Source organism: Pelobates fuscus, chromosome 8 (assembly GCF_036172605.1).
Source record: "Pelobates fuscus isolate aPelFus1 chromosome 8, aPelFus1.pri, whole genome shotgun sequence".
NCBI classification, from domain to species: Eukaryota; Metazoa; Chordata; class Amphibia; order Anura; family Pelobatidae; genus Pelobates; species Pelobates fuscus.
In genome coordinates this window covers 44,315,068-44,372,567 of record NC_086324.1, presented here as the reverse complement: position 1 = coordinate 44,372,567, position 57,500 = coordinate 44,315,068, and the positions used below count along the sequence as shown (strand labels likewise).

Here is a 57,500-nt window from a genome sequence, read left to right as displayed (position 1 = left end):
TGCACATAATGATACAATTTCCATAAATAGTTCCCCTTAAACCATGGTGATACTATAACAACTGTTAGTTTAAGATGCAGTTATGGTCGAATGGAAAAGGTCAATTGAAACTTACCTGGCGCCTAAGGTGAATCTGGCTACTGGATCCAAATCAGACAAGTCACAGGAATCCAGCAGGTCACAGGCCAGTCTGTGCTAGTTACCTGTCACTGCAGATCACTAAAAGCATTGAATGAAACATTTTATATACTCTATCAGATTTAACACAATGCTTTGCCTCCAGTCCTAAAGATGCCACAACTCATGGAACAGCAACACCAGCGAAAATTGACTTAACTGTCTTCTTTGAAATAAAGAACTTTGAGAATAATACGAATTAGAGAACAAGGGGGGGAAATAACGTTTAGACAGTTTATTGCATCATACATGCAAATAACACATGCACAGTAAGTCACATTGCTGTCTCAGAGCACGGATAGCAGATATTACAAGAAAGGAATATTATTAGGGTAAGGACCCAACAAAGTACAACACTACAAACATAGCCTCGGTTAATTGGAGCAGACATTTACAGAAAATGTGCTTTTTTCCCCCAAAGTCATTAAGAGTACTCGTGAAGGTTAAAATGCCAAGGTCCATGGACTAGCACAGAGAAATACCATTATTAATATTATTATTATAATCAATATTATTATTATTATTATTATTATTATTATTATTGTAAAAACATGAAAAAGTCACATTGCTTGGATATGTTGAATAAGTTAAGACCGAATGATAAACTTTCATCATATTTACCCTGCCATACGGTGATAAAAAAATACAACAAAAAAAGAACAATAATAAAAATAAATTACATGTGCTAGTGTTCATTTTTTTTATTTTTTTTTATATATATATATATACCCATGGACGAACAATATAGAGACTTGCAGCACTAAAAAAATGAGAAATAATCACATTCAGGATCACAGACATGGTTGTGAAATGGTTTCAAAGTCTCTCCTGCTTTTAGCAATGGCTGATGCTTTGTCAAACGTTTTATGTTTTTTATTTATTTTTTTTATTTAAATTTTTTTGTGTAGTCTTAAGAAAAAGTCAGATTCGCGGTTAATTCGCGGATTCGATTCTCCCTGCTCATTTTCTTTAGCTTCATTCTCCGATTTTGAAACCAGATCTTGACCTGGCGGTCAGTGAGGTTCACACTCTTACTGATCTCTAGGCGGCGCTCTCGCGTCAGATACATATTAAACAAGAACTCTTTTTCTAACTCCAATGTCTGATGCTTGGTATAAGGGCACCTCTTCTTTCTCCCACTCTTTGCTGTTAACCAATTGCTTGTTGGGGTATCAGACTTGATTTCTTCTACCATAGTAAAACACATAAAAAAAGTAAAATAAATAAATACAAATAAAAATAAAACAATATTTAAAAAAAGAAAAGATTTAAAAAAAAGAAAGAAAGAAAAAAAAGGATCTTATTTTCCAAATTGTGCAGACTTGACAATGAACCTTAAAACATGTCTGGCATACACACTCATGGTGAAACCTCTGTTTGACCTTTTGCAATTCTTAATAAATAATAAATGTATTGACACATACACAAAGACTATACAACAAGAATGCATAACTGGTGCGTGTGTCCATGCCCATATACTATTATTATATTCAGACAGTATCTATGAACTCAAAGAGACATACACACACGCACACACACACACACACAAATACATACATACACACACACACACACACACACAAATACATACACACAGACACAAATACATACACACACACACACACACACACACACACAAATAAATACATACACGCACACACACACACAAATACATACACACACACAAATACATACACACACACACACACACAAATACATACATACACACACACAAATACATACACACACACACACACACACACAAATACGTGTTGATAAAATAAACATATGCAATATTGGCTGACTATCTCTAACTGCAGATACATATCATTAAATCTAAACACTCATCACAAATATTTGCATAAACTTACAGTACTATTTTACAATTGTTTTGTAAGTTTTTAAAAAATAATATGAAATCTGTTTAGATAGATAGATAGATACATAGATAGATAGATAGATAGATAGATAGATAGATAGATAGATAGATAGATACATAGATACATAGATATATACATAGATAGACAGACAGATAATTGAGCTATATATCAATTATGTCAACAAAAATGTAACAATGCACAGTTAACACTGTTGCTATAAGTATTAAAACAATGGTAAACTTTTAATCTCTTTGTTTCTGTATAGAAAGATAGATAGATAGACAGACAGACAGGTAATACACACATTACAATTCAGGACATATATAAAAGTCTATAACACCATAAGATGTACTTGTAATATTTATACATTAAAGGCATTCTGAATGTATTTTCTAGTCATATTTACAATATTAACTGACGCGACAAGGGACCATTTAGTGTGTAAAAATATCTATCTATCTATCTATCTATCTATCTATCTATCCTTCTATCTATCTATCTAGCTATCATTCTATATATCTAGTATTGTTACAGATTATAATTATATTTGGTTTCTTTGTGTAAATAGAATTCTCTGGAAAACATAATTTACTGTATCATTAACTGTACATGAATGATACATATTGAACAAAACAATCTATAGTGCTACAAAAATCCCCTTTTTCTGGTTGTCACTTTATAGTACCCCACTTTTCTTTAAAGAAATAAATAAATAAAAAAAGCTTAGCAGCATGTTAAAACAAAATGCATCGTACAGTCGTGTGGGTGCCACAATATCTATTTTGTGGTCACCTATTTCCTGGGGAAATACTATATCAACAGCAAGTTAGGCGAAAACAAAATCTTTGCAAGATCATGAGGGGAACACAGACAAATAGTGCATGTTATTATAATTACATTTTCCCATAAACCTTATTGCTAAAATGTAGAAATAAAAATCCCTTCCAGAGTGCTCTCTGAGATTTTCTAGATAGGTGTTTTAACTAAGATGTGTATATTTAATTAAGATCTTTCTATGCTGGCACAGAGAGAGGTACAGCCAGGAACCTTTATCTCCAAAACCAGGCTAGCCACTTCTAATGAACATCAAAAGGCTTGGGGAGTTTTGAGGAAGTTAATAGCTTCCAATACACAGTTGATTACACTATATACCTAAATGATCAGGAGTATTGATTTTCATTGATAATCATTTCTGAGCAGGCTGCAGTTTCTCAAAGCTTCTTAGCACAATCAGTCGTGGTTAATAGGTTAATATTTGTGTGCCGGCTTTTATGGGGATCCACAGGGCAGCATGCAATGATGTTCAAGGTGTGGGTGTAATACTACTAACCTTTAGTCTCTTTTTCTTGTATTTCTGGGCTAGACACAGACACATCAGCCATGCAGCTCCTCTCCTCCTGTAATGTGGATTTGGACTCAGGGCTTTGTACTGGAGACACTTTAGCAGAGTCTTGGCTGGTGGCATTGTCATTCATTTTCTTATCCATCTGAAGTTGAGAAGATATCTGCTGTTTGGATGAGCCGCGAGGGTTTAGTTGCAACATTAAAGATGAACTGGAATCTTGGTTGTTACTATACTCTTGAGGCTTCCCACTGGCGTAAGTCTGGCTCAATCTAAAATATCCTGGGACAGGGACTTCTGAGTTATCAACAGGGCAGTTGTCAGATACCAGCCTCTGGTATGAGGGGACCTCTGCTGAAATGACTTTTGATCTCTTATCAGAATACATACAGCAATTGGTCTCCTCCTTAATATTTGTAGGAAAGGAGCAAGTAGGGATCTGCTGTGTAACAGGTTGTTCTATACGACAAGATCTGTTAGGATCTGTCCAGGAGTCTACTTGAGGTATATAGGGATGTACATTCATACCCATATTTTGGTGATTGACTTCTCTTTTAGCCAGGGAGGGTAAAAGTCCACAAGTTTGCATCCCATAAGTCCCAATGTCTGTGCTAGGTTGCATGTACATGCTGGCGTTGTTAGAATAGAAACTGTCACTTCTACAGGCACTGATCAAAGAATCCACTAAAAAGGTATTTGCAGCAGGAGAGCTGTTTGGAAAGGACATTTTGGGGAGGAATTTGAAGAAGAAGGATTGTGTCCTTTGTAGGCTGACATCTCTAGGAAAACATTCTCAATGTAATTGTGGATGCCTCTGCACAGCCACATGACAAGTAAACCAATGAGATTTGAAAATGGCCTTTCAGTTTCTACCTCCCAGCTAGTCACATGGTATTTGGGCCAGCCAGGGCTACAGTCTGGAACACGGTGAACAGCGACACCTACTATTATCACAAGGAAAAACGCTGTCCAACAGACTTCATATGGAATAGCCCTGGCGCACTGCGCTGATTTAAGGCTAGTTTTTAGACAGAACAACGAGATCACCTCCCTTTTTAGCTAAAATACAAATAACTTGAAGCCACATTAAATGTGAAAGCCCATTGATCACTTAGAAATTGATACATTTGTGTCTTTATTAAAAATAGATGTATATGTGTGTGTGTACAACATGTGCCCATACAGTAGATGTGTGTTTGTGTGTGTTATGTTTGTGTGTGTTTGTGAGGGCAATGGAGAAGCAGGGGCTCTTATTTAATAGATTTCCCCCCTTTCTCTGCAGAGATATCACACTGTTGTGAATTTAGCGAAGCAGATTGTCTTTGGTGTAGTCTTGGTGAAGTTTTAGACTTTTTTTATATATATTATTTTTTTAGTTTTTTTTTTTTAAACATGGATATATAATGTTTCGCACGTTAAAATGTTTATAAAACAGCATTGCTGATAGGTGAGATTTAAAAAAAAAACACAAAATTGAAAAAAAAAAAAAAGAAAGATTTGCAAAGAAAGACATGTTTTCCTTTTATGGGTTTGATAAAAGCATTCATTGCTGACAAGTTTAAGGTACAAAGGGTTGCTGAATTTATTAATACAGATTAAAAAGAATCAGGGGCGATCAATACTGTTCTCATCTGCATTCTTCAGATAGTTGGTGATTTTTTTTGCTAGTGTTGCTACCTGAAGAGTTATACCCCTATGTTGCCACACACGGGAGATATTTTATGATCAAATCAATCGAAACTTAGTAAAAAGAGAAGATTAATAGGTAACATTTAGCATAATGGGGTTGGCATTATGAATTATTGAAAATTATATTATTGATCTTTTTTCACATCCACATTGCACCCAAAAAAGGGTCAATTTTGTTTTAACACCAACTGTTAATTAGTAAATGCAATTCTTCATTTATAAGCTGATTATGAATAGTTGGAGAGATCGCCTTAAAATTAATCTTGTTTTTTGGGGGTCTGTCCTAATTAAACAATTATTTTCTACCATAATAACAGCTTAATGGTGGTTTATTGGTGTTGGTGGTAAGATAATTAAAGATTTTCATTTAGCACCATTATTCATATATTTTAGTAAATACATGCTCAGATTTGTGTGTAAAAGTTGGTATTTCTCACGCCCATTTAAGCTTCATTGGAAGCAGTTTGGGATTTTGCACATTCCAAATCCCATTGCTCTTTAAAAGCCCCTCTTTGCAGGGCATTTTATCTCCTATGCAGTTAAAACAATAAAATGTCTGGTTCTGTGGCAATGAGACAGACCTTTTGATAAAATGAAACCCTCACACAGCTGTTCAAATACAACATCATTGTCAGGTTAACAGCCAATGACATTTGTAACTCCTATAGCAAAGCCTGTTTGTAGTTTTGTTAAATAGCTAGCATTAGACTTCTAGATAGAAAACGTTAAGGGGTATTTTCTAAACAAACACTTTCAGGAAAAGCATTAAAAGACATTTAAATCTGTTCTATGCAAATCAAGCCCTGAATTCGTGGCATTAACACATAAATAACAAAATAGGGGATTGTTTTGTGTTTTCAACAAGACTTTTTAATTCAAAGCTAAAAACAAGCCTCAAACCCACTTCAAAACAGCCTTTGACGAATTTGGTTAGTGACATTTTTTGAAAACTTTTGAGGTTTTTACACCCTTGCAATATATCCCAATCAGCATGGCTTTAATTTGAAAAGGGTGTTTATTTATCATATGACAATAATTGCAATTAGCTGGTTTACAAAACGCTTGAGAACAATTGCTCTTGTACTTGTCATAATTAATTCCCTAACTGGAGCCAATATGAAAACAATAGCATTGATACCTCATTAAGTATCTAGAATACAGAGGCGACCGTGTACTATGTCCAAGTCTTATCTCACAATCCTTTTAATAAAGCCATACATTATGTGTAACTGTGTAACCCTTTGAGCAAACCCTACTCCTTTCAAATACTTAGAAACCATGTGCATTTTGCAATGTACATATACTTGCTTCATTATTGGCATATAGATTTCTAATTTCATTAAGTTTACATTTGTGATGGATTTTTTTTAAAGCCTTTCAATTAAACTACTCATATAATGTTAAAATACCTATATAATCAGAAATGTCATTAAATAGAAATTTAGACCTTTGGTGAAGAGGCAATGCGATACACCTCTTATAATATCTAAATAAAGCAATCAGCCACATGCCTGGCTTTTTTTTTTTTTTATTTGTCTGCATTAACACAACATAGGATTTATTCACTAAACACTGAATTAGAATGATTTGAAAATCAAATTGCAGGTTTGAGGTCAAAATAGGTGAACATACTCCAGCTCAGCTGTAGTCACAATTTGGTGATTTCAGTCCAGGCTTTGTAATTGGCTTTAAATTCACTAAAATTCAGTGTTTATTGAATCAACTAAAACATACACAATTGCATTGATACACACACTTACATATAGACAGATACATAGGAGAAACATAGATCACTGAAATTAGACTTTTTAAACAACTCGTCTATTTTATTCTATTTTTTTTCCAAATCATTCCTTAAGCCACCAATTTTCGCTGCCAGTAAAGAAACTAGAGTGTGTATGTTTGCGTCTCTGTGTGTCTGTGTATGTGTGTATGTATGTGTGTGTGTGTACGTATAATATATATATAAATGTAAATATATATATATATATATATATATATATATATATATATATATACACACACTCTCGCACACATACATATACCCATACATGCACAAACATATGCATACATGCACAAACACATACATACATAAATGTATGAAAGTAAACTTGCATATTAAGATTTGCAAGTAGCATATAGGTACATACATTTTTGAGAACAGTGACATCAGCCTCAACATACATGAAATTACATCTCAGATTTATAATTTTTTTTTACCATTTTATAAAAAAAAATGAAAAACAGGGTTTTACACTGGCGGTTTATTCACTGAACAGCGATGTGGGGGTGGGGGTGGGGGGGGGGGGGGGGTGGGGAGGATTTGAGAGTCAACTTGTAAAACCAAGGCCAAGATACCAGACTTGGAAAATATTATCTATCTCTGTTATTTTTACTTTTGTATAAATCAGACCCAAAGACTGTGGAACTCGCTCTTTGCAACATAGATCTCTAAGTGTGTCACATCAAAGATTATATTTGTTTTGTTTATATTCTAAATATTGAGCGATAAGGCGTGTATATTTATTAAAATTGCTGTCTAGCTGTTGCCAGATCGCCTAAAGAGAAACAATCTTATTCTACAGACAGAAATCACCTTCCAAACAGGAGCATTAGTAAATGGTATTTATCATCCTAACAAGATATGTGAAGTCAACAAGCGAATCATAGAAAATGCACTACCTTTCGACTACTGTAATAATGCATTACTTCGTCTCATATTTATCAGTCTACTATGGAACAGTTATCGGATGATCCACACCCAATAACCGAAATATTTTTATTTGTTTAATTTCATTTATATATATATATATTTTTTATTTTAATTTTTTTTTTTTTACTGCACGGTTGACGAATGCTCCAATGTATGTGTAACAATTGGGCACTTTGTCCAGATTGTATGCAGTTTTCTACAATGATTGTTCTTTAAGCGAAATCAGACTTAAAGATGAAAGATATAATATTATTACATTTCTGGCAATTAAAATCTAGCTTACATATAATGTATTGTACCGCATTCCGCACTCCATATATATATATATATATATATATATATATATATATATATATATATATATATATATATATATATATATATACATACACAGAGACAGATAGATATGTGTTCATTGATTTATCTGTTTTTAAGTATCAATTCTGTTTATATAAACGTTGGATCAATTATTCCCTCAGCGTGTTCTATCTAAGAATCTAAGTAAATTCCGTCAGGAATATTTGGGTCTAAATGTTTGTCTTGTGCTCTATATTCTCTCTCACTGAATAAATTCTTCTTCTTATTATTTTTTTAAAGAAAATTATTCCCATTGCTTTAATAAACTCCGCCATTTATATGCGTTAGAGATCTAGACTGTTTTGTTATTTTTTTGTTTTGTTGTGTTTTAATTGCAAGCCCTGTACAAGTCTAACGAAAAGCTCTAACGATTGACAGATGCCATTTCGCCTGTTTGCAGAAACAGGGGGAGATAATGGCTATTAAGAGAGAAATAGACTGATAAATATAGGAAATGTAGATAGGGGGGAAATACATTTAAATGAAGAGAGAGAGAGAGAGGCAGAGACAGAGACAGACAGAGAGAGAGAGAGGGAGAGAGAGAGAGAGAGAGAGAGAGAGAGAGAGAGAGAGAGAGAGAGAGAGAGAGAGAGAGAGAGCTACATATATATTTTTTATGTTAGGTCTTTACACTTTTACAGCCTGGGGACAGTCATAAATACCTTTGCCTAAGGTTGTGTCCAATCAGTTGGACAACTTAAAATTTGGTTGTGTCTTTCAACTATGTAGGTTGCAGACCCTAAAAACCCTTTCTGTAGTTCAGCCTGCAACCTCCTTCCCTTAGATAGATTTTTTTATTTTTATATATATATATATATATATATATAAATTAAATAACACAGGGAACAAGCCAGCAATGTTAGCTGTGGGCTGTATTGATTCACTGTTTCATTTTAACAATATATTATGAAGTTTTACATGTGGCAATGTCAGGACACTTCTAATGTTGTAATGTAATTGGACACCTCTCTTTCTCAAGTCTTAGAAGCAAATGATCTTGTAATAAACACATGTACTACTTAAGCAATATTTCAGGAGACTGTTGGTCTGGAGAAAAATCTAGAATCATTATGTGACTTGATTCCTAATTTATTAGCAACGCTCTGATATGAACAGGCTCATAGCAGCTATTTGCAGTACTAACGTCGCCCTCTTGTGGATGTTGAAAATAAAGCACATTCAAATATAAGTGGCATTTGTTTCATATTAAGTCATGCACGTCTCTTTAAAAAAAAAACATAATTCTGCTTCCTAGATATGGCCACTTGCAATGTAGGCAACTACATGCTTACAAATATAGTATATTTCTCAACTTTATGTCTAAGGGCATTTAATATACATAAGTGAAGTGATGTACTTCTATTTCCTACTATCCTACTTAATGGTTACATCATTAGTGTGTTGTTACTATTGATTAGCCAATTGAAGTTTATTAGTATATTTATTTTCGTGTCAAAAACAGAACATTCGAATCCTTAAAAGTGTGATTATTCATGTGCTCTATCCTCGTTAGTTAAATGGGAGCAAACGAACGTCATCTTTTTTTTCTTTTCTGCTTCTCTAAATTTAAATGTAACTTCAAAGCAGAAAACAATGTCATTACTTGTTTCTCTTTTTGAACAACTTTAATAATTAAGCAAAGAGTATGAAAAACATGGAAAACATTTAATGTTAATTAAGAACAAGTCCACATCATTTTTTTTATTTATGTTTCCACTTTTGTTTAATTTGATTTATATTTCCTTTGATTTAATCTATTTTTTTTTCTGCCTAAATGTTTTAATTTAGGTATGTGGGTGGCAACACAGAAAAATAATAGCAGGATCTTTTTAGTCATTTAATTATTAGTCGAGGTGATAGGTGACTGGTGACCTTGACGTTTGGAAGTTCAAAGGCAAATGCATAGGGATTTTGCACAAATTGAGGCAAATTTCTTTTCTTCCTCTTGTTTTTTTTTTTTTTTTTTTAACAGTATATATTTTTTCTTCCTTTGTTCTAAGTTCCCTTTGGAAGGTCTGTTTCTCAGGCCTTCACTAACTTTACTTTGAGCCAGAGATATAACGCCCACTTTAGTTCCATTGAAAAAAACAGTCCCCTTTCTCACTTCAAACTTTATTGCACTTTGCGGAAACATCTTTTAGCCCACCAGAAGGTGTACAATATAGCCCAATTATAGGCCTTACAACCACTAGATTTTATTGTGTTGTCTAGACAGTTCAAGGTTTTGTAAACAGCTCAGTAGGTCATGCCATATAAAGACTAAAAGAAAACGACTATTCGAATTCTTCAGGCATCAAAATAAACATATTTTTAACCCAAATCTCTCACTTTTGATCCTAAAAAGAGCAGGGAATTCAGAAACGCCAACTGTCATTTAATTCCCTTAAAATTACCTTCAACTAACACTTGAAATTAAAGAATTAAAATTTTGCCTTAACAGACTCCAATCCTAGGGATTTTGGTTAAGAGATTTATTTGAAAACTTTCCTAATATATGGTCCTCACAATCATATATGTCTTATTTTTTTAATTCGTATTTTTTTTTTTTTTAAAGCTAGATCCAATTTTATAGTGGTATGATTTGCCATTAATTATTATTTATACCTAATCCAATGGATTGAAATGTATAAATGTATAGTCATATAAAACGTGTTCGCGTTGGTAAAAAATAACATCGAAAAATGTAATAAATATGTACATAAAGGGGTTATATAATGCAATAAATGTCTGACATAGATATTGAACCCCCCTTTCAGACATTGAAACTCATGCAATTATTTTTTTTCCAAGTTCAACGTAACACTTTGTGACAAGAGAACATATTTTTCGTGCAAAATAACTATATATATATACATATATATTTAAAAAAAATCAATATATATACATATATATAGCGAGAGATTAAATTAAAATTAATTGTTCGTTTAGTTATTTAATATGAATTGTGTAGTTATTATGATAGCCAACCCTAGTTGTTTGCAGCCAGTCTAATACTGTATATTCAGTGTTACTGATTGAGAGAAAACCAGATCATTGGTTGTACCATTAAGTGACGTTTTCAATAGCCTTCCTTACCAAGAAAGGCATCCTCCCGAGATTTGCAAATCCTCTGATGGCATTTCAAGGTCCAAGTAAAAATGATAAAAGTTGAACTCCCTGTGTAATTGTTTGATACACTTGTGTAGTCACATCTCAAAACAGAGGGTTTCCGGTGAAATATTGCAGTCGATCTCTATTGAGTTTCTTTTCCTTCATCCTTCGGTTCTGGAACCAGATTTTCACTTGGCGATCAGTGAGGTTTAGCATCCTAGACAGTTGTAACCTCTTCTCCTTATTAATGTACACATTAAAGAAAAACTCCCGTTCCAGCTCCCTGATCTGGTATTTACTATAGGGGCATCTTTTTTTCCTTAGTCGCTGGGTAGCTGTAAGACATTGTGTAAATAGCAGAGAACAGATAGTCATTATTAGAATTATTAGAATTATTAGAATGCAATTCCATAAAAATGTACACTGAAAAGGGTCATAATATATATATAATGTGTGTGTGCATGCTTGCAAACTGAAAGTGTGTTTGTGTGCTTCATGTTCTGTGTTTGTGTGCCATCTCTGTCTCTGTCTCTCATTATAAATATATATATATATGTGCAAAATATTAAAAAAAAAAACACATGATATATATTTAATATATTATATATTACATATATAAGTCTGTACACACGCATATACATATTATATATACACAGACAGAGGGAGAAAGAGACAGACAGAGACCTCTGTGTGTGAGTTAATATGCAGACACAAATGGAAATTACATATGTGTCTGTGTGTGTGTGTGTGTGTGTGTATTCATATCCTCTATATCATATATACGCATATACATGCACACACAGATATATAGAATATATGCAGTACATGCATATAATTATCTAGAAATCTCCAGGTTATAGAGAGATATTTAAACATTTAATATCATCTAGATCTGTGAGTGTGTGCTCATAATAAATAATCTCTCCTATATATCTCTGCATGTAAGAACAAACAATTAGTACACGGATAAAGGTACTCTATAAAAAAGAAAACTGAAAGAAATATAAATGGGGGCATGCAGGGGGGATTCCAGACAATCTCCCCCTTTTCCTCTGATAACATAAAGGAAAATGTTGAACAAAGGATCATCTTAAATTAGTTCCCTGTCGTAAACACGCTTTACAACGGTAAAGGAAACCTTATAGGATATATAAAACCCTTGAATGCTTATAAAATGGCACATAAAAGCGGCTCTGACAAAGTGTTTGGCCTTGTACTGTTGCCCCCATTTGATGTCTACCTGAAGTGTTGCTTTTCTCTGCTGAAGCCTCTCGAGAAGGGGACGAACCGGGGCTGTGATGGTCGCTTGTCACTTTCTTGTCCTGGGAAGAAGTCATTTTACTGGCAGGGTTGTTGGAAGGTTTGAGCTCAGACTTAGCTGATTGTTCCTCCATGTCCATCTGGTAGGATGAGGTTTGTGAGGAATCATAAAACTGGTCGAAACCCTGAGGAAGGATCCCATTCCTCCCCACTGGGCTGTAGAAGTTAGAGGGGGCAGTGGAGGAGCCATGGTGGCTGCAGACTGAGTCTGACTTGAAGAGAACATCAGACCTCCTATTCCCAGGCTGGATCAGGTCCCTGTGCATCACCTCCTCACTGGGGTAATAGGAGGGGTAGGTACCCCTGTACTGCCACTTGCTGCGCTCGAGTCCATAATCCCTGAAAGCCACTTCCCTCACAGGTTGCACATGAGTTAAATTGGAGGAGTAGGAGAAAGTCATGGGGCAAGAAGAGGACTGGGACAGGAACGATGACTTGGTGGAGAAATCCGATGGAGATACATAGTATGCACAGCCAGGCAGATACATGTTGCTAGATGCACTGTTGTTGCAATTCTCAAACTCAGTCATGTCTCCCTTTTTGCGATAGAAAGCAACAAGGAGATTTCACTGCATTGAACAAGATCCATCTATTGCTCAAGAGGGCTTGGACAGCATCAACTAAGAAAAAACCCTGAACGTGTGCTGACGTGCAATTCATCTTGATTGATTCTAGTGGTAATTATGTCACGTGATCCCATGTAGAATGTCCTGATATCTATAAGAATCCTGCAGAAGGATACATCCTCCTCACACAGCACAAAGGTGCAACACGGTACTGCTACAGTATACACCTAATAATGTGTGCAAGAACTCGACCCCCCCACACTCCGCCCCCCCCCCCCCCCAGCCCTCCCCCTCCCACAGTTATTGATAGATAAGTAAACCGAGTATATTCATTATGGAGCATAAGGCAGCTTCTATCTGCCCGGGTTATCTCCATTTTACTGGGGTCTGCAAGGAAAGTCATCGTTTCTATGCGGCGAGACAAAAGGGGGGGGGATATTAGAGATCAACGTCATGGTCATATGTACAGACAGTGTCCCGGAGTGCGATATGTCACGATCTGATCAATGCTGTTATCTCACAAACAGGAATGTCTTTAAAAATATGATGACAATAATAATAATAATAATAATAATAATAATAATAATAATAATAATAATAATAATAATGATAACAATACAGACCAACGGAAGGACGAGAAGTGCAATTCCTAAAAGAGCAAAGCACATTAATACAGGTTTTGGCACAGCAATATATGTGTAAGATGTGTCTGGATATTCTTATATATTAAATGTATGACTCAGTAGCTATGTACGCAATACACATACATACAGTCAACAACACACAACCTACAGATAAAAAAATAAAATAAAAACAATAAAAAAAAAATATCTATATACTAACACATACACTCTTAAATTCAAACACACACACACACACACACATATATATACATATACATATACTTGAGAGAAATATCAATGTATCCTTCCTGGTAAAATATTTTATAAAAAAATAAATATATATACGTCTCTCTATATATTTTTATATAAATACATATATATATACTATATATAAGAACAAAACAGATTGACTCCTAAAGACATGGATACACAGCGAAGACATAAAGACGGATATATTCTCAAAACATGGAATGGAACATTGATAGATAGATAGATACATACATACATACAAACATACATAAATACATACAAGCATACATTCATGCATGCATACATACATACATACATACAAACATACATACATACATATATACAATACATACATACATACATATATACAATACATACATACATACATACATACATGCATACATACATATATACAATACATACATACATACATACATACATACATATATACAATACATACATACATACATACATACAATACATACATACATACATACATACATACATATATACAATACATACATACATACATATATACATATATACAATACATACACAGAAAGACAGAGATAAACATAATCACATTTCAAAATACATTCAGATAAAATTTTCATTAAAAAGTAATATTTCTTTCGGGATCTTTGACAAACACAGCTACACAAATGGTTTAGACACTATTATTGTAAGAAGGCTCAGGTTAAGCTCCCACACAAATACTATGTAGTCAGATTTTGGTAAACACGTCTCCCAACTGTTATTTTTTTTATCAGCAGCGTAATCAGCAAACACCAAGCTTGGAGCATTTGAAAAATAAAACATGTCATATCACACATTAATAAAATCACTTTGCTTGTTGGATTGCATTTAATACCCACGAATACTGAATAAACATCACGGATTTCCAACACTGTCACATAGCTTTCCCCAACACCACATAACTCCAGGTAGCAAAGACAGAAAATGGCAATTCACCAACTGCGATCTATCATTAAATAAACAGGGAACACTTGTGGTATCAGGTTTGTAAAATTTACCAAACACAAAGGTTCAAGAGAAATGGGGGGACTTGAAAATTGGAACCAACGTTTCGAATAAAATGTTACCACGCTTACACTTTTTCATCATCTTAAGATATCTATCTATCCATGCATTATCTATGTATCTATCTATCTATCTATCTATCTATCTATCTATCTATCTATCTATCTATGTATCTATCTATCTATCTATCTATCTATCTATCTGTCTATAAATCTACCTATCTATCTATCTATCTATCTATCTATCTATCTATCTATCCGTCTCTCTAATTTATAGTTGTTGTAACAATAATAAATATAAAACATACAAGCACAATTTCTTCATATGGATAGTTAATATTGTATGGTTAATAAATCCGAATGTTACATTTTAAAGTCACTTGTATTATGTTGAGAAACTTGCTTTTTTCTCCCCTTTTTGTGCATTTTTACCGTCTTGTTGAAAATAATAAGCTACGAACATCAAAGTGAACGCCTGCAGTATCCTGCTATAGCTTAAATCGTTTTACTCTGTCACTTGGTGTCAATGTGTGGCAAGGAAATAGCTTGTAAACCATTAACAGTCAACAGAGATCAGAGTGGACCCCAAATAATGCAGGTAAGTCGAGAGAACACACAGAACTCAGAGGACCACTGCATTCAATTAGATACGATGAATATATATAGTAAAAAAAAAAATATATATATATATATATATATTGTAAAACACATTATACATTATAACATTATATATATATATTGTAAAACACATTATACATTATAACATTATATATATATATAACAATATTAAATATATATATATATACATTATACATTTACACCATTTTATATATATATATATATATATATATATATATAACAATATTAAAAAAATATATATATACATTATACATTTATACCATTTTATATATATATATATATATATATATATATATATATATATATACATAAGAAAAATTTCAATGGGTGACTGAATTGTCAGAACTGGAAAAATATATATAACACTTGCTTCCTCCCCCCAAGTCTATTGTTTTGTCATTATATAATTATTAATACTATTAAACCCGCTCCTATTTCACATCAACTCGCTCTAAAGGGAAGTCAGATAGGTGTTTAAAGAAAAAAGTCAGTTTTTAAAATTTACATTTCCTAACATTTACTTCTGCAGATGCGGAAATAGTCAGTGCAGGTTATGAACACGTTAATCAATGTCAGATGTGAATATCTGTAATCGTAACTTTCTATGAGAACATAACAGATAAACTCTGAAAAGTTAATATACAATATCACCGTCTGTCCCTCTGTCTGTCCACCATCTATAATCTATGGATCAAAGTGACCAATGACATCAGTCATAAACATCGTATGTTTGACTCTATGCATTATATGTCTATATGTATTTATGTATCCATGTATATAGGTATCCATACATTTATGTGTGTGTTTGTGTGTGTATATATGTATATATTATGCACATCGTATGTGTATTGTGGGAATTCTATATATTGTGCTTATATATATATATTGTGTGTGTGTATATTATATGAACATGTAATATATATACATACATGTGCAAGCACAATATACATATACACATATATACATTAGCACATACGATGGACATAACGGAGCTGAACTCACTAATAAATTACGATACCTAATATATTTCTTTTTTGTTTGTTTGGTTTTGTATTTGTGTTTTTTGTTTTTTTTTTTGGATATATTCTGACAATATATAGCATTCTAAGATGATAGAATGTTCAATTTCTTCAAATTCCTTTCAGTTAAAACAAGCACTGACCATAATATGGCTGTGTTAGCATTTCACACTGTCAGTACAGCTTCTACTGGCCAAACTGAGTCCACTACTACAAAATCCCAATCCACAGCAATCAATCTAATACACAGACAACATGGCGAGTGCGGACTCTGAACAGGAAACAACACAAAGCGTCCTCTAGACTCAAAATCTCATTTCTGCTCAGAAACCTCCCCCTACCCCCCTCCACATCACGTGCACCTACCTACACCAAAACTCACACACACACACATACATATATATATATATATGATATAGATATACTAACACAGAAATATATGTGTATATGTATGTGTATACACCCAACCATCACACACACATACACAGACAAATCTATTGTACACATATGTATGTTCGAATTATCCATCAGTGAGAGCCCAGGAGGTTTTGAGCACAGGATAGACACACACATAGCAGGAGAGCTGTACATTACCAGTGGATGTCTTGTGGATGTCATTGTTGCCATTGCCCAGGTATTTCATTCCATGTGACATGTTCAGGAGATCAGACACTGAGTAACATTCTTATTAAAGTAGTAATAGCCCATGCGAGGTATATTGAGTAGCGCTGGGAATGGACGAGATGTTGTATAGTTTGTGCCACCCAAGATAAGACACTAACTTGACCTTAACTTTGTTATGGCGCCCCTAGTATGCGGGAACGTGAACAGACGCTGTCTGGGAGCTCTCGTAAAAACTGACTGGAGAAGAGATTGTGAGTCATTTCATTTATGGCCACCACAGTTCTGCAAGAAAGCTTCCCCCTTCCTCCTCTCAATGTAGGTATTTTTGCTTGTTTAGCTGGCACTGCAGAGCCTTAACATTTTAACATATGTGAGCTTTATCAGAATAGCAGCTGTATGTATACTATATTCTACAACAACCATCTGCCTGGCTGGGGTGTGAAGAAATGTCTAGATCTTGTCATAGTGTTGTGTGGTTTAAAAAGGCCAGAATACATATCTGTCTGTCTATCTATCTATCTATCTATCTATCTATCTATCTGTCTGTCTGTCTGTCTGTCTGTCTGTCTGTCTGTCTGTCTGTCTGTCTGTCTGTCTGTCTGTCTGTCTATCTATCTATCTATCTTTCTCTCTCTCTGTCTGTCTGTCTGTCTGTCTATCTATCTGTCTGTCTGTCTGTCTGTCTATCTATCTGTCTGTCTGTCTGTCTGTCTGTCTATCTATCTATCTATCTATCTATCTATCTATCTATATCTCTCTGTCTGTCTGTCTATCTATCTATCTATCTATCTGTCTGTCTATCTATATATCTATCTATCTATTTATCTATCTACCTATTATCAATCAATCAATCTATCTATCTCCCTGTCTGTCTGTCTGTCTGTCTGTCTATCTATCTATCTATTTATTATCTATATACCTATCTGTCTGTCTGTCTATATATCTGTCTATTATCTACCTATTATCTATCTATCTATCCATTTTTCCATCTGTTTATTAGTCAGTGTAACACACTGTCAGATATACAACATGTTTATCTAAATTAATATTACATATTTTTTTGTTTTATTATGAATCATCTCACGTCTCTCTGCTCGTCTCTGTCTGTTTGTCTTTGTTTGTCTGTCTGTCTATCTATGTATCTATCTATCTCGTTCAACCATTGTCTTTCATTCTAAATTAATCTATACATTTTTTAATTTTTACTTTTTATCGACAGACACTTTTTTCTTCTGTTTAAACGTCTGTCTCTGTCTGTGTACATGCGAATGTATGTTTCTGTCTGTCTGTCTGTCTATCTATTTTTTGTTTTATGCAAAGACATGTAAATTCGTTTTAGTCTATTTGATCGTCTGTCTTTTTCTATCTATATAAATATCTAAATGTTAAATTCAGATACACAACACGTCTGCCAATACGCAATTCTTATTTATTTTTTTAACACGATAGGTAAAAGCAGACAATACTAAGCAATAATTACATAGATAATATTTCACAATTCATCATCAGCCACACGATATAGCGATTTATTTGTTTAACTATATTTGACTGTGTAATGTTGAGCGAATTTAAACAGGCAACTCATTAAAATTATATAATAGAAAGTAATACAGCCAACACATGGCTTTCAAATGTTATCTTAAATGTGTACTTTTATATATATAAATATATATATATATATATATATATATATATATATATATATATATTCACTCTTTGAATCAAAACTGACCTTTATATAATACACATTTTAACAATAGTAAACAATTAATTGCAAATGCAATGCAATACAATACAATACAATACAACTACGTCTAGTTAATTATTTGTGGGACACAGCATTTCCTGTGATATGTAAATATAATTTTAGAGCAATTTTGCCCATATAGCTATAAAGAGCTGTGTAAGAACTTGGATTTGCCTTTGTGGATGGACTGTGGCATTGTTTCTCATTTATGGCATTGTGAATTCAGTCTGGGAATTCAGTCTCACAGAGAAACTGAGAGATTGTGTGTAAATAGGGGCAATAGCTGCAGTCCCCAATGGGCATCCCTTTCATCATTCATTATTCCATTATAGCATGGAGACCCAGAAATATACTTAATAATTACATAGTTTAGCAGAGACCATACAGATATAAATTTTATCAGCTAATGATAACGTATGTTCTAGGAAATATAATAGAAAATATTGCTTTATCAAGGTTTACAAAACAAGCATTTAAGATTATAATTATCTTGGAGCTTAATTAGTAAGGTTTAGAGCCCATTTCTCTACAATCGAAGGGTTCACAGTGCCTGTCAGAGACTCCTGATTATTTGATGTCAGATATATTGTTAGAAAGAAACGATTCTTATTGTCCAGTTTGATAATAATAATAATAATAATAATAATAATAATAATAATAATAATAATTAGTAATGGAGAGCCTAATCGTAATAAGCCCAATATCAAAAATTAGAATTGGAAAGAATCATCACATGTCTTGTTAGAATATTGTGGTTACGAATAAATAGCTACTATTTTTCTAAATAGATCAGGCAGATCCTACATTTCAGTTTCTTTAACTATTCGCACAGTGTTTGCGGGTACATGTGTGTGTCTGTATGTCTGTATGTGTGTATGGCAAACACACACACATACATGCACATGCTTATATAAATGTTAAATATTAACGTAAATGTAGAGAGATGATAGATAGACAGACAGACAGACAGACGATCAAATAGACAATAATTGTATACATTTAACACATAACTATCTCTAATTTTATAATAACTGGTAATGCACCTTATATGTGTTTATATGTATGTGGTTAGTTATATATGTACAGATACACATGAATCATGTTGTTGTTTGATGGATACAATGTATACAATGAATCATGTTGTTGTTTGATGGATACAATGTATACAATGAATCATGTTGTTGTTTGATGGATACAATGTATTCTTTCTGATTTTTCAATACGAGATACATGTGTAATGTTTTCTTTACTAGGCAGTGGCCCAGGAATGTGTCCAGTGTTCGACACATATGTAGCTGATTAGAATTATAACACTCCTGGCTGATCACTGTTCAGTCTGCTCTCTGCTCCTTCCCTCCAGTATTTAGAGCATTGTCCTCACAAAGGCCAACGGCAGGGTCTCTGGATGTCTGCTAGCCAGTCATGTTCAAGTGGAGAGCATTCCTGGAGTTCTCCTTTAGACTCAGAAGATTGAATGAAAACAAAGAATGGGGTCTCATGGACACTTCTTCTTTCTTCAAAGTTTTTTTCCCCCTTCTTTTTGCTTCCTTTCCTTCAGTGAATTTATGGTAAAATCCCTTTGGATCTGACATCTGAATGTCTGCACCAATACTTCTCACACAAATATTAAAGACCTAAAAAAAATTAAACAAAAAAAAAAAAACCAAACCCCCCCAAACAATCTACATATTATTTGTGTTCCTTTTTTACGTTTGCAAATATGTGAGAAAAGAACATGAGTGAGCTATAGCTGAGACAAACAAATAATAATAAAATAAACAGCAACAGCAAAAACACAACAATCAAATATGTTAATAGGACTCAGCTTTTTATAATATGATGTTTCCCACGAAAAGTCCATTCACCATTATCATTCGGTTTTATTAGAAGTATGGAGTGTGGGAATGTGTGTGTGTCCATTTAAATAATACACCCTTTCCCCAGCAAACTGCTTTCGACAACTTTTCTTATTATATCTGCAGTAAACGTGTTTTAGAATGCTGGCAAAGTTTGCGATGATATTCTGCAACTATCTCCCAGTTTTGTGCATTGCAAATTGTGGTCAGTGACATAATCCACATCATTTTACCCTCACTAGTGTATAAAATTACAGAGAAGAGGCTGAGCCTGTCAGTCTGATGTAGAAATTGGTGCAAATCATGCACACGCCAGGAGATGGCATACAACTTTCACATTTATATGTTTGGGGGGAAAAAAAATAAAACCAAAGAATATAGCAAGGAAACACCCCAGAAAAAATGTAGATTTGTCAAAGAAAGAATCTCCTTTTGTGTGACATCAGGGGAAGAGGTCTAACTTCTACAGGGTTTCTAAAGCCAATTAAAATATTTCAGTAGAATTGTGATTTACAGAAAATTCCTGCAAATATACTAAATCTATCAGTGACTATTTAAATCCTACAGAATCTGAAAATGCATGTGCATTGCTTTGTGTGTCGCTGCTTATAGTCCCTTAGTTGTCTCTAAATGTACACAGGTAATATTAAATACTTATTCTGTTAATTCAAGCGAAAAAGCAATTTAAAAAATAAAATAAAATGTTTTTTTTTAATTATCACACCATTATTAGATAGAGGGAGCAGTCAGTTATTTTAAACTTAATTCTAAACTTCACCCTTAAAAAGTATAAAAGAAAAACGTCGTCAGATTTTCTTTTGTTTGTTTTCCTCTTGATGATAGGTGTAAATATATGAAATTATATTTTTCATATATGTTTTTTTAAGTGTTTTTAAAGTCTTATGTATTTATGAAGCTATTTTATTAATTAAGCCCTTTTTTTGGAATATAACGAATGCTACTTCGACATAGGGTAAACGTATCTGCATATACACAATTTCAGAACTACGTATACAATATAAAATATGTACATATAAAATATAAAAACTATAGCTTAGACGCTAGCTACAATATTACATCTGAATTAGACATAATGATAGCGTATGCAACTGCAACAGTTACAATAAAATAATTTAAAAGTGGTCTCCTATCTAAATCTAGTTCGGCCTAAACGTTGTAATCCGGGTTTTAACTCGTCACGGATGACGAGTTGTACGAAAAAACTTCGCATATTCTGTCTTGCAAATAAAAGATATTAAAAAAAATTAAAGTATTGGCATCTTAGCATTTATTTACATATTTATTTGTACTCAGTTGTTTACTCATCTCTAAAAAAAACTAAACAAACAACAAACACGTTCTCTCTCTATATATAGTGTTGGGTCATTTTACAAAGATAGAAAAAAAAATACGTTTTATATATATTTATATATTCTAACTAAACTGCGAGTTTTATTATTATAGAGCTGATTAACAAAACATAGAACAAAATAGATGAAAAAACAAAAACAACGCAAAACTCCACATCTGATGAATTAGAGGTGTTAACTCTTCATTTTGTCCTGATTTGAAGTCAAAAAGTCAACTCGCTGTATTACGAATAAGCTCGAATGTCAGTCATTCAAGGTATACATGTTGTTAATTAAACAAAGCTAACACGTATACAAGTCAAACAGTGTATGAATTACTATGTAGAAAATAAATAAGTATATATATATATATATATATATATATATATATATTTTAATTACGATAATTTCATACATTTTGATGACTGTAATTAGTAAATAATTATGGATGATGCCTCCTCCACTCACAAGTCAATATTTGAAATCTGTTGAGCACGTTTTAAATAAAGTAATTATTTATAAATATTATTTTTAGGTAATTTTACTATTTGTAATACTATAAATAATGTGATTATTGTACTCATTGGACTAAATGATTCACAGTGTAATGCAATTATGTAACTGGGTGAAATGAATAAAGTTTTGTATAAAATAAAGCTAAATCGTAACAGCTCTCATTTAAGCTGAAGATAAAATCGCTTGGATGAATATTCGAAGAAACATGCTGGAGTCTCAAGATCTGCAACACTCGGAATGTCCAGAAGGTGGCAGGATGATACCACTTATGGGAATTTCAACGCCTAGCTGGCGCATGCATATCTGCATTATACTTGACTGTCTATTCACTTTTTTTTAAAAAAATGAAAAATGTATTTGGAAAAAAAAATGTTCTAAACTGTATATAAGGTTAAATGAGAAGATTTTTATTTTAATTTTAAATGTGACAGTGCTTTTCCTGTATAAATCGTGTACATCCATATTTTGTGTTGGAGTCCAACTTCATTGAAAACTATATATCAAAGAATTGGGCCCGTCTATTGAACAGTTATTTGAATTACACAATAGATCAGTGGTTCCCAAACCAGTCCTCACGACAAAGCAACAGGTTCTCCCAGTATTTCCATTGGAATAAAAATGGGAAATACATGAACCCAATAGAACATGTTTAAAATTGGTTGTCAATTAAGACAATTCATTGTTTTGAGAATATATACATATATAGACACACACACACACACACACACACACACACACACACACACACACACACACACACACACACACACTAAATAAATAGTGCACGCAATAAACTGCAGTAAATGTGTTGGCCCTTAGATGACAATTGTATTTTATGCATATTAAGTATATATAGTTTTATATATATATATATATTACAAAAAATATAATGTCCATCTAACAAACCAACAAATATACTGAAGTTTAATGCGTGCACAATTTAGTATATGTAATCACCTTTGTTTTATGTAATTCCATTTTACTGGCCAATACTGCCTGTCTTTCAGCATAATAGTTGATCATAACAGAGTTATGCATAATTAATTATCAATTAATGTATGCATTGTTACCAGCAATAAGTACTGCACTTATTTTTACTCTTACTACGAATAGGGAATAAAAAACCCAGTAAGGAGTATGCTTTAATCATTGAACCTGAGAGTTAATTAATTCCATATAGACTATTGCAAGGAGCTTGTTCATTAATGAATGAATTGTGGTGTGTTAACACCCTGCCTCCATTTTTCACCAAGGGGCATATTTAGTTAACAGCATGTTCTGATGACCTGGGAAACATCCTGCAAATTGTAGGCCTAAATGGATGAAAAGAGGTCTTTCTAACGCCCAAGATGTCTGAACTTTGGTAAGTCAATTCTCAAATCAACTCAACCATTTTTTGACTGCATATCCATCCTAAACAGCTGTATTAGAAAAAAAAAAAATCTGACATGACTAAACCAGTTGGGGATCTTCAAAAATATTTAAATTAAAAAGTTACCCCTTGGATTGTTTACCGTCTCCCTAAATACAATTCTAGTTGCACATTCTACACCTTAAACCCAGTTCCACGCTCATTTTTAAAGTACCTACTATATTTACCTACTATATTAATATATGATTCACAATATTTAATGTTTTAAAACATACTACTGTATTTTTGTTCTTTAATTACTTAAATATGAAATGTCTTGTAGATATAGTATATCCCTAGAAAATTACCCACAATTACGCACATATTCCTGCACACGATAAAGTTTTCATACACTGTGTATCAAGTTAAGAAGCTAGAAAAACATAGTTCTAAATAATCTATAAAATGCTTAAAAAAAAACCAGTTAAAATGGTTACAAAGTTCCAATTAATTTCCTAAATATGCCCATGCCTACCATAGATGCCTAGTGCTATTCAGCCTATTGTACTGTATTCTGGCACTGAAATGGTTACCGCATTTGCCCGGACATTGAAGGTAATGTTACTATTTCGAAATGACCCCAACAATTGTTTTAAAAAGTTAAAATATCCATTTCTAGAACGTTTAGTGAAACAAACAATAGGTAACTCTACACGAGACATTTATAGAATCTCCTGTAATTTTTATTAAAGGAATTTTTAAAAATAAAATAATATGATTTTATTCATAGTAGAAACCATTTTGGAGATCTTGATTATAAAAGTTCATTACTTCGCTTTGAAAATTTAAGACATAAGTGCTTTACAAAATATCCCATCAAAATATATACAATAATTTCCCAAATTCACAAACTGTACCTTCCAAATAGTAGGACCTTGGTTAAAATCAAGTACACCGAATAGGGCCTATTTTTCAGGTTCCGCTGTTTATCCAAAAGAAACATAAAACCATACAACATAAAATGCAATCGTGGAGACTTTGAAATACAAACATCCCACTGGTTCACGTGGAATAGGGATTCAAAAGACCTTAATCACAAGATAGTGTGGTGGTGTATTTACGTAAAAAAACTGAACTGGCTTGCAAAATGTAGGCCAAAAAAAATTCAAAAGTAGAACATTTTCCATGTCCATTATTTTGTAAGGGGGTTCTCAAATCACTGTTTCTAGTTTTCTATTGGCTAAGCCGCCAACAATACCTTTAAACATTTTCTGAGCAAAAATAAAAATGTCTGTATAGCTCTAATCTAGAGTATTGGAATGATTTTGATAGTTGTGGTGGGAGGAAAAATGCCACAATAAATATATTTCGTGATTAAAGATATTTCCCATTCGAAACTATTGACTTTTTTTGACAGCGTGTACAAAATTGTGTATGTTCATTTTTGTGAAGACTAAGATTTTTTTATTGGTATTGGTAATACTAGACGTTTTATAGCCAATCTTAACAAAATGTAACAGTTGCATCATCAGAAATGTCCAATTGGTTTAGTCCTGATGTGTCCAAATGTAGCACTTTTACTTGAAACTGATTCAGCTTTGCCTTGGTAACTCTTACCTGAAGTGTATTTTTTTTTTTGTATAAAAATAGATTGCAATAGTTTTATTATAACACTGATCAAAAAGTAACAATTCGTATGGTGATGAAAATTGTATTCACTAAGAAAAACCAGGTGTATTGACAATATATTGTAGTTCATATTAAACAAAAAAATCGACCAATGCTTTGATTAAAAAAAATAAAAGAAAATAATGCCAAAACACATATATATATATAAAACACAATGCACAGTACAACTTGGCTGCATTTGGTAGTGTACAACCACACCTGCGTGGTGAGGAGGTGTCCAAATTAGTGTGTAGTAATTCACAATATACTGAATTTAAATACATGCAAATTGAAGTGTTTCCAAGTTAAGACATTTGCCAAGGTCCTTCGGGTTAAATGATGTTGCAATTAGATTTGACGATTTTTTTTTTTTTTTTCCTGAGAGGCAATGGTATCACAAGATGGGAGAATCTTAATAAAAATTATGACTGCAAAACTTGACATTATTGAATAAGACCACAGGTAGTCTGTGTGTTCTGTGTCTGAGCAAAAAGCTCCTAAACTTTGTCCAAAGCCCCAAAAAAATATATATATATTTTTTAAAACTAGATAAAGCATTTGGAATTCGGTGGACAAAATGTTTGAAGCCCATCAAAGGAAGGTTAGAACGTCTGGGTATGAGGATTATTGGCATCTAAGTAATTTCAGGACTGTTTGAAACAATGTGGGCAAGTTGCTTTTAATGCACTTGAATTGCCAGATCAAGATATATTCTCCTTTAGTTTAGAGACTATTTTCTTGTCCTTCACCCTCCTGTTTTGAAACCATATAGTGACCTGTCTTTCAGAGAGGTTTGTGGCTGCAGATATCCTACGCCTTTTGTCCTTGTTAATGAACTTGTTAAGGGCATATTCATTCTCAAGTTCTTTGAGTTGCAATTTGGTGTAAGGGACCCTCTTCTTCCTCCCTCTCCTGTACACACACATGTCTGGCTGGCTTAGTGTTACATCACCTAAAGGGAAAGAAGAGAAAAAAATATATAAAAAATGTCACAGATTCTACAATACTTGAATCCTACAAAATCACCTTTTATATCAAGAACGATCTTCAGAAAAACACAGTAATTCTGTTATTCTGAATGAATGAGCGTGTATATAGTATAATATAACAAAAAAACAACAACCGGAATTGCTGATAAAACTAGTTGTGGCCATTGTGGAATAATCAAATACTTTGATACCAACGTTTCGCTCTGAAGTTTACACTCAGAGAGAGGTATGTTAAACCGTAAAAATGATACACATATTTCTTGCAATTTAAACCTCTAATGCCAGGTTAGGGGTTCTACATGGGAACTTTCATATCAGACTTCTAAGAGCAAAATGTATCCCTGCTTCAAAAAGATCCACCGGTTAGTAAATCTCGCAATCTTACGCACAATAATAGATGCATAACGTGTCTGTATGTGAATGAGTTTGTGTGTGTGAGTGAATGTGAGGTTATTATTCAGTATTTTAGATATATCATTCATATTATAAAGATCAGTATCTACCTTATATATATCTTATGATAAAACGTGCTTCTACAAACTGGTTTTGCTTTTGCTTCTAGAATATATTTATATCTCAGGCATACAGGTTGTGAGTGGGGGAGGGGAGGGAAAGGGGGCTTTACACCAGGCAGCAGCATTGTTCTAAAAACTTTTAGTTGTGACAGTAGGAATGCAATGCTCTATATTGCATGTCTCTATACAGAACACTAATTACTAGCTTGGCTTGTTTGCAAGTCCCCCCCCCCTCTCCCCCTACCATCACACACACAAACACACATAAACACACACACAAACACACACACACACTGTACCTGGGAAAGATGACTTCCAGAAATGAGGGGCTTGAGACTGGTCCTTACAATAAACCTGACTGTTCCAGCCATTAGCCAGAGTCCATGACTGGTAGCCCTCCATTGAGATGTAGGCTTCGTGTCTAGGCTCCGCAGAGCTAAACGTTGACACCATGTCTAAGTATCCTGGAACATGCTGGTAAGGATTGGTGTAACCCTGGAAATAAGACACTTCCTTAGCCCTGGAAGGCACCTCATTGCTGGGGACACTTGTACTAGCCAGGCTGGACACGTCCATGTATTTCTCCACTGGGAAACCTCCTATAGGGGGGTGGCTGGATGATTTAAGGGGGCTCTGCTGCAGACCCACACCATGGGACATGCGACAACTGTAATATCCGTTCCCAAAGTGGTAGCCATAGCCCAGGGATGGGGCAGAGGGCCCAGTAGAGGCTGGACATGAGGGTCCTTCCTTGGTGGCCTCAGAGCGTGCAGAGCTGGACCTCTCAGCCCCAGGGTAGGCTAATCCTGAGACTGCTCTGCTGGATGGAGAGCCAAACACAGAGGGGGGAGAGAAGAAATTCCTGCACTGGTTTGTGGAAGAGCCCTCTCCACCTCTCAGTCCTTCCATCTCCCACTGGCTGCGTTTGTTCAGAGCTTTGCACATCCCTCCTGTAATCCAGTGCAGGGCATAGTGTAAACTGCTATCCCTTCAGGCAGGTTAGATCATTGTGATACGTTTATAAAAACTAAGTTCAGGTTGGGAGGGGGTGGGGGAGTCATTTTACAGATTTGTTTGCAGTAGCCAGGGCTCCCACCATTGGTGGGTCGCAGTCACGTGGCCTGAAAAGGGAATTAAACGAAGAGAGCAATCAACCCACTTTTACAGTCCCAGGGGTTCTAAATTCCCACCTAGAATACTTTCTTTCGTTTCCACACACACACCATCCCTTCCCCTTTGTCCATATCAAGGAGAGATTATTCAAAAAAAGTTAGTTGTGCACCTTACTGGTATACCTTCAATCTCCCTGCAGAAGAAGCACAAAACACCTTGTTTGCCAAAGCTGCTATAAACACCAGGAAGAACTAGTTACATAGTCATTCATTAAGCTCTGCAACCTATTTACACCATAGATATGTAACATGGTGCAGCTGGCTGGCTGGTAACTGCAAACCTCATCTCCAGACAACCTTGTTTACAGCCCAAAACATAAACAAGTTAAAACGAAACAAACAGGAAACAACAACCAAGACACACCTGAAGTTAAGTAGCAAACAAAGGATTGTGGGAATATGAATCACTGAATCACTTATAATCCTTCCCTATCTGGAACAGTAATTAATGCACACACCATTTAGCATTAGGCAAGCGGAGAAATAAAACGTATAATAGTGTCAGTTCAGTAATGGATACGATTAATACGATGATTGAGCCACATGGTTTTAAAACAGGGGCTATCACCATGGCGCAATTCTTATAATTTATCTGTCTGTCTATCATAAAATATATGGTACAATATAATTATATGGTTGTGGGTTAAGTGCAAACTATCTGTCCTACTACCTAAAAATGTCAGTTATCCATCCATATACGTATGTATTATATATACATATACATTCATATATATACATATATTATATATAAAATACACACACACACACACACACACACACACACACACACACACACACACACACACACATACACACACATACACACACACACACACACACACACACACACACACACACACACGTATGCACACCTGTTTGTGAATCTGTATATAACTTCGTTGTATCATATAACTGTATTGCTGCAGGTTTGTTTTTTTCATAGCCTGGATAAGAGCTTTAATGAAAGTTCCAGATTTATTGAGTGAGATGTTATGTCCAATCAGCGCTGCCTGTTCAGTTCCCCAGATTAATCCATATTGCTCAGTACTGAATGGAGAGGTATATTTTCTCATTCAGACCATTGCAATATCCTGTGAAAGAGAAACTCTAATTTTATGCAACAAGAGAAGTGGATGATTCTGTGACTTTAAAAAAAAATAATAAAAAAAATCCAATATGAATTATTTAACGTTAGGTACTAGAATTAGTGCAAAGGAAATAAAACGCCTATTATGTGAATGAGATCTGTTCTTTATATTCTGTATGCTATCACATCGAATTCTAAGTATTAACTGTAATTAAATATAAAAGGTGCTATCCATAGGTTGCAGGAAAACTACAGACTACAGTAAAAAAAAGTTATTCATCCTCCCATGTATTTGCAATGTATATATTAATCAACTGTTCATTTCAAATAGTGTTTACTGCAATAAAATTAGAAAACGAAAGTTAAATACTGGATCACTATCTTACCCCTCAAGGAAGTGATATTGATATATTCACTCATTAGCAGATTATTACAAAAAGGATCAAATGAAGCTTATTCCACGAACAATGTCAGTTTGGGAATAATAATATAATAATATAATAATAATATTTAATTATACAAAACACGTCGTGGGTTCTATGTGCATAGCAACTGCTCAAGTGAACTTACTAGAATGTGTTCTTCAAACAGCTAACAAATAAATTAAGCTAAATTTGAGTATTGATGAAAAATCTCTGAACTGCAGACTTTCATTTTCCAAACTTGGTTATGTAGGCCTGAATATGTCAAGGCTGTTGTCAATACTGCACCATTTACCGTTTAGTTAATATTTCCCTAAATCCGTTTAGTTTTATAAAAAAAAACTAAAATCAAAGAAAAAAGTAATAATTTTAAGAGAAATGTTTTTTTGTTTTGTTTTTTTTTCTCATTAAAACACTGCAAAATGCCTGTTATTATGATATTAAATAAAAAAATATTTCACAATGCATTTATTATTAAATTAGATCACATTAGAATTATTTAATGATGTACCATGGTTATATGAGAGTATATTGTACTATTTCACAGTGTATCTATCATTGAAATGTCATTATATTTTAATCAGTTTAAGGGTTTGTATTCACTATTTCATTATTGTCAACTAAGAGCAAGATTGACACATTTAATTATAAATATAAATAATATGGCCAATATAACAAAAAACATACGAAATTGTTACATCAAGTCCAATTAGATATTTTTTTTATCTGACAAGGTGTTTGTGGTGGGTTGAGATCACATTTACTATGTGTTTTTTTTTCTTACAGTTTGGATGATCTAAAAGTTTCATCACACAATATATAAATGTATCAATTAACTCTACAACAACTATCAGTTAAAAAAAACAACAAATTTCTCACTAATTCTGTCCCAAACTCACTCTCTTACTGTTAGATACAAGGGTTAAAGAATCTATATTTTGCTACTTTTAATTAGACCCTTACCATTTATTAATTGTATAACAAAGTCTAAGAAACACAAATTCAACATTCACTCTTCAAAATACTTTTCTATATTTCATTTATTATATTGTCAACATCGTTATATACATATTAACATATTTTTCTAATTAATATTTTACTATTGTCTATTTTCTATATATTACTGTTATTTTTCACTACTTATACAGTTACAATAAGAAACATTAGAATTGTATTAGATATCTTTTTTTTCCTATCGAACTTTTGTAAACATTTGTTACAAATAAACATTATAACAAATTACATACAACCAAGCCCTGCCCATTATATAATTCATTATAAAGATTATAAAGATTTGCTTCGTGGGTCTATGTATAGTGAGTTATGTGTGTTCGATGCAAAACGTTGATATATATTCCACTGAACACTACGACTTCATTGATATGTAGTTGAATGTGTAAATGAAATGCTGACAATACAGTGTTCAGTATTTCTCAGTTAGTTAATGATTTCATATATTTAAGTAAAAAAAAGTTAAAAAGTAAAACTTTTTTTACAAGGACAATGTACAATGTATGTGCTCTAGTTACTAAATGGCGATGTGTATAGTTTACAAGACTTTTCAAAATGTTGCCCAATATTTTAGTTGGAAATCGTATATTGGCTGAGTTTGATGTACTTGCCTACATACTTTTTTTTTTCTATGTATAAACTTATTATTTAAATGTGTTTAAGAATACACTTAATTGAAGAATACGCATAAAAAATGTGTGTGTGTGTGTGTGTGTATATCTGAAGGAGGTAAAAGTCAAATAGTACACATATTTTCAATATCTTGAATTTCATCAATATAATTAATGAAATGATCAAAATAAGCAGTTCTACTTACCTGATCTTCCTGTTCTTTTAAATATAACTATAAGCACTATAAATATATAAATATATAAATATAATGTCAATTATAACTGCAAACTTTTAATGTCTATACCTTTATTTAAAATAGATTATATTCAGACAGTCGTATAGTGCAATAGTGCAACATATAAATGTACTGTGTAATTCTTCCAACGTTGCTTTAAAAATCACATTTACTCTAAAGTATCAAATGTCATATCCACAACTGTTTATTTAAGAAATTATGTTTTAAATGAATTGTTTACATTATCATGCATTTGGTTTCATATTGTCAGTATGTACATTCACAGTTTCCGTAGAAAATGTGAACTAGTACTCAGTAAACCTCTTACTTGCACTCTTTAACTCTCTTATTATCTCACTAATCAAGTTTGCATTTCGTTCTGGAAAAATTAATTGATGTAAATCCTGAATATCAGTTTTTGCTGTCCAAGTGTATCAGTGATGTAGTGCGACAGTTCCTCCACTAGATGGCTCTATGTGTTTTCAAGTGAAATCTCAACAAACAGCTGGCTGACTTTTATTTATGGACACAGTGTATATTAGCACTAGTATTTCTTATGGAACAAGTGGAAATCACTGGACACAAAACAACTTTGACCAAATAGTTGAAAATCAATTCTTTCAACAGTTGGTCTTTAACAGCATATAATTAAAACAGGTCATTTAACCACTAGTTTGGCCTAGGTTCTCTTTAAGCATTTCCTCTCTGTGGCTTTCTGTAGTGCAAACAAAACATTACACAGACTTCACTCAAAGGTTGAACTCAAGGACACAATCCTGACATCCATGCAGATCTTGGAATTATTTTTTTCACATTACCTTTAAATATATACACACACTATATGTTATACATGGAAACACTAAGTTTTTTATATATATATATATATATATATATATATATATATATATATATATATATAAGTGCATCCTACAATGTTGAATGTTTTCACAAACAGCTATTTAAGTAATCCCCCCCCCCCCCCAATTTTATTATCAGCAATAAAATAAATGTTTTACAGCCAAACCTTTCAACACCTGTAACTCACTACTGAACAAATAGGTGGTAGGACATACCTTAACTGATAAAAAGGATACACTGATTTCTAAAGTTTAAATAGGTTTTTAGACATTTAGCCCTTTAAAACTGAAAAGTCACAAAACTAGAACGTTTTTAAACTTTTAAACTTGACTGATAAGATAAGGTGGTTGTTTCATCTTCAAGAATTTAGCCAAAGTCATGTATCCATCAATCCTCTGGAATTAAATAAAATGAAACATTTAAAATCTAACCCCACCATTCAAAGGCCAAAGAAGTTGTTTTGATGTCTAAGTTGTATTTATGATGTGTGGACAGATTACAAAACAATTATTAAATGTAATATATTGACAGACAAGTTAATTGTATCAATATCAGTAACCTTATCAATGGTTTGATTTTTATTTCCATTGTATGAATATGCACTATATATTATGAGTACTTGGATGAATAGAAAATTATATATTTAATGTGAGTTAGGACGTACTTGGATATAATGCAAATACTATTAGTTGTGTAAATTATTTCACATAAGCTGTTATTATAAATAAATACAGGAAATAAAAATAAATATTACTGTCTCTATGGTCCTGCAATAGAGACAGTAAACAGTAGACTAGCACAGACTCTCCTGTTTTAACTACCCTCTTATCCAATATTTAACCCCTTAAGGACACATGATGTTTGACATGTCATGATTCCCTTTTATTCCAGAAGTTTGGTCCTTAAGGGGTTAAAGAGATACTATAGGCAGCTAAACAGCTTGCAGTAGTTTGGGTGTATAGATTATGCCCCTGCAGTCTCACTGCTCAGTGCTCTGCCATTTAGTAGTCAAATCATTTTTGTTTCTGTTTATGCAGCCCTAGCCACACCTCCCCTGGCTCAGGCAGCCTGCATGAAAAAACAAACAAACAATGGCTTTATTTTCAACCAGATGTTAAATTGCTTTAGACGTTTTTATTTCCTGCTCTGTAAATTGCCCTTTACTCACATAAAGGAAGCTCCCAGGTAATCTAGAAGGCCATTACAGGGCACAAGATAAGAAATGTTAAAATAAACTGTATGTGCAATAAAGGAAATTTCAACATTAGATCACTTTTTACAGGAAGTGTTTAGGGAGCTTGTGCAAGTCACATGCAGGGAGGTAAACATAAACAAAGCAATTTAACTTCCAAATGGCATAGAATTGAGCAGTAAGACTGTAGGGGCATGATCTATACACCAAAACTGTTTCATTAAGATAAAGTTGTTTTGGTGCCTATAGTGTCTCACTAATATAACCTTAGCAGGTTTAGGAATATTTTATTTAAGATAATACATAACCATTTTGTGAAAACAGTCATGCTAGCTGATATGAGGCTATACAGCCGAATGCAATCATGCGCATATGTGCATCTGTTTAGTGAATAAAACAGAAGGTTTTATTCACTAAACAGTGAGAAGTGGGGGATCAGCATGTTTCTTTTAGTCCATGATAGATTAAAAAAAAATCCTTATTCTTTTTTTCCAACTTTATAATTGAACCTTAACAATCAGATACAAGTCACCACAGTAGTTGCTTAGTGAATAGACCTCGCTAAGGAATAAGTGATATATAATGGCTTTTCTGCATTCTCTGCTCTGTTTGTTATTTTTTTAATGTTCTATCGTTCTATTTTATGTCTGTCTGAAGATATAATGTATCAGTTATTTTCAGAGTCCACTGTCAGTATATGTTGCCACTTGTGTAGCAATGCTTAGTGTTAGACAGATGGGGGAGCCATACGATAGCGATAAGATAGTTGGTATCTTCTTTAAGTCATCAGATTTTGTAAATTGAACTTGACTCATGCGGACCACTGAAACTGCTATAATAGTGGCTGTCTGCTTTTCTAAATGGATAGCACGTGGACATTGTCAGTTCATTTAGCTCACATGTATACATACATGTCTTTAAAACCGATCAGAGAGAACACCAATATTACCACCTTTAATGTATACAATTTTAATATAGTTATTATCTCCAAAACTGGACAATTTTAAATAGAAAAAATATAACACGGTTAATCTATGTAAGAGAACACAAATTAATTATGGAATAGCACATTTATGGTATTCAATGATGTAAAGAACGGAATGGGAAAAATAAACTTCAAAATAAACAGGTTTATTAAGATTATATACTTTACTGTGACATGTTATTAAGGTGATCAAATATACTTGCAATAAATCACTCTCAGTTATCAAAAATTTATTTGCACTCACAAACAAAATGGAATAGGAGAAGATGGATAGATAGATAGATAGATAGATAGAATGATAGATGGACGGATAGATAGATAGATAGATAGATAGATAGATAGATGGATGGATAGATAGACAGATAGAATGATAAATGGATGGATAGATAGATAGATAGATAGATAGATAGATAGATAGATAGATAGATAGATAGATAGATGGATAGATGGATGGATGGGTAGATAGATAGATAGATAGATAGATAGATGGATGGATAGATAGATAGATAGATAGATAGATAGATAGATAGACTGATAGATGGATGGATGGATGGATAGATAGATAGATAGATGGATAGATGGATGGATAGATAGATAGATAGATAGACTGATAGATGGATGGATGGATGGATAGATAGATAGATAGATAGATAGATAGATAGATAGATAGATAGATAGATAGATGGATAGATGGATGGATAGATAGATAGATAGATAGATGGATGGATAGATAGAAAACATTAATTGAATTTTTGTTTTAAGATATCATCAATGCAAAACAATTTATTAATTTGTTTGACTAATTTATAATAAAAGAATATAGAGAACTATTGCCTATTATTATGTTATTATTTATATTATTTATGTTATTATTTATTCAACACTTATCACTATTACACCACACACCAAATAATTTCAGTTGGTATGACTGATATACTATTACATCTGTAGTACATTTGAAAACAAATGTATAAAAACCTGTTGCAATACATGATTGCTTGCATTAAACATTACATTGATGACATATATCAGTGTGAATTATTGTGAGAGGAATAACAGATTTTAATACATTTTAGAACCAGAGCTGGATAAATCTGGAATAGCATTTTATATTAAATAATGTATCAAATCATTTTCTGGATTTGCCTGCATTAGAAAAAAAAAAGAAGAAATAATTATTAAACAAGCACATATTATTCTTGATTATGTAAATAAAAGTTTCAATATTGTGTCAACTGTTTTTAAATAAACAGTAGAATAATTGCAAAATAATATTCTGAAAATCTGAGTGTTTTATTTACAATTGCCTATTAATATTCCTATTTAACAATGCATCATCTAGTAGAACCATTCACATACATAGGCACAGAAAAAAAAAAAAAAAAACAGTTATAATAATATATGTCTCTGCAAGTTAAAGTAAAATCAGAGGAGGCATCGTTAGGACCTAAAAGCCAACAAAACAAAAATCAGAGCATAATGATTCTCCTAAATGAAGGGGAAATGTAGCTGAGCTCATTTTATTAATCAGCCTGTCAATTCCACCCCAGAGGCCAAACCCCACAGCAATTGAAGCAAGGTCTGAAGAAGCTTGGAAGAAGAGCCTCACAGTTCATTCATTGTCTCTCCTTGTACCTGGATATATTTGTCTGCTCAGAATCCGCCTTCGCAGCCCAATGACAGGAGCCTGTATTCATTTGCTTATAAAACTGTTACAATAAATGATTATTCAAACAGCGTCATTCATACCTTAATGACGAGCCCTACTTTTGATGAATTACATTTCTGTCTTGGAAGGAAGTGTGGGTCATTTTGACCAGTCCTTCCATTGCATTTGCACCCCTCAATTTTAACACAACGCTTGGAGAAATCACACAGAGGGAGAGAGGAGAAAGAGAGAGAGGAAGGAGCAAAGATAATATTTAGCGACTTTGCCAAGCTGAATGCGAATTGGTCTCTGCTACATACAGATCATCATTACAACAACACCAGCCTTTCTACTTTCCATTTTTTTTTTTTTTATTTTTTTTTTACAAAGCTGACATGATGGAAAGGATAAGAAAAGAGATGATTCTGATGGAAAGAGGGTTGCACAGCCCAACCACAGGCAAAAGGATTTCCAATTTATCCGACTCAGCTGGCAATGCAGTTTTAGAGGCCCTGGACAATTCACATCACACAGCTCGCCTGAGCCCCAGACTAACTTCCACCTCTTTGCACGGATCCATAGGGGACATCCCCACCAAGGGCAAATTTGAAATAGATAGTTTGTTTAGCATCCCTCACCCCAACAGTGAGAGCAACAGCGTTTCTGATATATCTGGGCCAGAAAGGGTGAAGAAGTCCAGTCAGTATTCTGAAGTGGTCCCAGACTCAGATATGAGCAGTGATGTGGAGGTGGGGTGTTCAAACCTGCGCTCCCCAACAAGTCTCAGAGATACCCAGCTGAAGGACAAAGGTACCTATCCCTCTCTATACCCCTTCTTGACATACAGAGGTAACTTGCATTTTTATTTGAGTTTATTTTTATTTTTAATATGGCTACTGTAATCTTTGCATTTGTATTTTATTTTTAAAAGTTTGTTTTTTTCTTTTTATTATTTTTTTTTGGGAATGTAAAATAGCAGATAGTAAAATTACACGTGTGTCTAACACATATATTTGCATGACAGGTTTATTTCCCAACCTAATTCGCAATAATTTAAACAGTATTGGCTTGAGTGCATTGTGAACAAATGTATGAGCGAAGGTTTTTTAAAAAAAAAATATTTGTAAATATGTGTTTTATTTATATACACACACTACTCATAAATAGTATACAATAAAAATATAGAATTAAACCAAAATAAAAATGCAAAATATTGTCATACAGAGTAGTTCTGAGTTACTGTTCAGCTCTAATAAAAATATACATTATAGAGATATGTATTAACACATTTTTGATACTACATATTATTTATACTGTGCTATAGAGATATACTTAAAAAAAAACCTAGACATTTTGTTTATTATATCTACTATGTGCTATTTAAGAGAAATCTATTTATTCTGGAACTTCATGTAACAGAAACAATTCCGTGAAAAGAACGTTAAGCATAAGATGCAGCCTTTAACTTGAAGTCATTTCATTATTAGGCGATTTAGAAAATAAGTATCGATTATTTTTAGCATCAGCAGTTCGAATCAATGATGTATGGTGGAGAATCAATCGCTGGTGTATCGGTACACATTTCCGTGTGTATTTCGAATGTCTGATACCTAGGGAATCTGATATCACAGTTTGCACTCACAGTGTTGAAATGGTTGGGCTGTGCTCCCTCCTAACTTGCAGCGCACTCAGACATAAATGGCAGTGTACACTCAGAGTGTGAAAATGTTATTCAATTCAAAACAAAAACAAGTATCAAGCATTTGAAACATGCAGAGACAATAGATAACAGTCATAACAATACATAACAGTCCTTTATATCATTTAATTGCCTGGCTAAGCACTAGTACTACTGTATGTAATACTCTATATAATTAAAGTATTGCTCCACTAGTATTGTTTTATGTTTTAAACCATTACATGTTTTAGTAGAATTTTGGGAATATTTAGAGCCCACACCAAGTAATATTCAGTCTAAGGATGGACAGGGTTCTGTGGCATGCTGACAAGGTTTGTCCCTGCTTGTGTGCTTGCAGACAGTGGATCAGTGGCCAGTACCACCAGCTCCTCTGGATCTGGGTTAAACAGCCTTAACAGCAGTAGTAACCCCGTTGGGAGTTCGAGCTCTGCTGCTGACCAGGTGCGTCGTTACCGGACTGCATTCACCCGGGAGCAGATAGCAAGGCTGGAAAAGGAATTCTACCGAGAGAACTACGTGTCTCGTCCCCGGAGATGTGAATTGGCTGCCGCCCTAAACCTCCCAGAAACAACCATTAAGGTAGGACAATATGTACGGAGGGTGATCTGTGTTGGCCCTCACACTGCCACAAGCCTGTCTCTCCCCAGGGAAACTCCGGATTGATATCACTCAATGTATAGACTGCGTTAAAATATACCCTGTAAAACTCTTAGAGAGGAATTCTGGGGCAAGATTCTAAGAACGGTCAAATCAGCAACATTCCATTGGTTACCAAGGTGATTGCTTACTTTTAGAATGTTGACCCTGAATTAGTCTCCATACATAAACACCTGAAGGTTAGAATAATCCCATCATTATGGAATATTGAGCGGCTTGAATTTATTTTTGGAAGTTAGTGAGTGTTAGCTACAAGGCTGTAACATGAGTCAAATTAACCCTTTAGATGCCAGAGGTGTATTTAAATCAATACGAGGTTTGCTTACTGCCCAATTAGGTTGGAATGGTTACCATGTGCTTGAAAACTTCTTATTTACAAAAATAATAATAAAAAAATAAATATATATATTTAACATTAAAAGCATTTTAATATAGGTTCAATACAAAGGTCCAGCATTACAGCTTTGAACACTGTGTCTCAATTCATACAGTTTTTCTCCACTATTACCAGTATTATGGCTGATACTTTATCGCTGTTTATTTTATTAAAATAAACACCATTAAGCTGTGACAGGTAATTTAAAAGCAAGCTTTCAAAGTATGTAGAATTGGGGATACCAACTTTTTTGTATCGCACGCCCTATATGACCAGAATTATTTGTTCTACTGGAAAATTAAATTAAACAAAAATACTGTATACATCGAACTCAGAGGGAAATGCAAGATTTTATTTTAGATTTTTGTGAATTGAAATAAACAAATCGCAGCATTTAGTGTAAGCTAAGCAGTCCCTACCGAATCTTATTAATACATTCAAATCAGCGAGTATGATACATGGATAGTGTAACATTTAAAGTAAAACTCCTTGTGAATTTCAGCCTTAATACATTGCATGGCTTTGACAGGCTGCCAGGAAACCTGGGTTTATTTACTAAACGGCGGGTTGCAGCGAGCTGACAACCTGCACAATTTAGGCCAAAATAGGAGGATTTGGGAGTTTTTGTTTCCACAAACATGCTTATTTGGGCCTACATTTTGCAAGTGATTTGTGTACGCGAGTCTGTTCACTGTTTAGTAAATAAACCCCTTAATATTCTCTTGGTTCAAAAATATAACCTATTAAATAATATTCACGGCTATTTATTAAATGTGAGGCTGCTCTTATTGGTTTGAGTATATTTCAGTTACTACAATTTAAATCGCTGTGTAAAACAAAAACAAAACAAAAAAAAAAAAAACAACTCATTTTGCATTCACTGATTTTGTGTTATACTTCCCTAATCCGATGTAAAAAAAATAACGTCAAAATACTACTAACAAGTGCTAAGATATTCACATTTATTCTAGAAGCGCTGTTTGATGACGTATTATAAATCACATTTTTATTTATTCCAAAAAAAAACACCAAAACAATAAAATGTTATTCTCAATATTCCCCAGTTGTATTACCCTTTGCTGAAATATGTGTGCTGGTGAAATTATTTGATCTGAAATACCAGTGCTGTCAGAATGCTTCTATTATTATCTTTATAAATGTAGCAGGATGTGTTTTGAAAAAATTCTGAAGAAATCACGCAGTTATGTTTTATATTCAATTAGATTTACATTTTTTTTTTTTAAAAAAAAGCAGCTAAAAATACTGGGGTTCAATATCTATCTATCTATCTATCTATCAATCTATCTATCTATCTATCTATCTATTTCCTTATCTATCTGTTCCCTAGGAAACACATTTTATAATATTATAATATTTTATATATTATATATAGACACACAAATGAAATATTTTTCCTGGTGATCAGATAACAAGTGACTGGGTGTAGTGACAGGGCTGAGATATTGTTCCTGGTGTGGTTTTGCAGAAGCTGATGACTTCCTTTTCACACGTTGCTTTGGCCACTATATATAAAAATGCTAAATTAATGGAAAATAAAAACCAACTCGGGATAGCCTGCTAGAAATCCACGTCAGATTCTGTTCAATTGAGTAATTATGATAAATAAATAAATAAATATAGTTAGTATAATATTTGTACCTGTTTAATTAAGCCATGAGTTTTTTATTTTTTATAACAAGTGCATATATTAGCTGCAGATATTAGCCATTACCTTGTTTTATTATATATATACAATCTGTGTAGTGGAGCTGTGAGCATGTTGTTTTAGTAATTTTTAAAAAATTGTTTTATTATTATTATTATTGTATTATTGTTTATTATAGTACTCTGCCCATGTAGTAATTATTATTATTTTATTACTTTTCACTAATTATTATTATTGTGTTATTGTTTATTATAGTGCTCTGCCCATGCAGTAATGATTATTATTTTATTATTATTATTGTATTATTGTTTATTGTAGTGCTCTGGCCATGCAGTGATTATTATTATTGTATTACTTTTCACTAATTATTATTATTTTTTTATTATTATTCCGGGCTCCAGGTGTGGTTCCAGAACCGCAGGATGAAGGATAAAAGACAACGTTTAGCCATGTCCTGGCCTCACCCGGCGGACCCCAGTTTCTACACCTACATGATGACCCACGCTGCGGCCACCGGAAGCCTTCCTTACCCCTTCCACTCGCACGTCCCTCTGCACTACTATCCCCACGTGGGGGTGACGGCGGCAGCGGCGGCCGCGGCGGCTTCTGGGGCAGCGGCGGCCGCAGCGTCTCCCTTCGCCACCTCCATCCGACCTCTGGACACCTTCCGCGCCCTCTCACACCCCTACTCCCGGCCGGAACTACTTTGCAGCTTCAGACATCCGGGCCTTTACCAGTCCCCCGGGATTAACAGCAGCGCTGCGGCCGCCGCAGCAGCTGCCGCAGCGGCAGCAGCTTCCGCACCTGGCAGCACGCCGTGCTCCTGCCTCAGTTGTCATAGCAACCAGACGGCGTCCGCGCTGAGCTCTGCAGGCAGGGGCTCCGAGTTCACATGTACCGCGGCCTCCCAGAGATCAGAGAGCAGCTTCCTGCCCTACTCCGCGGCAGTCCTCAGCAAGACCTCCGTCACCCCCCCGGACCAGAGAGAGGGGACCCCCCTGACCAGATAACTGCACCCCAAAACTGGACTCCTCTAACCAGATAACTGAACTCCAAAACTGGACCCCTCTAACCAGATAACTGCACCCCAAAACTGGACTCCTCTAACCAGCTAACTGCACCCCAAAACTGGACCCCTCTAACCAGCTAACTGCACCCCAAAACTGGACCCCTCTAACCAGATAACTGCACCCCAAAACTGAACCTCTCTAACCAGCTAACTGCACCCCAAAACTGGACTCCTCTAACCAGCTAACTGCACCCCAAAATGGTGACCCCCCCCCAGGGAAGAGAGAGGTGACCCCCCCATACCAGATAACTGTACTCTAAAGCTGGATTCCCCCAGATCAGAGAGAGGGGACTCCCCTTACCAGATAACTGCACCCCAAAACTGAACACACCCCAGGGAGGAGTGAGGGGACCCCTCTAACCAGAGAACTGCACCTCAAAACTGGACTCCCCGGACCAGATAACTGCTCAGATAACTGCACCCCAAAACTAAACATCCCCGGACGAGAGAGAGGGGACCCTCTCACCAGACACATGCACCCTAAAACTGGACTCTGTCTGACCTGACACCCACAAACCACAGTCAGTGTATGCTTGTAAAAGTAAATATTTTATTTCTACATCCATAATTAAACATCAGCCCCCTCCTAGCAACGGGAAGCAACTTTGTATCAAAGAGACAGGGACACTTTCACCTCTGACATTCCGTGGTACCAGTGAGAGAACCTGCATCCTCTGCCTTATTTTTGTTTAATTCGCTTTATTTATATTCGTTTAATTCGGTATGGTATAAGTTATATGTCAACTTTATGATTTTTGTTTTTAATGATTTGTTATTTTTTGTGTGTGGCAATTTCTGTTTTGTTTTTTTGTGTCATTTTTTTTACTGTTGAAAGTTTATCATTTTATTTGCTCTTTTTGGTTTATTATGTGACCTTATCATGTCTGCTCGATGACTCTATCTAGTCCATCTCACCTTAAAGCTTTTTTTTTACTTGATGAATAATATCTTTGTATCTGGATAATACTTGAATGAGGAAATAGGGCATTCATTAAATTGGAGAATCATTTGTGTTCAAAGTTTACCTTGGCACTATGATTAATTACTCTATTCTCACAACACAAGGTATGTTCCCGAATATGCCTAAAAAAAAAAAATACTGGATAGAATAGATTTGCTTTCCTTCCAAACATTGGCTCCTGTAGGGATTTCCTTGAACTTTGAAAGGCTCATCACAAACTAGCAATATTATTGCCATGTCAATTCGAATGCTAATAATGTGCAGATTATGAACAAAATTGCCAATCATGTTCTCTGATGAACCTCCTTTGAATGTAGAATTTGAAGAAAGTTCCCCGCATAGAGACCTGCTGTCAGATACTAACAACCCACCGAGGGAAGTCGTTAAGAGAGACAGATAAGATGCTTGGTACATAAAACACTCTCCTTGTTGCATAGGATGTATGTTTTTAATGCTATATCTGTTACCTGAAGTGATTTTGCAGAAGAAAGCCCAGTTCTTATCATCAAAATTGGCAATTTTCATTTTGGTAGCTAGGACACCCTGGGCAGACTTTCCCCTTAAAGTTGATATTCCAGTGGAAGGAACAACCCTCATTAAATCAAAGCTACACATTTCCATAATACTCCCCGCAGAGTCTCTTCACTCCTCGTATAATGAGATGATCTGAAGAGCTGGGGCACTTGGGTACCTTACAGTATCTGGTGTAGGCCCAAAGCAAGCGTGTTTGTATGCTTGCTACTAAAAACAAAACAAGAAAATAACAACAGAAAAAAACCCAAAACAAATCCCCCCATTATGTGTATCTTATACACATAAGCTCATGTGTGACATTTCACTGGTTTTAAAATGAGTATATCACAACAACAACAAGAAAAAAAAAGATGTGAATTTTATCAGCCTATCTCCATACTGTAGACACATGCACACACACATACATGGATATACAAAATACTCACACATGCATATACACATGTGTGGATACATAGCACACACACACACTTGGCTATATAGCATACTCACACATGCATGAACACATACATAACACACACACACATACAAACACACACATTTTTCTATTTACTGCCCAGTGCAATTTATTGTTATTTTGTTAAATATTAATAACACTGGAAAATCACTTTTTTTATAATGTAGGGAAATGCCACAATTTAATTTAAAGGGTTGAACTTTTCATAAATTGCTGATCCTTGATTTTATTTAAAACATTTTTTTAAATTTCTTTGCTAAAAAAAAAAGATTCACGTTTCATAAGATCCTATAAAATGATTTATTCGAGAGGATAAAAGAAATACTTATTATGTCTTAAAGTATCTATGAGGTTTCTATCTAAAACTAGGATCCGTGAGTCAAAAATATATATTTATTTTATTAATATATAATTTATGTATTGAAGAATAGAGTCGAGCACTGTTATGTAACACGTCTGTTGAAGTTTTTCCAGTTTTCCAATTTGATTCAGTATTATGGATGGAAATATTATATTTTTTTGGCAATAATGTTTACAAGTTCGGTCGTAATTAAGTTATGGATATGAACGAAGGTTAGTAAGATTTACATAAATTTTATGTTCGGTCAGTTAGACCCTTTAGATATATACATATATATATATGTATAAATCAATCTGTAAAATAAATCGTGTCTTAAATATTGGTGTCTTTAAGAACTCACTGTAAAATATTTAAAAAAAAATGTGCAATAATGACAAAAACGCTTTGTATATTATGTTATTTATTGTGTTTGGTGATGACAAATAAAATTATTTAAATTGAAGAAAATATTTACACACATATAATCAATTCTTGTATTTATGTTAAGCTATGAATATTAATATGACTTTACACATCTTTAAAAAGTGCAAACTGACCATTTGTTGATGAACACATATAACATTTGTTCTGAAACAGCATGTCACTCAAATTCACAAAATTGTATATTTTTAGATGTTAGGGCTAAAATACACAAACTGTTACTCTTATGGTGTAATACACAGAAATGCCCAATGACTGTTAGTATATGGCTACATAAGTAACCTTAAATAGGTGTAATAAATATAATAACAACGAGGTTTTAACTATCATGTAACTAACTTAATGCTATTTAAAGGGCTGTATTCACTAAACAGCGAATGATCTAATTTAGGCAAAAATATAGAAAACTTGGGTTGGAAAGTGTTTCAATACCAGCATTTTTAACCTTCATGTGTCAATTCGATTTTTAATCTTCTACAATTTGCTGTTTAGTGAATCGACCCCCTATTTGTGTAGTTATAACACGCTGGCACAATCGATATTGTAGTAGAAAATGCCCAGATCAATGAGGCGTGCATAGTGGTGTGTATTCCTATTCGATTTAACCAAAATAATTCTCTACCAAATGCTCACTCTGGCTGTAATTACAACGATGCTTAAACTTTGGGGAATACAAAGGCTGCTATCATAAGCCATCCTACCCCTTTAATTCGCCATTATTATTGCATTCATTCTAAATGATACAAGCTGATACTGTATTTAATTGCAGTTTAGTTAAATATATACTGGAGGGCTCCCTGGAGAGGTGGTTTTATTTTTTTTTTTTATCTTTTTCTTTTTTAGATTGGTAGCATTTTTTTTCTTCTCCCCATCCCTCTCTAAATGTACCTATTAAAGGGCTGGTGTAGTAACTGCACATTTGGTGTGGTGATGTATCACTGTGTTTTTCAGTGCTCTTCACTAACACAGAAGGTTGTAACCCTTACCAAACTGAAAGCATTGAGATAGATGACAAGGCAAATAGCAAAAGACAGTGGCCACTACCACCTATCCAAAATAACAGGATCATTTGTCCCCCTTTTTTGAAATTCATTATTTTTTTTTTTGTTGAGATAAAAAAGATACAAAATAAGATCTTCATCATACAATGTAACAGATTGTCCATCATCAATCCCCCAATTGTTTTTGACAGGAAAATAAAGCTGTGGGTTGTTTAATATATATTTTAGATATATATATATATTTTTTTTGTCTTTATTCAAGCACTAATAGAAAAACTAAATTAAATGTCCACAGGCTGGGTAAGATTTCAGAGATAGATGATCCAAACCCCATACTGTCCAATCACCCCTATTTAATTGACTGTATTTTCTGGGTAATTGAACTGCTCGTTGTAAATTGAAGATTTTTATAGAAACGACATGAAAACTACATTTACTGACATTCATCGCCTCTTTGACATTGATTATCTGATCAACGTATGTCATGCTAACCCCCAATTCTTCATTACACACTGTTTATGAGCTGTTACAGAAACAACTTGCTTGTTCCAGGGTGATTGATTGCCTTATTAACGCGTGTTCTTGTAAGTGTGACCGAACTGATTACGATGCATATGTTTAGAATAATGTTTCATTTAGCTGACTGCGAATAATGCAGGTTGACAGCTGCTGCAGGGAGGACAAAAAAAAATGTTCTGATCTACGGGCAGCGTTTGGGACCAAAAAGCCCCACATCATTTTTTCTTTTTAAGGTGGATCTTAGCTCCACATCAAGACAATAGAACAGTCAGAGCAAACTCAGCTGCTCATCAGACCTGTAAAAGGGAAAACTGCAAGAGAGTGCCTTGCACTGATAGAAGACACACACAAAGGCAACCAGGGGGTGGACACAACTTAGATCTTGAATTCCAGAAGGAAAGCAACCCCTTAGAAACTTTGTCAGCCTTAAGCAAAGGGTTTACCTGTTCAGTTATACAGAGAGAGGGATAGGAGGAAGTGGAAACAGAGTTAGAAAATGTAAGACAATATAGAATAGTTGACCAGTTGGAGCTCTGAAATAGAATTTTTATTTTCAACTTGACTTTTGACATACATTTTTGTTTTTTAAGTGGACTGATCAGAACTCCTCCTTTATTGGTAAAACCCTAAAATGAGTGAACATAGGAGATACAGAGGTGTTTAGTACAGCAGTTGGGTCCACACTACCTCCACACCCCCCCCCCCCCCACACACACACCATTAGCAGTTGGGGGTCTCTAAAACAATCTGTCATCCCTAGGACACAGGTTATCTAAGGGACTTATAAAATGCGTAGTCTTTCCTCTATTTGTTGGGTTAAGGAGAATAATGTGTGAGTTTATGGGATGCATGGAATCCTTCCTTGCAACCCAGTGGTATATGGGAAGAAGTCATTTATTTTTCACCCCCTTGTTATACAAGTAGCACTAATGTCCAATGTCTGAAGCTCATTACTCCAAATAATGTGTCAGAAGGATGTCCTCTGTCTATCACATTGGTTGTAGATATCTTCTTCATAAGGGAAGTGTCAGGGGTACACAGACTGTCCCCTACCAATGAGAATAACTCTCCTCAATTCATGATCTGGGTTGGAAACATTAGCTTTACCTACAATTCCCCCCCAAAAGTGAAACAAAATATAAATTGCTTATTTACATCAACAATTTATTATTAGTAAACTCGCACAGCCATTCTGTCCCTAGTCATCCAATAATATTCTACCACTATGGAAATGTAAACATCCCATACAACTAACACATGGCTTGATGTAGAGCACTCACAGATAACATGCAAGTATGGTAACAATCATAAAACAAAGCGATAAGACAAAACTTCCAGCCAATTATATTGCTCCATTCATTTGGTGAAGGACCCCCTATCACCCCAAACACAGTAGTTCAGAATTACTAGATTTGTGCAATTTTAGTAATTATTATTTCTTTTATATTTTGCTTTTAAAGGGACACTATAGTCACCGGAACAACTTTAGCTTAATGAAGCAGTTTTGGTGTATAGAACATGCCCCTGCAGCCTCACTGCTCAATCCTCTGCCATTTAGGAGTTAAATCCCTTTGTTTATGAACCATAGTCACACCTCCCTGCATTTGACTTGCACAGCCTTCCATTTACACTTCCTGTAAAGAGAGCCCTATTTAGGCTTTCTTTATTGCAAGTTCTGTTTAATTAAGATTTTCTTATCCCCTGCTATGTTAATAGCTTGCTAGACCCTGCAAGAGCCTCCTGTATGTGATTAAAGTTCAATTTGGATGATTGAGATACAATTATTTAAGGTAAAGTACATCTGTTTGAAAGTGAAACCAGTTTTTTTTTCATGCAGGCTCTGTCAATCATAGCCAGGGGAGGTGTGGCTAGGGCTGCATAAACAGAAACAAAGTGATTTAACTCCTAAATGACAGTGAATTGAGCAGTGACATTGCAGGGGAATGATCTATACACTAAAACTGCTTTATTTAGCTAAAGTAATTTAGGTGACTATATTGTTCCTTTAATAAAATTGTGTCTGGATTTTGTTTTCTGGGCCTTATTTGGCAATATTGGACAAACCTGACTGAAATAATTTCACTTATTTTTTAGACAGTATGTTTCGTTTCAGAGTATGAGGGAAATCTATAGATTTTTTTTTATTTATTTAGGGAAACAGTGACAATGGATTGGACCCCACCATCTCACCTATTATATAACAATAAGTCCCATTCCATATTCTATTTATTATATGACAGGAAGGGCAATTATACAATTTCCCTCATATTATACCCCCCTGTGGGAAAGGGATTATATAGCCCCATCTGCTTACATGTTGAAGCTCCCAGAATGAAAATATCTTACAAATATGAAATGCCAAGTGAATACACTACATGCTTTAACCTCCTTCTTTTAACGAACCACCATACCACCATAATATGGGGGTGCAGCTTACTTCTTCATTGCATGTTCATTCCTTTATATCCTCTTAGCTTAGTGTTTAAAGTTTATTCCCCATTGCCTGTTCAACTCGGGATATCAGGATTCCCAATCTGAAATCAGAGACAGACATGAACAATTAATTCGGTTAAACAAATTCGTGCTAGAGTGTATTGTCAGAGATAAGCACAATGCTAATTGAATAGCAATTTCCCCATAGATGGCAATAGGAGGACAGCTAGCAGTGTTAAAAGAATCCAGAATGAAGATAAGAGGCTAAGCTACAATGTATCAAAGCAGATAAATTGTCTCTTGTTATTGAATAGCAGATGCTTTTATTGGAAATCTAAGTGTAAACTCAGTGCTTAGAGAACATTCAATCCACCCAACCTTTAACAGAGTATGGCACAGAGGGCAAGTACTAACAGGCGACTTTATTAGTTGATTTTAGAGAATAGCCGACCTGAATAATATCTGCCAAATCGGTAACAAAACTAATGCTAAATAATGGCATGTTTTTGACTCCCATGCAGTTTAGATTGGCATTAACACACTTAACTGTTTTTTTTGGAACATTTTAACAGATATATCCACAAGAGGCATGTTGTCAAATTGTTTATAAAATGTAATATGGCTATATCACTTTGGAGATTACAACAACTTTGTGGTGAGATGAAAACAGATTAAAAAAAATACAGACTTAAAAACTCGCAGAAAAATAACTTCTCAATTTAGAAAAGTTGGGGAATCATTTTTTACGAACTCTATTTTGGCCTAACATTTTAAGCTGCCTCTCTCCATAGCACAAACCATTGTTCAGTCACACCCTACTAGTAATATCTTGTGATTTGGTGTAGTGTTTGTCAATATTTTGCATTTATGACGTATATTGATGAGACAGATAATTGTGACATACACAAATGTTGCAAAAACAATGTCATATCAAAAGGTATAGAATTTACAAGAAAAATATTTAAAAAATATTAAATCAAATAATTTTAATTTTTTTTTATTTAGTATTTGAACTAAAATACAAGTACGAGTTTGTTCAAAGTGTAAATAGTATCGTTTGTATGTGAATATAAGTTAAAAATGTTATGGGGTCACAAAAACATATCCTACTCATTGTATAATCTGTAAAAAAAAATACTATAATATAAACTCAACACAGCATTAAGTGAACGTGGGCAATAAAGTGCCATAACAAACTTGGCCTATAGTCCCTGATAAAACAAGCACACGGTTAATAATTGTAAACATTAAGCTAAATCGTAAACAAACACAAGCACGATTAATGAATACAAACACATACACATAACAGTTTCCAGTTACATTAAATATATACAGGTCACAAACAGATCATCTAGCCCTTCAAATTGAGACTGTGAGGTGTTTATGTAAACATAATTTACACACACACACACACACACACACACACACACACACACACACACACACACACACACACACACACACACTTACTTTAACCCACCCAGTACCAGCAAACTCTTCTAATTATTCTCTAAACATCTAATTTTCGTGAACTGAAAACAGAATTGCACAATGTAGCCAAAAACACACTTTAGCTATGTTAGCTTAAATATTGCAATTCGTTTTCAATTCGCTGCAATTCGCTGTTTTGATAGTGTAGCCATATAGGCAGTGCCTGCCACATGCTCCAGGCTCATTCTGCTTGATACACAGAACACGACCAGCTTCAGAATCCAGATAATTGTGTTAAAAGCTCTGCTACATTTTATGTACCTTAGCAGGCACCGGGTGACATTGGAAAATTCCTCTCCCAGACAACTAACTAGATGGATTCTGGATCATCTTCCACGTTTTAATACCATGTAGGCGATGGCTCTCCTTTTTCCCTTGCAATATCACACTGATTTTCATAAAGACATCCAAGGGACATTATTTCCCAGCCTCCATAATTTACCTATACTATTTGGCAGTGCAGCACCCAAAGTAAATGGGTAAATACTTTATAACTGCAGCTACAACAGACTGGCTGCTGTAATGAAGAAAAGATTTATGTCACTATTCCAGTCCAAATAGCAGCAGCCTCTGTTTGTCTCGGCCCAGTGCTTCTATTTAAATGTTACTTTCATATATTATGTGGCATTAATTTAACTATAGCTCATTAAAGCAGAATGAAATGGTTAAATTAACTTATCAACCCATAATGATGATGAATGAGGTATTAATTCAGATACAAGCCGGGCAATTTGCAAGTTTACGCATTCTGATGCTTCTCAAATAACATTTTGAATAGCGGGTCACCGCCTCGATCAATTACACAAACATGTAAAGTCGCTCTCCTGGAAAAAAAAAAATCTTTTTTCATGCATATGCATTAAAACATGTCGGTAATTATCCTGGAAAATTGCCTTCATTGGATTAAGCTGCAGAATTGGACAAGAGCTATTCTCATTTCCCCTTGTATTTTACTGAGAGCTCACAGGCACAGGGGGATTCTAGGAGGTATGAGATCTTTGTAACCCTTTCAACGAAGGGATAGGGGGTGGTAGTGACATCTAAAGGGTTAATCTTTAATAGAGTTAAATGATTTAAGGGAAAATCTCAAGATGGACAAGGATATATAAATCTCATTCTATCTATCTATCTATCTATCTATTTATCTCTCTCTGTCTGTCCATGCATTATCTATTTGTCTGTCTGTCTGTCTGTCTATCTATCTGTCTGTCTGTCTGTCTGTCTATCTATCTATCTGTCTGTCTGTCTGTCTGTCTGTCTATCTATCTATCTATCTATCTATCTATCTATCTATTTGTCTGTCTGTCTGTCTGTCTATCTATCTATCTATCTATCTATCTGTCTGTCTGTCTGTCTGTCTAAATCCAGATATAGTGATCTTGCATATTATTGCAAATAGCTAATGACTGTGTAGTTGCGGTGATCAGGCACATTAAGTTATTATATTTCATACTGAGAGTCTATTGATCGGCCTCTAAACTGTACTGTTTAAATAAATACACAGATATTAGTAGACTAATGATAAGTGTCTTTTGTAGTGCTGTGTGCTGTATCCTGAATCAGTTCACAGAGGGATACTGGCTTTGCAATTGATTAATATATATAACCGAATCCTTGAAATTGTTGGTGAACTCACTAGAATTCAGAAGGTTCTAATAAAGCACTGTTCTAAGGTTCTAAGGAGTGGGGTTGGTCTGTTTACTTTGGTTATTTATATTTGATAAAATAACATAGGTTCGCTTAATTGAGAGCTTGTTTAGGCTGTTGGGTCCTCCATATGTATCTGAGGATCAACGGCACAATTTAACAAACTTCAAATAATTAAAAACAAACACAAATCTAAATAAACAAACTACAGCATTGTTTGCGTAGAATATTGTGAATCCAAGCAATATTAAAGCTAGCTGACAGTCACAGGACTTATGTTAATCAGACTGACAATTGCTACAAAGACAAACACATATTACGATACAGGAATCGTTTTTGTTGTTGTTGTTGGTTTTTTGTCGCTGCCTTACGGCCCTTGTGGATCTCTGTTGAACTTTATTGCCACTCTGTTGTGAACGAACTGGGTGATCTTCCCCTGTAATCTTCATATATGGGCAGAAGTTGAGTCTCACTAGATATCGATACAAAAATAACCGCACAAACAAAGCAATCAAACAAAAAACAAAGTAATAATGACACCAAATAAACACCTCAAGCCTGTACTGCATAGCATTTAAAATAGAGATTATACAGATTACAAAATTAGCTTACACAATTATATTTCCACAAACTAATATTTTAGAAATATTATATAAATATTTTCAAATTATATCACCACAGGGATAATCTATTAGAAGGTTCTATTTTTATGTATCTTTCTACTAATGAGTCAATCAAACCTTTCACAATGACCCATTGCATCAATGTTTTCCAACGTTCTACAACTTTCTAAATACAAAGAGATACATTTATTTCTTCAATCAACCATTTGCATGAAATCATGTCACATTTAATTAAATGAACAGCAGCTCTCAAAACAAACAACAAGACAAAACAAAATACAATATTCTTCTGATAAACATGTAGAATAACATAACAAATCTAGAGAGAAAAATCACCTAAAATCTGCATTAATATTTACTTCAAAAGGAACATAAGGTTACCTACCTTTCTGTGCAGAGACATTTCCCTGAGAAATTGAAAATGATATTAAATTAATGTTTGTATGTAAGTGTGTGGTATGCCTTCTAAAATATAGTGATCAGTAGACATTTAAATGTTGTAGTCTAGTGAAATGTTTAGAGGTTCTTACAGCACATAGGTCAGTTTGAATATATACTTATAAAATATATATATATTAAAATCCCTGGATTCCAGATCCCTGGAAAGGATGCAGTTGTAGCCACACTAACATTCTTTCATTTTCATTAAAATTAAACAGCACAAAGTGGTGTAGACTTCACATTTAATATGAAACCTCAGTTTTCCTCTGAGCAGTAACTGACTGGGTCTCTATATCAATGCCAGCATTATATTTACAGTAATTATGCTCATACTTTAACTTCTTCAGTCTCTCTAGTCCTTAATATATGGATGATACATATGGTATTATAACAGTAACTTTCATAATAGTAAACAAGATAGTATTGGTGAAAAAAAATATTTATATTTTAATGTATATCTGTTATAATCTTTATTTTATTTTTACTTGCATTTTGCCATGTGAGTGGCAATAAATTGATACTAAATTGGTCTTAATTCTACCAGATTGTCTTTGAACTGGAAGGCAATCTACACATTTATTCAGCAGATAATGAGCTGGGCCAAATTGTCAATCCTTCCAATCACAATGGGGTAAATGTCTGAAAGTGGTCTAGTCACAGTTGTGACCCTGCCCTACATTCTGTGGCTATACAGTGGTATTACATGCTGGAGGACTCACCACTGGACATAGCCCATTTAGTCACAAGCCTTTCAAGTGATATTCAAATTTTAGACCAGGGTAGCTAATTGGGAACATTCTCAAAGTCAGCTAAGATTTCATTTTGGCTATTTAGGCTGAAAGGATCACTATAGGGTCAGGAACACAGCCCCCCTATTAAAGTTTAAAACTCACCTTACTTCCAGCGCTGCATGGGTCTGCCAGCGCTGGCTCTGCCCCCTTTGTGACATCATCAAAATGGCAGATTTTTAGCCAATCCAATGATTTCCCATAGGGAAAGCATTGGAATGGCTAAAATCGGCACGGGACGGGGCCAAATGCCGTTTTGGCCAATCAGGATCTCCTCATAGAGATGCATTGGATCAATGCATCTCTGAGGAAAATTCAGCGTCTCCATGCAGAGCGTGGGGACGCTGAACGGCAGGGCTGCTTACTGTGCATCCCTGAGCTAGGAAGCACCTCCACTGGCCATCTAAGGAGTGGCCACTTGGAGGTGTCCCTAGGGGCAATGTAAACACTGCCTTTTCTCTGAAAAGGCAGTGTTTACATGAAAATTCGTGAAGGGAGTTGTGTGTCCTCTTCTTCATTTTAGAAAAAGTGCAGATTTTAATAGAATTTGGCACTTGTATAAATTAACCTTGCTTGCCCCCACCCCGAGCTGTAAATCATACATAGGTCCTATTACATTCTGTTTTTTTTTTCTTTTTAGCTCAGTGGAGCTAAACTCAAGAGAAAGGCAATTGCCTTCAGCACCTGCTTTACAAAGACATCTCTTTGACCTGCATGGGGAAGTCTGTGATTGTACAGTCAAAGAAAGTCTGGGTGGGGTTAAAAGTGGAGGGCTTGCAAAGGCGGCGGACAATAAATCTGCAGCTTTTGAAAGCTGTTTTTAGATATTGCTCCATTGAAAAATGCCTAATTAAATGCATTTATGTTTTAATTAAAGGTATATCTACTACACAGTAATTAATTTTGTATTTGGACAGTAGAGTGTCCCTTTAATTGGATGACAGGGCTTGGGGACACACTGGATATATATATATATATATATATTATTTTCCTATCCACCTGGGTGGGTGGATGCGACTGGTGCTTTAACCAACCCCTATTTAATATGTTTACCTTTCTACTAGCTAAGGTGTGTATTGTGTATACGGACTAAACTTTGAACCCCCCAAAATAATATTCAGCACTGGCAATTCTCATTCATGTGATTTTAGCAGGAAGGAGAGTTTGCACGTCTCCCTGCATTTACGATTTGTGAATAACAACAGAAAACTTTTCTTTCTTTCATTTGCAACATTAAGGTCTTGAGCGAAACCATTGCATGTACCATTACCCGTGTGCACAAATAAATATTCTGCGCACACTCCTGTGAGACTGTCCATCTATTGCAGTACTGTCATTCCCAAATGTGGTAAAGAATTTTTGAGCAACAGGCATTCACCTTACACTGGTATATAGCCACACGCAGCTTTATACCTCTGCTTGTAACTTTTATTTCTGGGTCCCAAATAAAGTGTCAATGAAGTGGGATGTAGAGAGCCACTTGGTTTATTTGTGTTTAGCATGATTAACACAGAGCCCTGGCGACCCGGGACGTGTGTTACCCTGTTACCTCAACAAAGGACAATAGTGAATGAACTTGTCCTGCAATGTGTTATTTAAGGATGGTTGCTGTAACCAACTCCCTGGTGTTCGGTTGTCCGTACCCCCTTATTCGTCCCCTGAACGGACGGTGTGTGGTTCCCCCTTGTCATAGCCTTTGAACGCCGACCTTCCATGGCTGTTAACCACAAATTGGTGATTAACTTGAGTGCTTCCCTGTGGTCCAGTGTATGGCAGTCATTTTGTCTCCTGTACGTCGAACACCTGGAACTATTTTCAGCCTCAAGTCTCGGGCAAAGATGGTAACCTGGAATGGACACAAGATGGTACCCTGGAATGGACACAAGTCTATAATTTACAACTACCACAAGTTCACTCTTCAGCCAAGCCAAATTCAGCCAAGGGCATCCTGCATATTAAGAAAGGAAATTGTTCAGTTAATACAAATTCCATATAATTCTGCTGCTGAGGTTTTCAGAAAGACTCTTTGAGGCTGTCAAAAGAAAAGATAGCAGAAAGATACAACCCTGTAGATCTCAATTAATTTAGTGCTTGTCACATGGATAATATAATGAGAGAAAATGTATCACAAATTAGAAGACTAGATGTCCATGTGTGAACCCCATGTTTTACAAATTCTGAAACTTCAGCTTTATTGCCTCCCAAACCCATGCAGCTCGGGCTATTACATTAGGTGACGCAGAAAGACAGTTAACGAGAGGGGAGGGCCATTTGCCTATATTGTGGGTAGAAAAACATCTAAGAAAGGATTGCCTCATCTGGCTGGACAACACTTACACATAAGTCCACTAGGAGGCCAGGCCTGGGGGATAAGTGTTAGTACACTGCAAACCTGACTTTAGAGGGTGGTTTCACCCAATGTGGCACTGTTAGTAAAGGTAATTTGTGCATCAGAGGGGGTTGCTGGAATTATATCTATTTACTGTCAGTAGGAGCATTGCCGGCCAAGGGAAGGACATCTCAGACTCTGCAGGCTGACACTTGGGAACTGACGGCATTAGATTCTGCTCTGGCGAAGACCTCCTGCAAAAAATTTGAAGGAACTTATAGATATAAAATAGCATTATTGCATAAGTAACAGGAGCTTCCCTTGGATAGATTCTCCGTTCAATGCAGAGACAGCAGCCATTTTGGTATTCCAAAAGGACAGTTTTGCACACCCCTGCAAGAGTACTTGGATTGCTTGAGAATGGACTTTGTTCTATATTGGGAAACATTCTCTATTATCAGATACAGGTTACATTTCTGGGATACCTTATCTTGGTGGAAGAATTTCAAGTGTATCTTCAGAAGATACAGGTGGTAGAGGATTGGCCTCTACCTTATGAACTGAAGGCAATTCAAAGATTCATTGGTGTGAGAAAACCAGCAGTTTTATTTTTACTTCATTTGTTTATTTTATGCAATATTGGTTCGGTAGATTAAAACTAACGAACACCGACCACCCTCCTGGCTCCTTTAACTTCAAAGAGGAACCGTCAATTAAGCGCTCTCACGGGGAGGCCGAATGCCACGTGGCAGAGAAAATGGCGGCCATTTTGTTTGCATGAAAGGAGGCAGCGGGACTTGGTCGTCGAGTGTCTGGAACTAAAATCGGACAATCGACTTCCTGAACACCGCTGAACCAGGCCCGGACTGGCCATCGGGCATACCGGGCAAATGCCCGGTGGGCCGCGATGGCCGTGGGGCCGAGGCCGGCAGGGGAGATCACAGGATCTCCCCTGCCAGTCTCTGCAGGGCCAGCGCTACCCGAGCGCCGGCCCTGCTGTGTGCTTCCATGGGCCGGTGGGGAGATCAAAGATCTCCCTCACCGGCCCAGAGACACTGACAGGCGGCCGCTGGCAGGAGAGGGAGTGAGGGAGGGAGGCAGACGAGAGGACCAGCGGAGCTCTAACCAGCAGCTCCGCCGGGTCCTCTCGCGAGGTCTGAGCGTTGCCGCGGTTACCGCGGCAACGCTCAGATCTCGCGAGAGTGAACTATAGCCTTCAGGCTAAAGTTCACTCTCACCACTGGACCACCAGGGAAGGAAGCTGCACGGCACCCTCCCACCCCCCAGCCCCAGGCAGAACGGATCCCCCTCTCCCCACAGGCAGAACAGCTCCCCCCCTCCTTCCAGGCTAAAAGGTAAGAAGGGAGGAGGGGGGGATATAACTTTTTTTTTTTTTTTTTTATTAATAAAAAATATATATTTAAATGTAAATAAAATATACATTCACATTCACACACACAGCACACAGACACACACAGCACCCTCAGACA

General features: G+C 34.9%; 4 protein-coding genes across 5 annotated transcripts; 1 reads left to right on the top strand and 3 right to left on the bottom strand.

The window, feature by feature from the left end:
• Positions 1 to 751: 751 nt before the first annotated feature.
• On the bottom strand, positions 752 to 4,401 carry HOXD10 (homeobox D10). The gene is made up of 2 exons (XM_063428658.1): positions 3,388 to 4,401; positions 752 to 1,365 (listed from the first exon to the last, which is right to left on the bottom strand). Exons 1-2 carry the CDS (start codon positions 4,124 to 4,126, stop codon positions 1,088 to 1,090), a joined length of 1,017 nt encoding a protein of 338 aa, XP_063284728.1. The 5' UTR covers positions 4,127 to 4,401; the 3' UTR covers positions 752 to 1,087.
• Positions 4,402 to 11,145: 6,744 nt separating this feature from the next.
• Positions 11,146 to 13,268, bottom strand: HOXD11 (homeobox D11). Its single transcript, XM_063429772.1, has 2 exons — positions 12,489 to 13,268; positions 11,146 to 11,583 (listed from the first exon to the last, which is right to left on the bottom strand). The coding sequence occupies exons 1-2, from the start codon at positions 13,096 to 13,098 to the stop codon at positions 11,351 to 11,353; spliced, it is 843 nt and encodes a 280-aa protein (XP_063285842.1). The 5' UTR covers positions 13,099 to 13,268; the 3' UTR covers positions 11,146 to 11,350.
• A 12,413-nt stretch (positions 13,269 to 25,681) lies between these two features.
• On the bottom strand, positions 25,682 to 28,293 carry HOXD13 (homeobox D13). The gene is made up of 2 exons (XM_063428657.1): positions 27,619 to 28,293; positions 25,682 to 26,767 (listed from the first exon to the last, which is right to left on the bottom strand). Exons 1-2 carry the CDS (start codon positions 28,262 to 28,264, stop codon positions 26,517 to 26,519), a joined length of 897 nt encoding a protein of 298 aa, XP_063284727.1. The 5' UTR covers positions 28,265 to 28,293; the 3' UTR covers positions 25,682 to 26,516.
• Positions 28,294 to 36,933: 8,640 nt separating this feature from the next.
• Positions 36,934 to 42,184, top strand: EVX2 (even-skipped homeobox 2). 2 transcript variants are annotated; one of them, XM_063428656.1, is made up of 3 exons: positions 36,934 to 37,351; positions 38,578 to 38,819; positions 41,341 to 42,184. In XM_063428656.1, the coding sequence occupies exons 1-3, from the start codon at positions 36,937 to 36,939 to the stop codon at positions 41,947 to 41,949; spliced, it is 1,266 nt and encodes a 421-aa protein (XP_063284726.1). In that variant the 5' UTR covers positions 36,934 to 36,936; the 3' UTR covers positions 41,950 to 42,184. The 2 variants fall into 2 exon arrangements, with proteins under 2 accessions (XP_063284726.1, XP_063284725.1); XM_063428655.1 differs by having other exon boundaries at positions 36,937 to 37,351; positions 38,521 to 38,819.
• Positions 42,185 to 57,500: the final 15,316 nt, after the last annotated feature.

What these genes read in the sequence shown, in the direction of transcription:
- HOXD10 (XM_063428658.1), bottom strand. Translation starts at nt 4,126, where the DNA reads ATGTCCTTTCCAAACAGCTCTCCTGCTGCAAATACCTTTTTAGTGGAT. An exon ending in ACAAGAAAAAGAGACTAAAG is followed by an intron (nt 1,366 to 3,387) that starts GTTAGTAGTATT and finishes TTACTATGGTAG; the next exon opens with AAGAAATCAAGTCTGATACC.
- HOXD11 (XM_063429772.1), bottom strand. Translation starts at nt 13,098, where the DNA reads ATGACTGAGTTTGAGAATTGCAACAACAGTGCATCTAGCAACATGTAT. An exon ending in AGAGAAAAGCAACACTTCAG is followed by an intron (nt 11,584 to 12,488) that starts GTAGACATCAAA and finishes AATGTCTTACAG; the next exon opens with CTACCCAGCGACTAAGGAAA.
- HOXD13 (XM_063428657.1), bottom strand. Translation starts at nt 28,264, where the DNA reads ATGTGCAAAGCTCTGAACAAACGCAGCCAGTGGGAGATGGAAGGACTG. An exon ending in CTGGAAGTCATCTTTCCCAG is followed by an intron (nt 26,768 to 27,618) that starts GTACAGTGTGTG and finishes CTTTCCCTTTAG; the next exon opens with GTGATGTAACACTAAGCCAG.
- EVX2 (XM_063428655.1), top strand. Translation starts at nt 36,937, where the DNA reads ATGATGGAAAGGATAAGAAAAGAGATGATTCTGATGGAAAGAGGGTTG. An exon ending in TACCCAGCTGAAGGACAAAG is followed by an intron (nt 37,352 to 38,520) that starts GTACCTATCCCT and finishes ATTCAGTCTAAG; the next exon opens with GATGGACAGGGTTCTGTGGC. An exon ending in TCCCAGAAACAACCATTAAG is followed by an intron (nt 38,820 to 41,340) that starts GTAGGACAATAT and finishes TCCGGGCTCCAG; the next exon opens with GTGTGGTTCCAGAACCGCAG.